We start from the raw sequence: 71,697 nt of genomic DNA on the forward strand, positions 1-71,697 counted from the left end.
TTATTTTAATAAGTAATATTAGGAAAATAACATTTTAGTAGTATATTATGTATCATCTCTTTATCATTATTTTATTTTAATAATCCAACATTGATGGACCTATTTTTTTTGGCTTAACTCGAAGTTGCAATAGATCGTGAAGTGATATGAATACATGGGAGGTGTTATGGTTGAAAATGTTTTTGCCACGTGTAAGGCTAGGATCCGATCATATCATTAGTTCTTTCTGGACAAGAGGCGTGTCACCAAGTAAATTTGTACTTGGACGAGTACAAGATGATAAAAAAGAATAAAAAAGTAAAATAAAAATAAAAGGGATCAGACGATTGTTAGCTAAGGAATCAACTCAGCTATAGTTCTTTTCTTTGTCTGGGCATTCTAAGACTTTCAGTGTTCGGATCTGATTGTCATTGTATTTGCAAATTTAAAAGGTATAATCGTAGGGCTAAGAGTGAGAGGGCTTAAATAAAAATAGTAAATCTTAGTAAAGAAAGTAAATTTGATCACATCCAAGCTTGGCTGATAAACAACAGTAGTTCTTACTACAAATCGGGTCATAAATATAAATGAGAGATCATAATGAGTTGATGATTAAATAAAAAGATAAAAAGACAAAATAAATGTTAATAAATACTAGAAAGTAACCAGATTTAGGATTAATTGCACTCAGAAACAAAGGTCATTAATATTTCTTAAACTTAAAAGAAATACAATCATAAAATAAATACTGAAATTAATGAAGGCCAAATGTCCCAAAGAGACAAACAGTACGTGCAAGTAAAATTACAGCATAGCAGCTATGAGAAGAATTTGCGTTGTTGCAGGTTTTTTGGATGTGTGTCTGTCGAGATCCTGAATTCTTCTTTAATTTAGAAAGGTATTTATAGCAGGGAATGGCTCAAAATCTTGGTCCCTCTTTTTTGGATGGCTGGCATATAATGGTCTCACTCTTTTTGCCTTGCAGATTTTCTCGGCAAGGTCTTGCCAAGAACTTTTGTTCACTTGCCAGGCTTAAGTAGGCTTTCCATTAAATGGGCTAGGACCTGGCCATCAGAGTGAATTTAACAACTAGGCCTTTATGCTTTTCTGTTGGGCTCAATATCAATATATGCCAGGTGGCATATTAAAAAATATGGTACAAATAGGAGGCTAGGGAGTAGGGACCTAACAAAGGAAGATACAGCTTTACAATTTGCAATCAACCAATTAAAGATGAACTCAATGATCGAGCCTCTGTCGATCGTAAAGGGTTTGCTCTTTGTGAACTTCTTTCTTTCATTAATTAATTTGTTGAACTTGTGTTTGCTGTCCTTTTCTTCAATCTCTTACTTTATTTTTTTATTTTTTTATTTATTTTTGTAAATATCACCTCATAAAAAGCATATGTGAAACTGTTTGTAGCCCTTAAAGAAAATTCAAGCGTGCAAAAAAAGTCATAATGTCGGTTTAACAGGATTAAAAGATTTCCCACGTTGTCTGTTGGATGGATTAGAGTTCTTTTTTTATTTTACCTCTATACTACTTTTTGGCCAAAAAAAACCTCTATACTACTTGGTTTTTTTTATTTTTCAGTTAATTAGAAGTAAGTTCAATTTTAGAGGGTTATTCAGACTAAAACCATTAGAAATTGAGATTTGTACTTAAATCCAATTTATTAGGCTAAGGTCCAAGAAATGGACATGTTAAAAATTTTGAATCATATTATTTCTTAAAATTAAAATAATTAATATGAATTAATTTTAAAAATTATGAAAGATAATATTCGTTAGGACATTTTAAATTTTTACATTTTTTAATTACAACATTCATATCTATTTTTTATGTTTTATAATTTAAAATAATAAAAGATAATATTCGTTTAAATTAAACAAATATAAAAAAAATGCATTAACCCACAAAAGCGAAAATAATCAAACAAGTAAAAAAAAAAAATATAGGTACATTTCAATTGTACCAATACCTAGGTTAATTTATATATATATATATATATACACATATTCAATTAGGTGCGCACTTGATCCGAACACTCGGTTTCAGCTGCCAATCGCTTGGTCATGCTGCTTCCTTCCCGGAGTTTTAAGAGTAAATCCTCATCTTTTCACCTCATCCCCTCCTAGGATATAAAATGAGTTTGGTGGAGGCGTTATGTTATGGTTTAGCTCTGAAATTTTGGGCTCATAAATGCCGACAAACCATCGATCAATTGGTACAATTGAAATGTAACCATAAAGAATTTTTTTCCTTATTTGATTATTTTTTAGTTTTTAGGCTAATGCATTTTTATTAGATTAATATAATTTAAATCCGACAATTAATTTAGGATAATATGATAATATGCTAATATGCTAATATTATAATATTAAGATAATATAAAACTAGGATAATATTATGATAATAGTAGAATAATATTAAGATTTAAATATTATTAATTTTAGGATAATATTAGATATTTTTTAAATTAAAAAATACTTAACAATGTTTTTGGATTTGAGTCAAAAATTAAAAAATATTAAGATATTAGTTTAAAAGAGAAAGAAAAATTAGACCGGCCTGTAAATGACTCTTCTTTTTTTGTACAATGGCGGGTCAAAGGCCCATAAAAAGAGAAGAAAACTACATGATAAGATTTCTGATCCTAGCAAGACCTATACGATCACCATCTAAGATAGAAAGAATAGAAGAGGTGAGAGGAGAACATATGCAGACCCAAATCAAGCCCAATATAGATACAGTGCAGTCACTTAATGCCATTCAGTGCAGCCCAATATAGATACAGTGCAGTCACCTAATGTCATGCAGACAAATTCAATGATAAAAAGTCTATATGCTAATGATCAAAAGTGTGATTACATGATCTGAAGTACCTCTACATATAGAATTTTCCAATATCTAATCATCATTATGGCATGTTAAATCATAAATGAAGTTCCAATATCTCAGACAGCATATACGTACATATCAACTTATCAAGGCTTACTTTATTCTGATCACATGCATGCATATATAACCTTGCAAACTGAATTCTCAGTGAAAAGTTCTTTTTTGTGCGTTAATTATAATTTGTATGATCCTTCAAACATAAAGCAAAAAGCCCATCCGTAGTGCTTTGATTATGATGATTATTGGACCCACCAAAAATTGGCATTTTGTAGCTACAACCTTATAAATACATACCCCCATGCAACTTCCAAGAAATGCACCTAAGTAATTAGCTAGCGAGATCGACTAGTAGCATTTTGGTTAGTATCATTGAAATATAAATCAACCATGGATGTCAGCCAGTTCGAAAGTTTTAACTAGAACAGATGTGGAGAGGAGATTTGACGTTCCAATTCAATGGGTGAATGAAATACTGCCTCCATTTGCAGAGAACAGCCATGAGCTCCAGTTTGAGGTAATAGATGGGAAGGGGTTTCATTGGGAGTTCTGCTGCTCAACTCGGAAGACAGGTGAGGACCGGAAGACAGTCCTTCAAGCTGAGAACTGGCTCAAATTCGTCAAATACCACAAGCTCAAAGTTGGTGACAAGATCATTCTTGAGAAAGAGGTAAACCAATTCCGAGGAACTCAACTTAAAATGAGAGCACAAAAGCTAAACAGCGAGGACCAGTGGGTCGATGTTTAGCTAGCGTGGGATACTTACTACCACTGTAAGAGAAATATTTTTATGAAACCGTCCTATATATTTATGTGTATATTTTCGCTCATTACATCACTTGTCATTGTAATCAGAGTGATAGACACATAAACATATATGACCATTCTATAAAGTATTTCTCATCACTGTGAGCATATATCATGTCTTTCTTGGAGGAGTGAAAAAAATAAGCGTAAGTATGGTGTACGTGGGTTTGAGTATGTGTAGTTTTAATTAGTTAATAATGTATGTTGATCTGGTGCAACCGTGCAAGCAACACTACAATTACTTCTACGAGATCTCACAACTAGGGTTCAGTAGTACTGGTACCAGCAGATCATGAACTCACAACTCAGTATTGTTGCAAAGCTTAATATTGGAGTTTTATACTTTATTATTAATTAGTAATTTCTTTCTGTATGTTTTGGATTAATCCAAGTTATAAGTCATTGGGTGCTGATTTCTGTTGTATCAGTTTAAGGTAAGAGGAACAATGTAATATTTTACAGGAAATGAGAATATATAATTCTACTTCTTCAATATATTATATATAATTCTGTTCTTCTCCAATGATATATTATTACGTCTTCGCATGTATGCAATTAATTAATTAATATTGGAATGGGTGCGAAAGCAGATGATTGCATATCTTCTTAAATTCTTCATGGTTCTGGCATCCATTTAACTAATTACCACTGCTCTTGAGCAGATAAAAATAAGCATATGTGCCCTAAGATTTTGGACTAAAAAGTTAAAAACAGGAACACAATTCGTTTAAGAAAAAAAGTAATCCAACTTTGATTTGAAGGTCATGGACTTGGAGAAATAATCACTCTCTTTGGAATTGGTTGACCTGTAGGATTAAGAACAAAGGGTTTAAAATTCAAAAAAAAAAAAAAAAAAAGGAAATGAGAACCTTCTAAGCTTATAGTGTAGTACTGCCATGCCTGAAAACATAAGCTATATATATATACGTACAGGCACAGCAATCTCAGTCTTAATTACAAAATGCATTTGGACTCAATTAAAAGTACTCATTTTGACAGGAGATTACTGTTGAGTACGTCAGGCCCGGCTTCAACTTTTACGGAAATTTTCACACTAGAGAAGTTATTTGCTAACAACACATTAACCTTTTAAACTATTTTTTTTTTTTCAAGCTTTAAACTCATTGACCTTTTAATTACTAGGTTAGGCTCATATTCAAAAATTCCAGCCACCAAGGATTAAATACACCTAAAAGTAACACCTTATGATTACAAAGTATACCATCATCTTTATTAAGAGGTACGTAAAATGAATTTAGTTCCTAAATGTTAGGGATTATTTTGACTCCTATGATATATGGAAGGCAATAAATCTAATCATAATTAATTCAATAGTGAGACAAATTTCATCTCAATTAATTTCAAATTGTCAAAATAGTGCACTTGAAAATGAATATAATGATGAACACAAGAAACAAAAAATATTCATAAGAAAATAAATACATGCAATAGAAAATCACCATAGATAACACTAAAAAAAAAATCACATATACATAAAGGGAAAACAAATTTAGGGATTGGGAATTTAGGCATTGGTCTTCCCAGTTTCTGGTCATGTCATTGGCATCTCCTTCCAACCCCAACCAGCCTTGGACCCAAAACGTCTTAGAGACCATCGATTGTGGAAGAAAGAACCAGAAAGCTAGGTGACCCTTAGTCGGTTTCTGCCGAAAATGGAGTTTAGTGAACAAGTCGGCCCCAAAGCCAACCATAATATTGCATGGCTTTGCTGGTCGTGATTTCTTAGTGAAAACGCTAAATTATTTGTATTAAACATTGAATATCCTTATTTAATATTATATGAAAAAATTAATGGAAGTTCTACAGTGGAAAAAAAATATTATATGAAAAATAATTTACGATATTTTTTGTGTGAAAATGTTGAGAAAAATTATTTTATATTTTATGAAAAAGTGATTTATAGATCTTAGAAAACTTGAACACCAAAAATAAAATAAAATGTAAAATTATCTAAATAAATAATTACAAGATTTGACTAAGATCCCAAACAAATTTTTCTTCGGGTGTTAGGAACACAAATTAACCGATAAAACAAACAGGTAGGATAAAATAGAGATTGAATAAAGAACAAAAACAAGAACAAACAATCACACAAGACATAATCTTTAACATAGTTCAACTTAATTGGCTACGTCCACGTACGGGGTTGAGGGGGTTTCACTGAAGTAGAAAGGTATACGATTTACAAGAGTTCACTCACTCTCAATCTCAAGCCCTAGCTTTCTCTTACACCAAAAAAAAAAAAAAAAAGAGCTCTCACTTTTCTCTTTGTTTTTCTCTACTGACCCTCTGTACTCTCTCACTCTATCATTCTATTCTAGGATAAAAGAAACATAAGACAGCAAGCTTGTAGAAGAAGCCACAGCTAATTAACTAGCTTCTAATGGAAGCTTCTTCAACTAAATCATGAAGTGGCACAATGAATAACAGTATCACATAAATCCATGAAAAAAAACATTAATTAGAAGTAGATCCAATTTTGGAGGGTCATCCATATTAAAACTATATATAAATTTAGATTTGTACTTAAATCCAATTTTTTAGGCTAAGGTCCAAAAAAAAATTGACTTTTAAAATTTTTTTGACTCATATTATTTCTTAAAATTAAGCTAATTAATATGAATTAATTTTAAAAATTATTAAAGATAATATCCGTTAGGACATTTTTAATTTTTACATTTTTTAATTATAAAATTCAAGATTATCTAGTTTTATGTTTTATAATTTAAAATAATAAAACATAATATCTGTTTAAATTATACGAATATCAAAAAAATGCATTAACCCACAAAATGGAAAATAATCAAACAAGTAAGAAAAAAAGTATATTTAGGTAGTAGGTACATTTCAATTGTACCAATACCTATGTTAATTTATATATATAGGCCAATACATTTCAATTGTACGAATACCTAGGTTGAACAGGTGCGCACCAACGAACATGCGCACTTGATTCAAATGCTTGGTTCCCACCACCAATTGCACGGCCATGTTGCTTCCTTTTCTGAGTTTTGAGGATAAATCCTTATCTTTTCACATCATTCCCTTCTAGGAAATAGAAAGGGCTTGGTGTCTAAAATTTCGGAGCTAAACCATAACATAAACGCTGACAAACCATCGATCGATTAGTACAATTGAAATGTACCCATAAAATTTTTTTTTCCTTATTTGATTATTTTCTATTTTGTGGGCTGATGTATTTTTATTAGATTTATATAATTTAAATCCCACAATTAATTTTAGAATTATATATGTAATATGATAATATTATATATATTAAGATAATATAAAACTAAGATAATATTAAGATTTACATATCATTAATTTTAGGATAATATTAGACATTTTTAAATTAAAAATATCTTGACAATATTTTTGGACTTAGCAAAAAATCAAAAAGCATTAAGGTATTAGTCTGAAGAGAGGTGAGAAAATTGAACCCGCCTGAGAAGCACCCTTAAAAAAAAACTGCCTCCACATTATGTGTAGACCCAACATCAGGTTCACCAAACTATTCCAAAAGTTCTAATAAAATTTAGAGTCATTTACACGCCGGTCTAATTTTTCCTCCTTTTTTAGACTAATATCTTAATGCTTTTTAATTTCTGAGTGAGGTCCAAAAATATTGTCAAGATGTTTTTAATTTAAAAAATGTATAATATTATCTTAAAATTAATAATATTTAAATCTTAATATTATCCTAGTTTTATCTTATTTTAATATTATAATATTAGCATATTATCATATTATAATATTCTAATATTATCTTATTATCCTAAAATTAATTGTGGGATTTAAATTATATTAATCTAATAAAAATGCACCGGCCTAAAAAATAGAAAATAATCAAATAAGGAAAAAATTTCTTTATGAGTACATTTCAATTGTACCAATCGATCGATGGTTTGTCGGCGTTTATGTTATGGTTTAACTCCGGAATTTTGAACTCCGCCCAAAATCCTAGAACTAAACTCTAACATAATGCCTCCATCAAGCTCATTTTATATCCTAGGAAGGGATGAAGTGAAAAAAATGAGGATTTACCCTTAAAACTCGGGGAAGGAAGCAGCATGGCTGAGTAATCAGTGGCTGAAATTGAGCGTTCAAATTGGGTGCGCACCTAATCGAATATATATATATATAACTAACCCAGGTATTGGTACAATTGAAATGTACCTATATATATATATAAATCTAGGTATTGATACAATTGAAATTTACCTATATATAGGGTTATATATATATTTGAGAAATGTGCACATTTACCACTCAGACTATAAGGGGTGTGTGCATTTACCACCAAAACAAAAACATTTTACTAATTGTCGTACAGACTTTGTTCCGTGTAGCAATGTACTACCTACTGTTAATTCCATATATTTTTTCTGTTAAAAACTGATGTGGCGTGCTGGATGTGCGCCACGTGTCACCTCTTTTATTTTATTTTCGGATTTTTTATATTTTTTATATTTTTACAAACTTTGAAAATTAATAAAAAATAGCTCCGGACTCAGAAAAATATATGAAAAATTTCTATGGACTCGTCTTGACTAGTACTAATTTACTATGGGGAAAAATTACCAATTTGCCATTTGAGTGTTCCAGAAAATTTGGGAAGTACAAATTTATTTCTAGAAAATTAAAATACTCTATAATTTTTTTAAATTCATAGGATAATCTTTCGAACTCGTATGGCAAGTGTGCACGAGAAAGGTAATGTTAGCTTTTAGAAGACCAATGTTGCAGACGTTGTATTTTTTGGAGTTCAGGAGATTATCCTATGAATTTTTGAAAAGTCTAGAGTATTTTAATTTTCTGAAAATAAATTTGTACTTCTCAAATTTCTTGGAAACACTCAGATGGAAAATTAGTAATTTTACCCCATAGTAAATTAGTACTAGTCAAGACGAGTCCGTAGGAATTTTTCGTGTATTTTTTTGAGTCCGGAGCTATTTTTAATTGATTTTCAAAGTTTGCAAATATAGAAAAATATAAAAAATTTGAAAATAAAAGAAAAGATGTGACACGTGGCACACGCCACGTCAGCGTTTAACAGAAAAATAGATGGAATATAAAGGTAGGTGGAACATTGCAACACGGAACAAAGTTTGTATGACATGCAATTAGTAAAAAAAATTTTGTTTGGGTGGTAAATGTGCAAATTACTCTATATTTTTTTACTTGTTTGATTATTTTCGATTTTGTGGGTTAATGCATTTTTTGTATATTTGTAAAATTTAAACGAATATTATCTTTTATTATTTTAAATTATAAAACATAAAAATTAGATAATTTTGAATGTTTTAATTAAAAAATGTAAAAATTAAAAATGTCCTAACGGATATTATCTTTCATAATTTTTAAAATTAATTCATATTAATTATCTTAATTTTAAGAGGTAATATGAGTCAAAATTTTTAACAAGTCCATTTTTTAGACCTTAGCCTAAAAAATTGGATTTAAGTACAAATCTAAATTCCTATATAGTTTTAGTTCAAATAACCTTCTAAAATTGGATATACTCTAATAAACAGTAAAATTTAATTATAAATTAAAGCAAGTGTCCAAAATTAAAGTAGGATAATATTAAGATTTAAATATCATTAATTTTAGAATAATATTAGACATTTTTTAAATTAAAAATATCTGGACAATATTTTTAGACTTTGTAAAAAATAAAAAAATATTAAGGTATTAGTCTAAAGGGAGGTGGAAATTGAACCCGCCTGTGAAGCACTCTTAAAAAAAAACAGCCTCCACATTACGTGTTGGCCCAACATCAGGTTCACCGAACTATTCCAAAAGTCCTAATAAAATTTATTTATAAATTAAAGCAAGTGTCCAAAATTAAAGTGACTAAGTGAGATTTGGTGAAAAAAAGAAGAAGTGAAGACAATAAGAAAAGAGCAACAAAGTTATGTACAAAGTGAAATAACGAGATCAACTTTTTGTTTTTGTTTTGATTTTGAAGTAAACGACAAGAGAGCAACTTAATGATATAGTAGAATGAGTCGGAGGGGATGAGACCAGAGATTCACTCATCCATCTTTCTTTTTTGACCGGTTTATAGGCATTGGTGCATTGGTCAAGATTTTGTACGTATTCTGTAGGTCCCCTGACAACTAGACTGATCACAGTGCATATTAATTAGGTCAAACTACACTTTTAGTCTATACTTTCACTAAATTTTTACTTTAATTAGTCTTCGTTCTTTCAATTTTAATAATTTTAGTTTTAAACTTTCATTATGTTTGTAATTAGGTTTAAATTGTTAATTCTGTTTATTTTTTATACAAAAATATGACGTGACAGCGCATATGAATAAAATATTTTAGATATTGCATAATTAATATGATCTAAAAAAATAATTTAAAAAGTTAAATAAAATATAATTAAGAAATAAAGAATAGACAAAAACTTAAATAATTAAGAAAATACAAAAAAGAAAAAAAGAAAAAACAATGTGTCCAATATGATTGGGCAAAATCACTCGGTTAAATGAGTTCTACTCATATGTTATTTAAAATGTCTAAAATATCTCTACTACGTTATATTTCTGCCAACAATTTAAACTTAATTAATAATTTAGACTCAATTGCAAACGTAATAAAAGTATGAGATTGAAATTCCAAAAATTGAAATAATGGGACCAAAGTGGAATTTTTGTTAAAGTACCAGGATCAAAAATGCACTTTGGCCTATTAATTAATTAGATGTTGTTGCACTTAATTTCGTCAAATTAACCCTATTGAACTTTAAGTGGTTAATTTGAAAAAAGGTATGGATATATTCTAATTTAGAGTTAGTAGTGAGCCCTTCTAGACGTACGCTCAATTCAGTGTTGCTTGTTGTGTCACACATGCATTTTGGTCGATCTCTTAGTACTGGTGCTACCGATTGTATCAAGTACGGGTGCTTAATTTCAACAAGAATTTAACTAATTAAGTACCTATATATATATATGTACCTAGGCCTGTGCGTGCTTATATGTATCAAGGCTAGCACATGACTGAATTGGACTATCATTCAAACATAAAAGCAATTAAAAAGCCCATTTGTACTAGTTTGATTATGATATGATATGATGATGATTTATGGACCCCCCAAGAATTGGCATTTTCCCCTATAAATATACCCATATATGCAGGTTCCTAAACTCTAGCTATAGTGCTAGTCCTTGGTTGATTGATGTGCTTCTCTAATCATATATATATATAACTATCAATCAACCATATATATATGGCAGCCACTCCGAAATACTTGACCAAAACAGATGTAGAGATGAGATTGGACGTTCCAGTTGAATGGATCGACCATATACTGCCTCTATTTGCAAAAGGCAGCCATAAGCTCCCGTTTGCAGTTACAGATGGGGTTGGCTTATATTGGGAGTTCTGCTGCTCCATTCGGAAGACTAGTCAGTATCGTAAGCCAGTCCTTCAAGCTGAGAACTGGTTGAAATTTGTCAACAGTAAAAACCTCCAAGTTGGTGACAGGATCATTCTTGAGAAACAGGTAAATCACTTCAGAGGAACCCAATTTAAAATGAGTGCACAAAAATATGACAATGAGGGCCAGTACTGGTTTGATGTTTAATTAGCGCATACTATATAGTTAATATATTTGTTGTTTGTAGGAGTGAAAAATATATTTGGTGCAATGGTGCAGGTGTTTGAGTGTTATTTAAATTAATCAGTACGTATGTAATATGTGTTGGGGCAGTACGTATGTAATAAATGTTGATGTGACTGTTCGATCAGTTAATTTAGTGCTAGCAACTCGATCTGTATTGTTGCTAAGCTTATTGGAGTTAAGTTTGGATTAATGCATGTTATATATAAATTGGCTCTTGATTTCTGTTGTATCAGTTTAATGTAAGAGAAACAATTAATGTAATATTTTAGAAATGAGAATTTATATATTTCTGTTCTTCTTCAATATATAATATGGGGAGTGCTAGAGGGCCTCAAAAATTTGTGCCTCAATAACATGTAATATCTATGTCAATTAAATTATTTAATTTTGATGCCACATAAGCCTATAAAAAGACGTACCTATTTAACCTTCCTAAAAATCTTATAAAAAAGATTTTATTCCTAAACTAAAATAGCATGTTCGATTAAAAAAAATTAAAAAATTAATAGAACCCTAAATTAGTCCACCATCTCTTCATCATAGAAACTGAAAAATTGTAAAAAATTTTGAGGACACATATAAAAGAAGGGAAAATCTCATCATCATCATCTTCAAGTTCAGCGATTAATTTTTATTTTTATATTTTGGTAAATCCATTTGGTTCCAGTACGTAGTTGGTTCTTTAGGATGAATATAAGTTTATGAGAGAGAGAGAGAGAGAGAGATCTAGAACTTGTCCATCGATCATCAGAAGGCTAACACCTTCAAATTATTCAAATCAATTAATGTATTTGTTGTGTGTGAAAGTCTGAAAGAGCTAATCGGTGTTGTTGCAATCTTTGAAAACCTGCATCATATATGATGCTAATTTCTAAAAAACTAATTTATCTATTAAGTCACTATTGATCGTGTCCAATAAAGAGGTAAATGGGTAAATATGAATTAGGGTTATTCAATTTTAGAGGATGAGATAGTCTTTTAATAAAATTAAGGCATAAATTCAATTTAGATACATAACTATATATGCTATTTCAACGGAGTCCACAAACTTTCAAATATTTCAAATATATACCTGATTTATTATGTAAATTGAAAAATGAAATTCCGTCCATCAATTTATTGAGAGATCAGTTAAATATCAGCTTGGCTTTTGCTAACGAGGATTAATTGGCGACGTGACACCAACTCAGCATACATTTCCCGCCAAATGAGCAACACATGTCCACTTGACACGAGCTAGCTGCAACATTCATCACCTCTTTCTCGCTCGTTGAATGCTCTGCTAACCATTTAGTCTCCCAAAAACATTACGTTTTCCTCCAAATTCGAATATAAATCCCTCATTTGTGTTCAACGAGCGAGAAATAGATGATGAGTTTATGGACCCGTGTCAGGGGTTAGGTGGACCCGTGTCGCTCATTTGGCGAGAAATGAGTGACACGGGTCCACCTAACCCTTGATACGGGCCCACAAACTCTTTCTTTCTCTCTCTCTCTCTCTATTATTATTATTAAATTGTGGGTCTGTGTCGCTCATTTGGCGGGAAATATTTGCTGAGATAGCGCCACATCTCCAAGTAATCCCAGTCAGCAAAAGCCAAGCTGTCATTTAACTAATCTCTCAACGAATCAATGGACAGAAATACATTTTTCAATTTAGATAATAGATTGGGTGTATATTTGAAATATTTTAAAGTTCATGGACCCCGTTGAAATAGCTTATATAGTTATGTGTCTAAATTGAATTTATACCTAAAATTAATATAGTGTTATGTTCCAAATAAATAATGATATGGATATTTATTTTAATGATGTGTATTATTTAAATTTGTCACGTGAGATTAAGGCACACAAAATTTGAGGCCCCAAATCTTTTCTTATATAATATATATATATGTAGTGACTGAGGAGTGCTCTAAAGCTAACCAGTTAGTAAGTTAATACAAAGCTAACCATACTTTTGGACCCATCACATAACTATTTTCATAATCCGAACCATCAATTATTTAGGTCATACTTCAAAGATCATCATTATAAAAAATCAACTAAATCGGAAATCATTTAGTCATCTAATTAAGATCAAACAAATAGACGATCAGTATTTTCGATAAAAGCATATAAATAGTTGTTGTTATAATCAAATGGCTAAATGGCTTCCGATTTTAGAGATTTTTTATAGGGATAATCTTTGAAGTAGTGCCTAAAAAATAGACGGTTTAGATTTTAAGTTTACATTATACAGTAGGCCTAATAGGGTGGTTAGTTTTGTATTAACTTACTAACCAGTTAGTTTTAGAGCATTCTTATACAGTGGCTATATAAGATTTTAAGTTTCAAAGCTTAATTTGTATTGGAAAGTGACGTTATTTCAATAGTACTTTTCTTCAATTTTCATGCATATATTCTTCAACAGAATATGATTGCATATCTTCTAAAATTCTTCATGATTCTGACATATATATTTATTTAATAACATATGTTCACTAGCTAGTAACTACTTACCATCTGTCCGCTCACATTTTTGGCCAACAAGTAACAAGAAAAGAAGTCGTTAAGTCAGATCGGTTTCTACTTGTGTAGGCATTCTTGAGACTTATTACTTATGCTCCATGCCAGAAAAGTTATTTTTTTGTAAGAACGCGTTTTGATCATAACCCTTTAATATAAGGAAAATAATTTTGATATACAGAAATATGATACTATATTATGTATATTGATGGGACCTGGTATCAAGAATGGAAAGAGGGAAATGCAAGGAAAACTAAGAAAAAAAATACTTCTTTTAATTTATTGATGGCTAAGGTTTTACAATGCCACAATATTTAAAGAGGATCCAAACATGAAAAATTGATCAAGAGCATACATGTGTCAGGTTGTGTTGTGGTAACATCCTGACTTTAGGGAAGACATGAAATTAAAGAAAAAGGCCAAGCTAGCTAACGGCAACATTTCCAGGTGTGCAAACCAAGGGATTCTACTGCGAATAGGAAAGCAACAGCACATATGGTCCCAACATATGTTTTCTCTAATAAAAATAGAACTCGCCGATATAAGTAGATCTGATCTTTATAAATGGGTGATACTGAAATATAGTCTTTTAAAAATTATTGATTCACTAACTACAAACCAACAAGACAATAAGTCATGAATACAATCCGGATCTATCTCTTTTGGTCTTCCTTAAAGGCTCTTTGATAATATATATAATTTGTACATGAGAGTTATAGGGGCCCTAGTTTAATTTTTGCACAAGGCACCCAAATTCTTTGGGACGGCCCTGGTTTGGCGGTGGCGGCATGTTGAGGTTCTTGTGTCTAGAATGATTTGGTCACCAGCTTCATATATGACTACCCTCTTCAAATGCAGGCAGTTTGCTGAGCCTGTTTTTGCTCTATTTTAATATTTTTCTTGGACAAACACTCAATGGATGACTGTTTGTGGGACAAAGATTCTAATGTGGGACAGTGTACGTGTAGGCCAATAATATGACGCACATGTTTTATGTCCGTACAATTATAGTAATAATAAGCGCATTATTTATTCTCTCTCACTCTTCGATTCATGTCAAAATAATAGAGAAGAATATAGATCAGATCCAAGTAGATAAGTAGACACAGGCCGGCAAGCGTCAACATATATAAGACTAGTTTATCTATTTATTAATTAATAAAACAAAACAACAACGTACGCTTACATTAATTTGCTGATTTGCACAACATGCTCATGTTCAAATGAACAACTGATTAGTGAATAACCATATATCCTGAAGACAACCAATTAATTAATAATTGAAACAACACACAAAATAGTTTTATTTCAGACCAAAAAGAAAAAACAACACACAAGTAGACAACACAGGCACTGCATTCTGTCTGCTGATACTCATATACCACAATTATTTCAGGAAAAATTTGAAAAATTAACCTAAATTGAAGTCAAATAAAGATTTTTAATTTTTTTTTAATTTTTAAAAATTTGACCCTCGAATAGTGTTCGAACACTTCTCGAATATTACTTGATAGGGTTCGAGTACTACTCAAATGGAGTTCGAACACTCCTCGATGGAAGCTCGAACACTATTCAATGGTCAAATTTCTAAAAATTAATAAAAAAAGTTAAAATTCTTTAATGACAATCAAAATGGGTTAATTTTCCTTCTCTTATTTCAACTACGTATCGTTGGATCGCTTTATAGCTTAGCTAATATAAGCATCAATCCAGTGGCCTTGGACAAACTTTTGTGGCCTGATTCTCAAGCCAATTTCTCTGAAGGCGTCTCCCTCATCATCAAGAATGATCTTGTCACCAACTTGGAGTTGGTGGTAGCGGACATATTTGAGCCAACCCTCTCCTTGAAGAACTGGCTTTGGGTAACCTTCACTTCGAGTGGCGAGGCAAAAACACCAAGACATCCCCTTCCCATCCACAACCAGAAATTGAACCTCATGACTGCCAGCTTTAATCTGAGGCAGTTTGCTAAGCCATTTCATCGGAATCGACAGTTTTTGCTCTACATCATTTGTACGTAGGATTTTTTCATAGTCTGCCATTGCTTGCTTCTTAATGGCAGCTTATCAGCACACAGATTGATGTGCCCAGCTACCAGTCTACTAAGGGGTATTTATAGTGCATGTAATCCTTCTAAACTTGCTCACTAACTATAAAATATTAATTTCTTTACACTTTCAAATCGTGAATGTGAATGTGAATGCGATCTAAATCGTGCCCTGAAGTCAAGAATGAGCAATTGTCGTCACTTTGAAATTTTTGCATGTGATCTACAATCTGAGCCAACCCTCTGCTTGAAGAACACGCTTTGGGTAGAGGGCCCTATCCTCCTAATATTTTTGTACCCTCTGCTTGAAGTGGTACAAAACATTCCGTCCTATCACCACCACTCTTTCAACTTTCAACTTGGTTTTTTTGTCTCACTCTTTGAGCACATCACTTGTATTTCTTGTAGCTAGTTTAAGAGGCAAAAATCCAGAAACCTTTTTTTAACCGAAATAAGAACAATAGCCAAATGTACGTGGGTCCTCAGGTTTCAAAAGTATGGTTCCTAATCCCAAAAGGTTTTTTCTTTGTGGCACTTATTCCAAAGGGTTTTAATGTTACCTTTTAAGAAATAATGTCATTTTGGTCCACAGATTATTACAAATTATCTAAATTATCTTTTTTAATTTTACCAATTAAGGACATTTTGTTAATTTACAAATTTTTCATCTAAATTTCTATTGTATAGTATCTGAAATAAATCAGAGAATCAATCACACTAGTGGAGTCCATTGTATTCCAATATATAGAGCATAGATACAAGACTCCTAAAAGGTAGGACTAATCTTACATCATTATCGTAAAGACAACAGAGATAAATACAAAAGAGACAACCTTAGTGTCACGGGCCGACTTTTCAAAAGCAACCCCTAACACTTAGGACGTTGACATCACATGACATGATCGACTGCGCAATCACATCTCACAACAGTCGTTTGCTACTTTCTTTTTTGGGTTTAAAGTGTACCGACAGCACTATTTTCGGCTAATAAACCCGCACGGCCGCACCACATGATTTTATTTAATATGTTATTTCTACCATTTAAATAGTTTTTAATTTTATATAGGCATTTGAATAGTTGATTATACTAAGATAATAAGACGCCTTTTTAGGCCCTGTCTCAAATCAGGAGTGAGACAGACACCCAGTCTAAGCATTTCTGAAATATAATATTGATTCAATGCCAGTGACAACGGACGTTGACATCACATGACATGATCGACTGCTACTTTCTTTTTTGGGTTTAAAGTGTTCCACGACAGCACACTTTTCGGCTAATAAACCCGCACCACATGATTTTATTTAAAATGTTATGTCTACCATTTAAATAGTTTTTAATTTTATATAGGCATTTGAATAGTTGATGATACTAAGATAATAAGACGCCTTTTTAGGCCCTACATGTCTCGTCTCAAATCAGGAGTGAGACAGACACCCAGTCTAAGCATTTCTGAAATATAATATTGATTCAATGCCAGTGATGAATTCTGTCCCAAGGTCTGGTTCAGAAGCATTTCTGAAATATAATATTGATTCAATGCCAGTGATGATTCTGTCCCAAGGTCTGGTTCAGAAGCATTTCTGAAATATGAGGACTTACCTGCAACGGGGGGGGTGCGCCAGCTGTTATCCCTCCCCCCTTTTCTCTCTATCTCTCTCCTTCTCTTTCTCTCACTTCTTTTTCTCTCTCACTTTCTCTCTTCCTCTCTCTCTCTCTAACAGGGATAACACCTGTCCCTATTATAGGGACAGGTAAGTTATTTTCCTGAAATATAATATTGATTCAATGCCAGTGATGAATTCTGTCCCAAGGTCTGGTTCAGATTGGGTTGGATTGAGGGTCAATTACTCGACTGGGGCTCGACTATTGTTGATTGTTCATTCGCTGGCTTGACCAAGTTAACCATGATGGTTGTCTCACCGAACCAAGTCAAGCCGTTGAAAAGTCAAAGTGCCACTTAGAATGTTTAGTCAAGCCATATGTCAATTTGCAATTGGTTGATTTGTCTCAGTGGATTTATCAACAAACACCAACAATACTTTTTTATTCTATTTGGGAAGAGGGTTACGAGTATGGCTGGGTCGGAAGGACCGAGAAACTACAATCGCAAAAAGCCATCAGAAGATTGTCCGAAGATCGGTAGCAGTCCAGATATGCAAACATAGAATAGAAAAAAGCTCACCTATATGCAAACATTCTGATAAACCTTTTCCAGAAAAGAGTCCCACAATTAGTCCAAGTTTTGCAGAACTTCAGATAATATCATACGATACACACACAAAAAAAGATAAGCAGCCATTTGTGCAGATAAAACTCTACAAAGCCAAAACTGCATTGAGGACTTGGTGATCAGTTTGCATATTGGTTGGTCATTTTTTCCTGGAAGGTTATTGATAATTTCATTGAAGCATGCCAATTTCACTGGATCCAAACACATGGGTATAATAAGCTTCACTCCTACTCTTAAAAGAGTATGCAGACCTTCATATTCTCCACTAATTTTTTTCCTTTTTCATAAAAAAAAATACAAATTCTTAAAATATACTACAGGGCCTCCAACAATGTCAGTAGAATGTAATCCAATTTCAGAATAAATCCTAAGCTAACTTAGTAGCCCACAAATATGAGAACATTCTAATCTTATTTTCTATCATCTCTTCCACTAGAGAATCTAAATTTTTCTATCCTGAAGATGTAAGGGGAGTAATTTCAAGATTTTTAATTCTGGTTCACATCCACACATCAGTTCCTTACAAAAACTACAAAGAAAGTTTTCAGAGCGGCTGATAATAAGGGATACTACTGTCACATCTCAAACTCCAGTATCATCATATGATTCCTAAGATTTTACATATTGGCACTCCAATCAATATCTAAAGATTTAAAGAATGATTATTAAATATTTAGAGCACTTCAAAGTACTAATAATTTGAAAATCAACAAACGCCTTATTGTAACATTGTTGTTGCTTACTTCCTATTCTTTCAATATCATGTTATTACTGTTTTGTGAAATGTCAAATTTCTGTAACACCACCTGGTCATGCTATGTGATCTCGTTAAGTATTTCCCTTTTGCAATGATCCTAACTATGTGCCTAAGAACTCATCAATAAAGTAAGCTATATCTTCCAACCTGATTGCTACCTTTACTGGGAGATAAATGCTAAATTGGGTTCTTATGAAACCGTCCATATATCCCAAACATGGTAGTTAAACACAAAATTAGCATTTAGGATGACAAAGACATCCCATTTTATTTTCTGGGGATAGGAAACAACCTGTAATTACAAGAAATTATACACAACTTGAAATTATCAACGCAAAATATTTTGGAAAATGTTTGAAGCAAATAGGCACCTATACATACATCTTTTGCAGAGAGAATTGCTTTCAATTTGGGAGAGGACACAGCCACCAGGCATGCTACTAGTTTCAAAGCAGCAACTGATGGCATCTTTGGCTTGGTATGTCCCCCAAGTTTTTGCCGACAACCAACAGCACCACAATGGCAATCTTGATCTGCAGCACATTGGACTAACCTGCTAAATTTATTAGATTAGACTATAGAAACACATTTCACATCCAGTAATGATAGTGTATAGTGCACACAAAGTCCATCAAAATGATGATTCGATAAAAATATACTAGGTTAAGCAAAGATGTATTAGTTAATAAAAGTATCAAATTAAAGCGTTATGCAGGTGTTCATACTGATAATCATAGGTCAGGTGCTCGCCCCTTTTTATGTCGCGAGTTGCATATATGCCAATTCTTGTTTCAAAATTAATTATCCTTCAAAGTAAAAAAAGAACAAGGAACACATGTAAGATATATTATTAACTTTTAATCTTTAAATCAGTATTGAAATCCATATTAAGATCCAGTAGAGAAAAGATCATAAACCAACCCAACCAACTTACAATTGGCACATCCGTTTCTATGTACACTCTACACTTTTTCTTACCTATGATATATAATTTGATACAGAAGTGAAGGTTTCCTTGGAAGCAAGCTGAGACTCTAAAAGTAGATCACACGAGGTATTCCAAAGTTCCTCTGCAAGTTTAGAGTCGTAGGAAAGCACAGAAGACTTGATAGTCCTACCCTTTCCACCAAAATAGTATACTCCAGATGATTCCTGAAGTTAACAGAATTGCTCAGATGAGAAATCTTCTGATGTTTTGAATTGTAAGATCTCACTGAATTCCTCCATTTCAAGAGTGAGCAAATAAGTATTAGCATTTAATTCAAGACAAATTGAAACATTATGCTCCTATCACACGCAAGAAGAATTATTACCAATAGAGTAGTCAACCTCAAATCAAGGACATCACCACTCAAACCAACAGCTCTCAAGTTATATGCATTGAGCGTTGACTAAACCAATTTAAGAAAATATAAAATCTTTTGCACTTATCAATATATAAGAAACACAAAAAGAATAGACTGAGATGGTTCGCATCGACAAAAAAAAAAAAAAAAAAGAAGGGTCACACACTCATTTTACCATTGTAAGATTATTTGGATATGAAACATTAGAAATAACACTAAAAATTTGACAATATTCCGATAATTTGAGCCAAATTGTCCCATCAACAACATCCATTAGAACATGTCTCATCCCAGCTTTATGACAGCTCAATTGCTTTGTATAACTAAAGGAGACACAATACCTGAGAACTTTGCAGAAAATATTAATGTACATAATAACCATACATGCCTAAAATGCTCTTGGAGCTGAACTTCTCAACATAATATGCCACACATTTTAATATTCATTGCACAAGACATAACAACTGGCATCACTGTTAGAACACTAGTGTTGACATGTGCCAATGTATTGGGCTAGCTCATGAGATGGTTTGAAACAAAAGCTCTGATTGAGTTTGCGACACACGCAGGGCAAACAATCAACGACATTTACATGAGCAAGCTGCAGATAGTTAGAAGGGAAACTTACTGCCGGGGCGAGTGCTGCATCAAGAATGGAGTTAACTCCAATTTCAGGTGACTGCAAAAGTCCCAGAAGTTTCAAAACTATGATTGCCAAACTGGATAGGCATGAAGGAACTTCTCGCATGATGTTGGTTTCCACAGCTCCAGGATCCACAGCACTTCAAAATTAAACAAAACCATCATTAAAATGAAGCTTTAAAACCTAGTATCTAATGCATGAAGCTCATAATAGGTCAGATACAATGTAAATCTACTAAATCATAATCAGAGGTAGTAATGCATTAGAAAGGAAACTGGAATGAAAGCTTGTGAACACGTACATGACAGAGACCTGACGAGGTATATCCATCAAGCCAAGTTTACGGTGAAGTTCATAGGTGAAAAGCAGTAGAAATACTATCAACAAAAGGAGCATGTTCAAATTAGAATAGAAATTGGAGATTGTTTATGATATCCTATATGACAAGAGATTACATTTGGAATACTCATAGACATGAGCATATGGGTATCGTTTTGATCTGCCAAAGCACTTCCCAGCTACAGTGTCCTTGTCAACCTGTACATTGAATACTGAAGAGGGGGAAGAGGAGAAAGAACCAGTAATGCAAGTAGAAGATTAAGCATCCTAAATAGTTAAAGCAATTCAACAAAAGTAGGAAAAGTCATATTTCATCCAAAGTCTAGTCAAATTGAGCCAAATCCAGAAATTATAGGACTCATTAAAGCATCATATCCTGACTTGTTGTTGGATGTATTGAGGCACAAACTACTGTCTTGCATGCAATTGACACTTTTCCTTGCATTTTCTTTTATAAAGTTAATCAAAATTGGGAAAATTGCTTGTACCAGACATGGTCAGTAATTTTAGTGTCCTTGACATGTATTGTGATGACATGAAATAAGTTATGCACAAAGGCATGCTGACACGTGCTATTGCTATGATGAAGGTTTTGTGGATGTATAGACAAATAAAATAAAAACGAATGAAAATGATCTAAGTACACATATTAGAAATATTCTTACCACTTTGATGTGTGAAGGATGTGACATTCACTACGCGGGAAGGAACTGGGCTGTTTCTGAGAAGTGGTAATAATAGTTTGGTCAGAGAGAATGCACTTAAGTAATTTGTAGCCATCATCCTGGACAAGAAAAAGAAAGCAAGAAAAAAGGTGAGCTTCTCAGAAAGAAATACACGGTTAAAGTAAGGGAATTTGGTGCCAGCTGCCAAGCAGCATAATGAAATTACATATACAAATTCTCTACATAAGCTAGATTCCTTAAAGCAGAACATAGATAAAAGATAATGAAGTTATTACTGATCGTAGCCTTGAGAAGTGAGTCTAGATGATGTTGCGAGTATCCCAGCATTGTTTATTAGGAGTTGGATGGAAGAGTGCATCTGTGAGTTGGAAAGCCACTGCTGTAGGGAGGCTTTAAAATGGAGAATTGAGTGGAAGGATGAGAGATCAACCTGAAAAGCTTTGAGATGAGCATTCTTATTCTGAGCTTTAATGTCCCTCATTGTCTGTGACGCAAATAATTAACATCAGTAAATGGCTTTAAGCAAGTTTTACCTAGCCAAAAAAGGAAAATTATATAAAGTGGAGGAGTTATACCTACCTTTGCTAACAAGTGGGATGAGCGTCCAACTGCAGACAGGATTGGATTATGAGGTGTATGCATCTTATAAGGTAAGAAACAAGTTCTTAATTTGCACATACTATTATAATCATTATATTGGTGTACACAAAAGTAACAACCACAAATTAAGAAATGATAAATTTATATGATCATGATTCAATTCATAATGTACATAGCATAAATATGATTACCAAGAACCACAAAGAAACCATGGGTGGAGAGAGCATGGGCTGCAGCCGCACCCAATCCAGACGTAGCCTGCATTTATTATTATTTTTTTTTATTATATATAAAACTATGAAATTGAGCAGCAACAACAACAACAAGAAAATGAAGAACAGACAGGTTAACTTACACCAGTGATAATGCAGAGGGGCCTAGATCCAAATGATGCAGCAGCAGGTGATGATGATTTGGAAAGACAATAATTGGAAGCAAAGAGCTGCTTCCAGTAGGAGATGAGGAGACAGAATGTCCAGAGAATAGCCATTCTCCAGAATTCCACGGACATTACAAATTCTAATGCCTCCTTCATCTTCTTCTTCTTCTTCTTCTTCTAAGGCCTTGTTTTGGTATCCTATTCAAAAACTATTTTAAAAATTAGGATTCTTTTTTAGAATTTGAATTTTAAGTTTAAAAGTTGAAAAATATTTTAAAATTTTAAAAATTTTGAAAATTTGTTTGGTTGATATTCTTGAAAACTTTTTTTTTTATTCAATTACTTGTTTATACCAAGATCTAGACTTACACGTGGGACCGCAGTCTTGGCTTTTGATACTCGATACCTGAGACCCGAAACCCTATACCCTATATTCGACAACCTGGAAGTATACATAAGTCATTAATACAAAATACTAGACTTGTAGTGCACATAGAACCAATACAAACACAGTGATTCGTATGCTTATCAGTATCACATAATACAAATACATGCACTTAATGCCAGTGACAATGAAGAGCTTTCGGGGCATATTTTTCTTCACTTCAATCCAGCTTTTTGTGTGAAAGATGGGTTCAGGGAGTTGAGCTCTAAAAAGAAACAGTAGAAAAAGTTGCTAAGGTCCTGATGATCAGATGCCATTTAGTTCTAGTATTCCCTAAATCAAAAGAATTTCTACTTTTACACTAAAGAAACTCCACCGGCTGATTCATTGACGAATATTAAAAGAAAACCCAGGAACTATAATTAATTATGAAAATCTAAAAAATCATTCATCAAGTCTCCATATGACACATGTTCTATCTAGAATGTGAGGTAAAGAGCATTCGTACGGAACAGTGTGCTTCACATCTAGTGCAACACATCCTACTAACCTTTCATTGACTATGAAATTGAACATCGAAGTAAAAAACACAAAAAACAAAAAACAAAAAACTTGCTTATAGTACAAATTTAGCACAATTTTCTCCACTAATAAACCTCTGACTTCCAAAGAAGCAAAGTTACAAACAACAATAATAAAACACATTCCTCACTAAAATCATGGTGAAAACCCCTAAAACATCCATCACAGAGAAAACGATTAACAAATGCGAGAGAATTGAATATGGACCAGAAATAAGACATAATTGATAATTCTTCAAAAAAAAAAAAAATTATGCAGAGGAAACTGAAATTAGGGCTACGGTATGAACCTGTGCTTGGGATTTTCCCGGAAAATCGAAGGGAAAATAAAATTAAAATTGGTGCGAAAAGGAAACGTCTCTGCTCTTGCTTCGGCGGTTGGTGAAAACTTTGGCTTTGAGTTGAAAAGCTATAATAACTTAAACCCAGAAGAAGTCAGTAAAAATCAAGGCCTTTGCGGACTTTGAAATCCACAACTACGATGGATTTCTTCTTCGAAATGTAAGTCCAAACAGAGGAGTATATATTATCAAAGCTTCCAGGCTCGGATTATAAGTGAAGAATGCATATTTGGGTTTTTAGAGATTGAAGATTTCTTTTGAGAAAATGGCTGCCAACGAGTAAGAATTAGGGGGAAGATGATGAGTTTTGTTTTCTCTGTCTGATGGATATAGGAAACAAATTGAATAGTAGCCAAACGGTTGTTAACTTAACAGTTAACACTAATGAAAATTCCTTTGCATTTTCCGGATAAAGGGAATGTGAAATTTCTTTTCGTTGGATAATTATGGGAGAGTAAATTAGAAATTACCATTTTATTTGAGTGCTGTTATTTGTATACTCTATCTATTTATTATTATTTTTTTTTTGGGTATATTCTCACCAACTTATTTTGTGAAATTACTTAATTGACATAAAAAAAAAAAATTACCTTAAAAGACAAACACATTATTTGGAAAAAAAAAAAAAAAAAAAACTCTCATTACATATCTCAAACTCAACACTCCTAAACCACAACTACACACCCGACCCTCAACCTCACCTCCAACCACAACCAAAACACACCTCACCAGTGACCCCACCTTCATCCCAAAACTGCCGACACCCATCTCCTGCCTTCATCCCTGCCATGCATCCTCTCTCCACTATAGCCATTGAAAGTTGGAGGTATGTCTTAACCTAAATTTTTTTTATTTAAATGTAAATCTAATGGTTTCTTATCTAATTTCAATTGGTTGGCAACAATGGTGTTGCAGTAAGGTGGTGAGACCACCAATGGCGGATTGACGACAACTTTGACAGCAGAGTTAACAGAGGTGGTGACGGCTTCGATGATGATGTTGGTATACAGAGGTGTGTTCTTAACTAGGATCGGGTAGGCATGAGGTTGGGGGTGGGGGTGTGTATTATCTGAAAGTGTTGAATGTGTGTGTATTGTTTGAATGGATTGGGTGGGGTGGGGTGGGGTGTATAAGAGAAATTTGGTAAGATTAATGTATTAGTATATTTAGGGAATTGGGAGGGGTGTGTATATGAGAAATTTCAATAGTGGGAGGAGTGTGAAGGTGTGAAGTGAGAAAAAAAAAATGAGAAAATGGTGTGCAAAAAGAAAAAAAAAAAAAAAGGTGTGCAAATAGCAACACTCTTTCATTTTTATTTTCATGTTTGGGTTGTGCAAGAATTGGAAATGATAAGTGTCAGTTTTTCAATTATACCATAATTTATTATTTATTTAAGAAATAACAATAGAGATGACATTTTAAAATAATAGTAAGGCTAGTGTTGTTCAAAAAAAAGTAATAAATATTTTCTCAAGAGGGGGAAAAACAATACCCAAGCTAGAGCAAATGTTTCATTTTCCCCCCAATAAAGACATCACATTCCCTTGAGCCAGGAATTGACTGCCCTTTCCTGTATTTACTAAACATGAAAATATAATTAATTTCTTATTCACATGTCTTCAAAACATGAACCAAACGGGCCCTAAGAACAATTTTAATTGCTTTTGTTTGATAATGTTGTAAAAGTAAACTCACTTTAGTTAATGCACTAATACCACCCAGACTATAAAGGGTATACACTAATACCATCCAAACACTATTTTGCACTAATATCACCTAGACTCTAAAGGGGTGTGCACTAATACTACCCAAACTATAAGGGATATACCTCATAACCTATGACCATAATCCAAACATTAGATAAAAAGACAGTAGACCACATTCAGTGAACCGCAAAGAAATGTTTGTTCAAGGACCAATAGTAGAATTTTTTTTTTTTTTGAGAAATTTGTTGTCAAAAAATTTCAAAACGATTCAATGTCTTTTACAGTTCAAAGTCAAGATATTAGGAAACTTGATCCAGGAAAATGTACACAAAGCAGTATATCTAATCCTCCCTACATGTACCAAACCTTCGAACAAGAACTAGTAGAGTCTAGTAGCAATAAAAAAAAAGGAAAATTTCATTAAATAACCTATTTTAATACCACTTTAACTTTTTTAATCCTTCCCTCTCAACTTTATTATTATTATTTTTTTACTCTTTGACCTCTTTTCAGACAAAAATATATTTTTAGTAGCCACATGGTCGACATGTCGACAAAAAAATTAATTTTAACAAAAATACAAAAAAATTGTAAAAAATGATGAATTGGCTACAACACCATCTAAAGTGGTTGTAGCACAATTTGTCAACCATGTGTCAACGACGATTTGTCGAATATTTGTTGACCATGTGTTGACGACCAAGATAAATTGTCGTCGACGATCAAATTTCAGATCTGAAACAACAAATCCAGGTCAAAATTTTAGATCTGAAACATCATACCCAAATTAAAATTTTATATCTGGAACAACAAACTTATGTTAGAATTTTATGGAACCAACATATCTAGATCGGAGTTTGTTAAATTCATATCTAAAAATGAAAAAATTTACAAAAAATCTGAATTTATTAAAGTTCTCAAGTCTCGATCCAAGTTTTTTTCTTTTTGTTGCTCAATAATGAATACAATATTCTTGATAATATTTTTTCATAATTACATCCAAAACCCACCAAATTTGAAGAAAAAAAAAAAAAAAAAAAAGAGAAGAAAGTAAACAAAAGAAACCCAATTGAAATGAAATGTAATAAAGGATCAGACGGAAGCTTGGTGAGGTCGACGACGGTCTGAGGGGAGGAGGATGAGGTGGAGGCGAAGGAAGGGACACGATGGTCGATGAGGTTGACGGAGCGAGAGAAGAGCATGAGAGGGCTGTCGTGGGCTTTATCCGACGACAGGTTCAAGTGGTCGTCGTGGGTCGAGATGTTGATGCACGAGCACCACTCCAGCGACTTTTGCAAGACTTGGTCTTTTGCTGGTTTTGTTGTGTTCTACATGGATTTTAGTGTTCCTTCTCTATGTGGAGGATTGCAGAGAAATGGGAGGAGGGAGGGAGGTGGTGTTCCTTCTCTTGATAATCTTATCTCACCAGTGATGGCTCAAATCTGGTGGGGGGAAGGAGGTAGGTTGGTTTAGATATGTGGGTGAGTGAGTTTAGATCTGTGATCTGTGGAGAAGAAGAGGATGTCAATGTGAATGGGAGAGAGAAGAGCATTTTTGTTCGAAAATAGGGTAAAGAGTCAAAAAAGATAAAGTTGGAAGGAAATGGTTAAAAAAGTTAAGAGGTATTAAAAAGGTTATTGAATGAAATTTCCCAAATATATATAATCTACTATCTATCAGTTTGGTAAACAAATTATGGTTGGATTTTCAAAATTTGCAAAGAGGGAGTAGTGGGGGGATACGCAGCCTCTCCATTTGAGTAGGTTGAACTTACAGCCACATATGACACTATCACATCTATAGGGAGAGTGGTAGACACAGCAGCAATTCCAAAGCAATGGAAGGTGGGTTTGTTTAGAAAATCACAAACACGCACCATAAAAAACAATAAAAATAACAGCAATAAACTAAGATCCTATGTTAAAGTCTTAAAGAAGAAGACCTACGATTACATTCAATTATTTAACATTAATATATTACATAACAACGTGTCCACCTTGTTCTACTATTTCCCACTTCCCCAGTTCCTGGATCTTTCCCATTTCCATTTTCTCGAGAAAGTTCCCAGGTTTTCCCAGGAAAGTAAAAAAAGTTGACAGTGTGTGAGAGTTGGTTGATTTTGATAGGAACAATGGAGGATGTGATACAGCAACAAAGGTCATTGGCCGAGACACCAACCTATTCAGTTGCTTCGGTTGTTACAGTTATGGTCTTTGTGTGCTTTCTGGTAGAAAGGTCAATCTACAGATTTGGAAAGGTAAGGAGGTTGAGTTATTTTGTAGTGTCCTGTTTGGTTCCTGAGAAAACGTGGGGTATAAGGCAAATAAGGTGCTTTTGCAGCTTAGGCTGCTGAACCCAAACAAAATGTCTGGCTTGTTCAGCTAAGTTAGGAAAAGTGTTTGGTTACTGAGAAAATGTGAGAACTGAATAAATTATGTTTTCAAGCCAAAAGATTCAAAGAAAAGAAAGATGTGTTTCTGAACTGTAATCTTTATTTATTGAGGGCCCACGTAGCCATCTGGGATGGCTTAATTTAGTTTGAAGAGGATATGAAAGCAGTTATGTAATAATGTTCTGTTCGATTACAGAAAGTGTGAGAAATTTTAAAAATAAAAATAAAAATGAGAACTTTCTATTTTTTATTTTTATTTTTATTTTTATTTTTATGCTTTGTAATTTTTTCAATTTTGGGGACCCAGCAAGCTACTAGGAATACGTCAATTTGTTAATAAGCTCTGTTTGGTCATAGAGAACGTGTCCGAAAATGAAATGAATATTTGTTTGGATATTAGGTTTGTAATTAATAGTTCAGTTCACAACTTTCCTCTGGTTAGTTGCCGAGAAAATGTTGGAAAAGGAAAGAAATCAATTTAAATATTATTGTTCTGTTGGGTAACTTGGCTTTTTTTTTTTAGTGGGCTTATCAACTTCTGGAAGGCATTTATAAATTTAAGATTTTCAATTTTCATATATTTATTCTGTTTTCTATTGTGTACAGTGGTTAAAGAAGACTAGGAGGAAAGCTCTGTTTGCTTCTTTGGAGAAGATTAAAGAAGGTGAGTTGAGCGTGGGGTTCTTTAACAATAGTAGTTCTTATGAATGTTGAGAAATGCTGACTGCTGATAGTGATAGACTACTATCTATCTCTCTCTCTCTCTCCCACTCTCTCTATTGTGTATTATGGAGTGAGAGACTACTAAGAGAGCTATTGATGTGAGAATGTGGGGTGTTTTTTTTCTTTCTTCTTAAGTGAAATTTGGTATTCTTGTCAGAGCTGATGCTGCTTGGCCTAATATCTTTGTTGTTGGCACAATCGGCAAGGTGGATCTCTGAGATTTGTGTTGACTCTTCTCTTTTCACCAGTAAATTTTATATCTGTTCTGAGAAAGATTACAGCACCAACGAGAATGTCATGCTTGAAAGCTCTTTTCCTTCTCATAATGATACTGATATTCCAAGAGGATTAAATACCCTTTCTCTTCATCAATGTGGTGAGGTAAACTGCTTTCCAAACTTGAATATTGATAGGATTTGTGGATTCATTGTCTTATTAATTCTCTATGGTTAAATGCAGGGCCGTGAACCATTCGTTTCATATGAGGGACTGGAGCAGCTGCACCGGTTCTTGTTTGTTCTTGGGATCACCCATGTGTTGTATAGTTGTTTGGCAGTTGGTTTGGCTATGAGCAAGGTGCAATCTTCATATCCCTGATTCTGATTTGAAGGTTTACATATAGAGCTTCTGAATATAAGCACATTTTTGAGATTGCTTCTTTCGGGGAGGTTTCAGACACTGCATGAAAGCAATTCCTTTTGTGCAGTTTCAGACACTGCATGAAGCAATTCTTTTTGTGCAATTTCAGACACTGCATGAAAGGAGTTTATAACTTCAAATGAATTCATCCTTTGGATGGGTTATTCAGTTATCAAAGAGGAGCTCACAATACTAAAAGCAAATGATTCAGTTATTGCCAAAGTGATTTTAAAAATTTGGATTCAATTGGTTCCTATATTTTAAGTATGGTCTGATGTGATATGAAATATTTTCATTTGAAAATGATAACTAGGCTCACTCTAGGGAGCTTGATAACAACCTCTTTAGGGTTGGCTAGACATACACTTTAGAAAGTGTATGTATCTCAAACTAGTTCACATACCTTGTAGAGTACAGTTGTAATTTCATTTGCTTGCGATGTCCACTGCCTCCTGATTTAGTGCAGATGTTTACAGATTTATAGTTGGAGGAAATGGGAAAATCAAGCTGGCTTGGTGACTGATGGGAATTTGCAAGGTACACAATGAAAACGAAGAATAAATTGTTAAGTTGCCTCCAGGCTTTGTTCTGCACTGATTTAATGACTTCCAAAATTGGTACTATAATTTATATTGATTTGATTGGTTACAAAATAAAAAGCCTTGTTATGTTGATAAAAATTTATTGTTGGTGATGATATAATGCAATAGCCTAATTGATGTCAATTTTGAGGCCATATGAACACCTTATTGAGTTATTTCATCCATTTCTGTTCCATGTACTGCATGTTGTTTTTCTTATTGGAGATATTGGTCAATATATCAGAAAGCTAGATAAACTGATGCTTGTGAACCTGTAGCCTTTTCAGATTAAGCAATTCAATATTGTGCATGTCTCATAGTTGCTAAAATTTAAAATTACATCTACCAATTAAACAAAAAAAAAACTTTGTGTTCAGTAACGAGCCTCCTGCACGAGGCACTTAACTTCTTGCTGTAGAGGGTTAAGCACAACAGGCCTGGATTTCTTTTTCTCAAGTCTATTGATTGGACCAAGATAAGTTTCTTAAACAGAAGAAGTTAAGTTCTTTGGTAGGATGAAGTTTTAGGTTGGAAACCAGATATTCATTAGTGCCCTTGAAACAAACCCCCTACTTGAGACTATTTCTAGGGAGTTTTATATCGGAAAGGATATTAGTTCATATTCAAGGGGGTTGAACAACCAAATCACACAAACTGTTGTGGAAGAAGATGCACACGTGGGCTGGCGCACTCTCAAACATACACTATAGCATCTGCTTCTGTATTTGAGTGCCAAAAATAGAAGATGACCAATCTTCACTGGCTTTATTATATGTACTTTTTTCTTCTCGTGAACTTATAACAACTCCTAGTGCAGTTTGTCACTTTAAAATATCCTGTTTTTACATGCCTTTGGAATACATTGATTATCTTGGCTATATTAGTGTTCTAATCTTGGTTTTGTTCTATAGCAAAGAAAAACAAGGTGATGAGGCGACAAACTACCTTTGTTTTCCATCACACATCTCATCCATGGAGCAGGAACCGGTTTCTCCTTTGGATGGTAACTTTTGACCCCCTCCCTTTTTATCAGGGTACTTCTGTCTTGATGGAGGTGTTCAATATATAATGCAATAAATAACCTAGATTTTCACCTTTTTTCAATATATATGTATTTCCTTTTCTTTTCCTACTAAAACAAAATATAAAATAAATAAAATAGTTCAATTATTACTTGTGCGCCTATTCCTTGGGTAGGTACTCTACAATTCCCATAAAGTTTACTTGATGCAATGCATTCCAATAAGCATCATAGGTATCTATATATGATGATCAGCGTCAATACTGTTTACAAATCCTCAATATTTTAATAACATAGTGAAGTTGATGCAACTCGCTTCATGTCATCATCTGCAAGTTAATGATCTTGCATAATTTGTGCTCTTATGGCAGTACAGTGTCACAAACACTAGTGATGATAAATTTTAGATCATTTGATAAGAATAACATATTTGGCTTTATTTGGAACAAGACAACTGTTAAACACATGTGCAGTCAAATCTTTCTTTACTGTAAAGGCCAGATGAATCAGATATTCACCTGTTTTTGTTCTCAGTGTTCCCCTACTTATTTTTGCTAATCTTTGATTTGTTCAGTTTTCAAATGTTTGTAAGGTAAAGTTGATTTGTGTCCTAATCCTGCAGCTCTGCTTTCTACGACAATTTAAGAGTTCCGTACAGAGATCTGATTACTTGGCTCTGCGTTTGGGCTTCATCACTGTGGGTATTTAATTATTGATGCCCTTAGTTATATATGTTGCTTTGCTTTTGCATTAAATTCTGTTTAGTCTCTTGTTCATTGAAATATCATTGTTTTATTGTATGCTATTATTGTACTGAATTGTGTTGCATTTTACTTGTGTGTTAATACTATGCAGAAGCACAAACTTCCACTTTCTTATAATTTTCATAAATATATGGTCCGGAGTATGGAAGATGAACTTCACGGCATTCTTGGTATTAGGTATGCACATTTCTGAATTACATAATTTTCTTCTGTGTGATTTTGATATAGTTCTATCTTAGTTTGATTTCTTGAGTGAACTTAAATTTAAAGTTAATTTTGTTCTTTCGATGTACTTCAGTTGTCATGCAATGCAGTTCTATGAATTTCTTACCTGTCAAGAAAATAAAAGAAAAGAATATGACCTCAGCTCTGGATGGCATCACTTTAGAGTATATTTACGTCTGCTGTTAATGTAAGGTTGTATAGGACAGACATGCTTATAGAAGTGTGTAATATCCATATCGGATATGCATCACCTTTTCCGATGCCCCTAAAAATTATCTGGTAATGCTTTAACCCTTTGGTTGAATAATTAGGCTTTCTTTTTGTCCTTGAACCTCAATCATAAAAGTGGTATCTAGATCTTTAGTAACTTTAAGATTGGTATTGAACCAATGGAAACTTTAGTTATATATCTAAGATGTAAGGTGAGGAATGTAAAATGTATGTTAGTCATTCTATGACCATGAGACCAAACTTTAAATGAGTGGTCTTTTCACTACATCAGAAAATGTAATACTTGACTTGCAGAGGGCTTTTCCCTATTTTTATGTGTCCATGCAGGAAATATGTCCAAAATCTGCATTGAAATTTGACAAGCAGCTGCATTCTTTGCATATAAATGATTTTGTGAAAAGAAAAATAGTTAAAACAGTTTACAATAATCTATATTGAACGGATGACCCACTTTCTCTTATCCTATAACTACCATCTAAAACATATTTCTTTCCTTGAACACTTCTTAATCATCTTAAGGGGGAGGAAGGAAGATTGTATCTGAATTACTTAGCTTTGATTTTGCAGCTGGCCGCTTTGGGGCTATGCCATAGTGTGCATTTTTGTAAACATTCATGGTAACTTCTTGTATGTTCAGAATTGAAATAAATAGAATTTTGTATATTTCGAGCTTTTTTTTTTTTTTTTTTCCTAAAGTGTTTCCAATTGCTACAGGTCTGAATATTTACTTTTGGCTTTCTTTCATCCCTGTCATTGTAAGTATACATACCTTATAACAATTTTCCTTCTCATTTTTCTTTTTACTGATCCTTTTCAATTGTTGTGCACACCAAAGCTTGTCATGCTGGTTGGAACAAAGCTCCAGCATGTTGTCTCCTCCTTGGCACTTGGAATTGTGGAACAAACAGGGCCAACTGTTGGGAATCAAGTGAAGCCACGTGACGATTTGTTTTGGTTTGGAAAACCAATGATACTACTGCGCTTGATTCAATTCATCATATTTCAGGTTAAGCATATTTGCAGTTGATATCTTATGTCTTATTTATCATTTATGATCTAGAGCACTCTCTCCATGATATCAATCATCAGTACTCACTGTATTTTCTTGTGCATGCTTGCAGAATGCCTTTGAGATGGCAACATTTCTCTGGTCCTTGGTAAGATTCATGAAACAAAATACAAATTGTTTGGATACAATGTCAGAGATTTTCTCTTATTTGTAAGTTTGTAATGGGAAGTACTTTATTGTTTAAGTAAAATGGTCGTGAAAGCATGGAGAACTTCTCAAGAAGTCAAGATGAGTTTACAGAAATACCAACTTAAAAGTTGGATAATATTGTTTAAGACATGAAGGCTTTTTCTTCACCAAAACATAAAACATAGCAGCTTTTACATTTGATGCCTTCACCATTGTAGTACGGCAACTTTTACATGCATCAATTCACTGTCACTTTAAGATTATTAATTCCTCTTATAAAGATTAGGTAATAGCTTTCTGTTTAATGATTTTTGTTTTCATCATGAAAGGGAAGCTGGTAGGCGAGGGGTATAAAAGAAATTGTTACATGATGCCTCTCTAGTATTGGTATTTAAACTGTTAAAAGATTGTACTCATCTTAATGTTGTCAAGGTTCCTTATGTAGTGAGCTTTGAAAGTTAAATCGACTGATCTGTTTTCTGTGTTCATGAATTATGAATCCTCAGTTAATGCTTCAGCTGTGTGCTCCGTTTGCAATCATAGAAATTACATCGAGTGTTTCTCTTTGAATGTGCAGTGGGGACTTAAGCAGAGATCATGCTTCATGAAAAACCACATAATGATAGTTATTCGCTTGGCTTCTGGGTATGTTGCTTTTCTTTATTATCTACTTTTACACAACAATTTCCAATTATGCCACCTCTCTTGCTGATACATATGAACAAGATCTTAGTTCCATGGCTTTGGTACTATCTTGTCAATCAGTCCTGTGAATTTGTTGGACCAGTTATGTGCACCTCACAATGTTTTTCTTCTTTGGTAATTGCAGGGTTCTTGTTCAGTTCTGGTGCAGCTATAGCACAGTGCCTCTGAACGTGATTGTTACACAGGTTTGCTTAAATTCTGCAATGATTAAAATATAATACATTGCCATCATTCAATATTTTCAAAAAGAAAAGAAAAATTACATTTAGCATTTTGTGGAATGACTGAATAGTATGTGCACAATGCACAATGCACATGGGAAAAAAACTTCCTTATAACTGTGTATTCAACCCCGAGAGGAACTTACCTATCCCTTGTTTTATACAACATGTGAGGCACAAACATGCTATCACATGACCATGTTTGTTGTATACAACAAGGGATATGTAAGTTTTATTCATACAACCCCTCTCACATTCAACCTTTCACATGTCAGTCATGTGATCACAAAGAGAGGAAAAGTTGCATACAACGGTTGTATGCAATAATTTATAGTGCACATGACTGCGCAAATTTCAAAATGGCTGATGTAGGGGTGGAAAAATTATAGGGTATAACCGATATACCGCTACGTGATATAACCAATCCAACGTGTAAGGGTATTATTGGACGATGTGTTTATATTAGTAGAGTATAATATTAATAACATATTAACATCTACTCATATTATAACACATAGACTGGTTATACTACGTGTCAATATATCGGTTATACTGAATAATTTTTCGTAGGGGTGGTAATGGTTCCCCTTAGCCAACAGAACTAGGGATTTCCTAGTTATGGGAACATAGGGATGTCATAGAAGATTAGAAATCGTTCAATTTGTGCGAATTAAGTGGTTTGATAATTCATTTCTGGCATTTTTGGCATTCCATGACTTCAGATGGGATCCCGGTTTCAGAAAGCTCTGGTTGCTGAGAGTGTGAGAGATTCACTCCATAGTTGGTGCAAGAGAGTAAAGGAGAGGTCTAAACGTGATTCTGTGCACTCACATGCTACAAGGTCAGTTTGTTCACTTGATTATACGATTGATGAGAGGGATGAGATAACAGTTGCATCTGGTACTTTGTCTCGGAGCTCTTCCTTGGACTCCCTACATCAAGAAACTGTAGCATCAATGGAACAGCCTGCAGAGGCTGTTCTTGAGATTTTTGAGCCACCTCAACATGAATACTCATTCCGGGTGGCTGAGTATTTAGCTGAATCGGCAAGAATCAGTGCATCACAACCTCCGACCAACTGTGAAGAAGACCATGGTGAAGGCAATGGAGTGGAAGAAAACGTGGATACACTATTAGAGTTGTTTCAGAAAACATAAGAACTTCTCCACTTCTCTCTCAAGAGTTCAAAGTGTTCATAACTCAGCCAGTTGAGGCTTAATTTATGTTTTTGGCATGGTGAAATAAAAGTAATCTTAGATAAATCAGCTAGATTTTTTTTTTTTTTTTTTCGTTTAGATGATCAGCTAGATTATAATGCTGCTGAGTAATGGATATTGTACCAGTTGGGTGTTTAGAATAATGACTGAACACTTAAATGGATATTCTATTATGTAATGGTCTAGTGTAATTCATTCATTCCCACAGTCAGTTAAGTATGGCTTGTAAGACTTACACTGAGGGCAGCTTCTGGCCTTATTCTCATCACCATGTGTGCATGAGAGAAAGAGAGGGACAGAGAGAGATTTAAGAGCAAATTCTTCATATAACGGTTTACAATTAGCTACAATGATTTCATACTACAAATGAGAGTACAAAAACATGAAGCATCTCATTTAGAAACAAGACAACCTTATCCTGAAACAAACTAATTAAGCCAAGCAGCAGCCATCAAAACATGATAATAGATAAAAAAAAAAAAAAAAGAAATTAAAAGGAGATGAGAGCATGCAACCACAGTGAATTACAGAGATCACACTTAACCAGTGAGCTCCTCTTCCTTGTGGGTCTCAAGTACAATATCAGATGAGGGATAAGCCACACAAGTGAGGACAAACCCACCATCCATCTGCTCATCATCAAGAAAGCTCTGATCTGACTGGTCCACACTCCCTTCCACAACTTTGCCAGCACATGAAGAGCAAGAACCTGCCCTGCAAGAGTAGGGCAGGTCAAGACCAGCCTCCTCAGCAGCGTCAAGAATGTAAACATCATCAGGGCACTCAAACTCTGTTGGTCCTTCAGGTGTCAGCAGCTTCACCTTGTATGCAGCCATGGCTACACGCCCTCCACGGCTGGCCTTCAACCCAAACAGAGCCTGACCCATGTTGGGGGCTAACCTTAGGCTGCTCATCGGCTGTCCTCGGATGAAGGAGGTGCTCACCATGGTGCCAGACAGAGCGGCTGTGGTTGCCATCTTGGTAAATTGGGAATGCAAGCACTGCTGCTACTAGTGGTGGGTGGGTTTGTGTGTTGTTTCAAAGAGCTAAAGAGAGTGGGAGAGGCTTAGTAGTGTTGATAATGGGATGGCTTGTGGAAATAGTGTGGCTAGAAATGAGAGGAAATATGAAGTGGCATCAACCCTATCTGCCACGTGGCAACATGTTGTGGCCAGCTCTATCTTTTTATTATCACCACAGGACCATATGAAGCTTCATCAGTTCACTGGTGAATGACTGAGCGTGGTGGACACAATCCTCTAACAGGCTTTTGGTCTTATTCAGACTAATAGGCCGAAGTAGCGCACACAAGGAAAAAAAGAAAAAAAGAAGGAAGAAATAATGAACAAAATAGAAGAATTAAAATAAAGAGGTGGAGATTCTCAAGAATTATAACACCACGTAGCGGTGTGATTAATTTACTCAAATTATAATATTTATATAATTATTAATATTTAAAATCTTGAATTGTAAAAAATACAGTTCAAATTGTATGCATTACACACAAAATTTTTCTTAGGAAAGAATTGTGGTTATTTACTACTTATTATGTCATTGGTCCAAAGTTTACTAGTTTAATACAGAGCTTTACAATTTCTTTTGGTTTATGGAGGTGGGATCATGGCCACATAAATTGACTAGAAATCACAAGATGTGACGTGTATGAGGTTTACCACGCAAAACTACAGACTGGATTCGCTCCTCCTACTCCTAGCCGTCTATGTATCAGAAAAAGAGGATCCATAAATTAGAGGACTTGTTGTCATAATCTGCACCGCTGGTTAAACTCTCAAAGATTAGCTTATAAATATAGTTTTAATTGTAAAATAAGAGTTTAAAACAGAACCAGAGATTCAACCCAATAAAAAAAGAAGAGGATCCAAATCCAACTTATCGCAAATTGCATATTTTCTTCCATGAAAATTTGGTAGTTAAGGCCCTGAGGTCCAAGGCAAGTGTAACATGCAAGTTTTAGAGCTCACCGTAGCCTGTTAAGGACCAACCGCTATCAACACTTGATTATCAACATATACAACATGCATATTACAGATTAATCTCAATTGTCACTGACATCCAGAAAAAAAGAAAGAAAAAATTAACATGCACGGGAAATGAAAATTAAAACAGAAAAATTATTACTCAGGACGTGAGGCATTATCAGACAATGATAATTATATATGCAGGGTATAAGATAGAATCAAAATTCACAAGTCGTTACATAACTCAGAAGCACAAAGTTCATTTCATTTCAGAAAGTTGTTTCCCCCCCTCTTTTCATCCATCCCAAAAGACGTGCAGAGCAAGAGTAATGGGGCACCTATTTGTAAAAGGGTCGAAAAATAAAATATTTAAAATAACAGTAGTCTGACATCTACTAACTTCTTAGATTATAAAACAATCACTGCAATCTAAAATTAAGGCTTTCACTTACAGCCGGGGAAAACAAAAATAAATCTCAGGGCTTTCCCAAGTCCAGAGAAAGAATACATCCCCATCCTCAAACCCTGTGATTTCAATCTTCTGTAGACATTGCTGGATCCCCACCCGTGACCACATATAGCTTCCTATCATAATCTTTCGCCTCAATGTCGACCAATGTACCACCCAGGGAAGCTCCACCAGGTCCCTTTCCTCTCGGAGAAATTCTAGTCGCACTTGATGTTTCTGTAGATCCTCCTCACAAACAAATTAGAACCCAGATATCCAACAGCTCCTGCACATTCAAAAGGAAAAGAAAATGAAACACAAGTGAACATGGCACTCGAGTTTCTTCTCAGTAACCTAACAGCAAATGCTAGCACATAGTAGCCGCAGGTGCTTGTGGCAAATTGGGTCAAGCATATAGGTCAATCAAGACATAGCAACAAGACGCATACCACCCAAGGTCAGTGGATAACCACAGTTTCAAATTTTTAAGAGTTCCATATTCTAAATTTTAACCAATAACCAGGTTAAGTTCCAGTAAAACATACAAATTATATTTACACTAAAAAAAAAATCCAAACAAAAGGAACAAAAAAACCATGTCGAGCACAACATTAACAGATGCAATATAAGAAATTGCACCCTCAAGATAATTACATCAGTAAACAAAATGAGCAGGTTCAACATTCCAGCTGCCGGACTGGTTGGGGTTGGGGGGAAGAGTCGAGCAAAAAACTTCCTTGACATCTCAAAATCATTGAAGGATAGGGGAAAAACATTGACAAGAGACGTTGCAGTATACCAAATGTTAATGCAAACGAGAAAACTCACCGCAGAGGATTCCTAAGCCGAGGCAAAACATCAAAGTGTATCCAAAATAGAAGCTGGTCTGGAAAAAGCCTGACATCTTAGTCTTCGCATAGTAATAATATATTGAATACAAGTACACGTAGACAGCTGTGGATGCAGCAGAAAAGAAAGAAGTCCATTGCCAGTGGTAGTTCTCAGCATTAAGCAAGAAGTACGTCCCCACAATTGTCACACATACAGTAACAATGATGAGAATCAGAAAAACAAGCAGCATAAAACCATAGACATAGTACACCTGTTGAGCCACAAAGAGCAAGAAAAACATTATTATTCATGTTCAGCATTATGACAAGTATCAGGTGCTTTTTCCACAATAAATCAAAAGCTTTCTAAACAATATAAAGAAAAATAAAAAAAAACCCTCTCAAATAAAATACAACTTACTGATCATACTAAATCCTGCAAAATTTAGTGTTCTATCCCATCTTCCAGATCTCAGTTTTTAACATGTAACAAAGTCTTAAGTGTTCTATTCCATGTCTCAGTTTTGTATTTTTTTTTTACAAAAAATAAAACATGTAACAAAGGTTATGCCACTATGGAACTTAATCCAGTGCTGAAAAAAATGATTCCCGAGAAAGATCAGGAATCACTGCTTTCAAGATGTAAAATTCAGCTAGTGAAACCCATGTCCACATCCTTACATAAATTTTTATAATCGTCATGAATAAATCTCTGCAATTTTAACAAGCTAAGTGTCATAATGACTCCTCCAACTTTTGTAACTTTATTCTACAGATTGGCATGCACTGTCCTATATTTTTATGGAAAATGCTTGGGTACTCAGAAATGAGTACCAAGCTTGTCCTTACAACCAATCACATGAGCCCATAATGGGGCCTACCACCTTCTCTCTCATGGTGGACCCCATTATGGACTCATGTGATTGGTTGTGAGGACAAGCTTGTACTCATTTCTGAGTACCCAAGCACTGCCCTATTTTTATTGTAATCACTATATCAACATGACAGTACAGAGTTTTTGAAATTTCACCTTGTAATTCCAGAAGGATGTGAAGACAAAATACATTTCGATAAATATGCTTCCAAAGGGTAGAAGCCCCCCCATCATTGAGACTACAGATGGGGTCAAATACCATTTCTTCTCAGGAATAGGACGGGGAATGGTTTTCACACGACAAGGATTATTAGGAGCACCACTCCAGTTTCTTCCAACAACTGTACCGAGAAGTGCAAGAGGAAAAGAGATGAAAGCCCAAATGACAAAGACAACCACCATTGTGCCAAACGGAATAGCTGCTAGAGATCCATAGAATATAGCAATTGTGTTCAAGATGAACCCAATTCCAAAGCACATAAATGGAAATAGAGATGCTGTGAGAATCATTGACTTTATCCAGTGTTTACCTGACGAAACAACAATAGTACTTCAGAAATGTGCCCATACACAAGCTGAAAAATATTCAAATCAAGGTTGTAGCAATTTTTTACAAAGCTTAAACAGAATCACTAACATATCTATCATATTGATTAAAGAAATACGTACCCCCATTCCGTGAATACATCCCACCACTTACATAACCAGAAATGAAAGATGTAAGGGCGTAACACACAATGAAAGTTGTAACAATTGCACCTCTCCTGAACCACCAGAAACAAATGATGTAAGACATAACATACTTTGAAAGTTCTATCTTACTCCCATCCTTAACAATAAATAGTAATGAACAAAATTAATTTGGCAAAAATGAAACGACAGGAGAAAACATGAAACTATAAAAATGTGATGATGCTTCACTGAGCATCCATTAATCACAAAAAATATAAACATGCACATCTTGAATGTTCATAATTCAAACAGAAAAATGCAACCAATGTAGAAAATTATAACAAAAAAGTACTAAGACAGAAAACAATAACCCAAAATACCATCCCAAGTATTATTGAGCAAGCTGTCAACATACCCAACATACAACATTCCAACAATTGCCAGTAAGATGACAAGGAGAACAAGCAATGCTAATTGAGCGCCCGTGCCAACAACAGCTGAAAGAATAACCAAACTCCGAGGAGGCCGAAAAACATCTCCATGCACAAGTTTCCAGCCAGACTCTTCACTAACATCCCTTTCCTACAAAAGACATTGTCAAAGGATTCACCACATGTGGATAGTAAGAAAAAGTGACATCATCTAAAAGAGAGATATCTACAAACAAAAGTCCAAAGATCATCACCAGAGTCTCCAAATCGTCGTCTTCCCGAGCGTATTTTGCATAGTCATTCCTAAGAGTCCGCATCAATATCATTGACACCAATCCAGTAAGGAATATAACCATCATGAACGAATTGAAAATCGAGAACCAATGTATCTGCATATTGCAAGATGCACATACAACTCAGTAAAGAACAAAAAAAAAAAAAGGAACTACTTGCATTATTCAACAGTCGATGATAAGATACCTCACAGACATAATTCTAAGGAAATTAGGATAAGTGGATTTTGGCATTACAAAGAAAGATATGTACATAAATACATAATCAATTCTTACTTGATGCTCAAAAAAAGGGTAGTCCAAATAAACATCAAAGCGACGCGCAAAGGTGACTGTGGTTGGAATCCATTTGACAGAGTATGTCAGGTCCAATTTTTTTCCTGCTTCCAGCGGCTTTGGACCATCTTGAGTGAGATTGACATGAATTATCTACAAAGATGTAAACATAACAGCAATTAAAATGACAGACTCCAAACCCCATTATAGATGCCACATCGGAAATGGAGAACTGCAAACCTGATCTTTATTGTATTTAACAATAATATTTTTATGCGTGTAAAGGACATGTTTGCCATTTTCACCGTTCTTATCCTGGTGCAAATCACCAACAAAACCTAAAACATCATGAGAAGATAACATTAATCACAGGATAACTTAAGCATGAACTCAAATTTCGAAAGAATGAGTTTAATGCATACCCCATAAAGGCAGATCATCTGAACTTGCATCCAGCACAGTTAAGTCCAAGGAAGATAGCATGTTAAAGATAAAAAAGACAAGATCAGTGGAGACCCTCAAATTGAGACAAAATGACCACAAAACATAAACCAAATAGACCTTATGGACAGATTCACCCATAGATCCAGATTCATGCACAATATAAGCCTTGTGTCATTAAATCACCATATATGCACCCATCAAGCAAAATGCAATGCTTAATATGCATAACCACATGTACGAAGACACCACAATTAAGATTTGCAATCATGAAATTTTTCTGTAAGAATTCACATTAAGCCAATTTACCTCATGATCCTAAGCGCACTTATTTGTCAAATTAAAAGTCTGGGGGAAAGAGAAGAAAAAGGAGCCTCAAGCCTGAGAAACTGGTGATTTTTGATATTTGTTTTAAAATGCTTGTTTTATTTTATTTTCAGATATGTTTTAAGCATTTCCTAAGTCTATTCTAAAATTATACCAATCATGAAATTTAATGAACAATACAAATTAATTGTAATTGGCTTTAAGCATCCAGTTTCATCAAGTTTCCAGTGTTCATAAAGGTATGATCAATCTTGACAAAAATAAGATAATGGAAATGAAAATGCTCATGGCATTACATCGTGAGGCAAAGACCACATGCCAGTCACATATTCAAGATGCTTAATTATCTTCTATGACTACAGAGAAATCTAATTAAATATTATTATTGCATGAGTTATATTGGAAACAAAACACGAGTAGGGGAAATGTTCATAATGTTAATTTAAGGATCTACTTTTCCTCTGGATTAATTCATCCCTATTTGCCGTATCCTGCCTCCCTCTCCCCCCCATGCACTAGATCACTGTTTCATATTTCCACCCTTTCCATAGCATTGTATATCAAATAATACAACGAAGTCACATCAATGGGGAAATCAAGCCATAACATATTTAGTAACTTTGTATATGTCTGATATCAAAGAATATTGTGCAGAACATACCCATGAAAAATTCAAACCAGTAACTACTCTCAATTGCATCCTTGAACTGTTTAACCTTCTGATCATCAAGTTCAAGTTGACAAATGACACCCTTATCCACATTTTCTGCACATAGAAAAATGAAATAATCCAGTTGTAATTAATTACCTACAACCCAACAATATAAATCAAGAGAAAAGCATAACAAGGAAGTCCACGTACTTTGGAACTTTATGTTAATCTGGCTATCGATAAGTTCATTTCCACCCAAGACTTCACCAAGACCACCCCATTTGTGAGCAGCATTTTCAGCTGAATGACAGAAAGGGAGACTGTAGTAATTGTACGTTTCTTGTGGATTATTGTAGGGCCCAACTTTATTTACCCAAAGCGTAACTGGTTCGTCTATTTGATACTGAAGAAGAAACCAAGGAAGTATTTGAGCATTTAAAATTGTAAGTTAGACACAGCATTAAATTATTTGGGCAAAGAAAAATGAACAAATATAAGCATGGGTCATTCCAGTGTCAGCCCATACATAGCTTAGAAACTCCAGTACAGTGATCAATATCTCACACATACTTTAATACATAATAAAAAATGGGGCAATCTGAAAATCAAAGCAGTGCAGGAAACAGTTTGAACTTTAGATCTAGTCAACAAAAGGGTGTCCAGTTAGATTAAAAATATACATGACAGTTGGAAGTGAATGTGAAATTTGAATTAACAAGTGAAAATTGTAACAAAAGGTTTCAGCCTAGTGTCTTTTCCATCTATAATACAAGGCAACCAGCCATTCATCTTAGCTAATCAGTTTGTTCCACATCTAATCTAAGCTAATATTGAATACGCACTGTCAACATCTACTTAGTCTTTATTGAAAGATCAAAATTTGTATCATTCAACATCAAAGGAAGGTGTTGTCGACACTCAAGAATGAATTGGACTTAAAAGTGCAAACGGCTTTCAGAATATCTATCACTTTTAAGGTGGCTGAATCTCTTTTGTCGAGCAAAAGACACAAGCTTCTCGAAGGTGCAGATCTCGGAACTTCAAGAGTACTTTACATAGGTTGCTAATCTCATTACATATAGTCAGATCCAGCTCCATTAAAAACAGGTTGCAAGTCCATGAGTGCTAATGTACGTCTATACATAAATCTACTCAAATGCACGCATAAAACCGAGCATACACGAAGGCAATCATCACCGCCCTTGAAGCTGCGGCAGCCATTGTTATATTACCACATCCCCATAGTCAAATCACCAATGCAAAGTCCCAATTCACCACTATAAGCATTCTCGTTCGCACCCATGAGACAGAAACAGCAATACGACTAATACACAAAACCCAGTTAAGATCTAACCCTAACAAAACCATCCCAACAGTTCATAACACATACCATGCAAACCCACATACATACACACACACACACACACACAAAAAGCAAAATGTTAAAGAACCCAAAAAGGAAGGACAAAAACCCAGATGAAAACAAGCCGTACGACTCACAGATCTGAATCGGAATTCGAGATCCGCGACGAGACAGAGAGAGAGTGAATGTTAGGGTTTTGAGGACGAGAGAGAAAATGTTTGGGTTTACCTTGTGCTCTGACTCGGAGGCGAAGGCGGTGGAGGAGAGAAGGAAAGCGAACAGGAAGAACGGAGAGAAGGATCGGACGGTGGAGAACATGGCGATCGCCGGCGAGGGGTGGGATCTGGACGGTGAGTAAAAGAAGTAGAAGGTGTGTTTCCTGATCTCTCTCTGAGGCAGAGGCTGAGATTGATCTCTTTCAAAGTCGTCTTCACAAAGAGGAGAGAGTCGCGACTTCCGAACGCGTCTGCATTTTTTTTTTATTTTTCTCTTTCTCTTTTCTCTCACCACCAAATAGGCAAATGCCACATTCATTACTTTTCTTTCAATTATTTTATTCACTTTAGCGTTTTGATTACTGGGCTTGTGTTATTGGGCTCAAAAGTTATTGGGGGCTTCTATTCCTCGAACAAGTTGGGCCGCCATTTTCAAGTAATCAATCAATTTGCCACTTAGTGGTCTCCTAATTTTCTACAACTTGTGGATCACTACTAGGCCCATTGTGCATTCTACAACTCCTTGTGGGCCTTTTTTAACATCTATTGGATATGTCCAAAGAGTAAAATTTCGGTTTCGAAAAAATTTTCGATGAAAATTTCGACGGAAATTTTTGCGAAAATTTCGATTAAAATTTCGATTTCGATAAAATTAAACAAAAACGACGAAAATTGCTATCAAAATATGAAAATTTTGAATGAAACTTGACCATATGTTTATTTAACATATTATCTACTACATTGTTAAAAGACATTGAAAAAATCAAATAATATAGTAGATTTCATGTAATATGTAATGAATATAATGTGCGCCGGAGACAATACTGTTAAAAAAATATTTCACTAATTAATAATTACATAATAAAATTATACGAATAAATCACCAATGTGACAACGGAAAATAGCAAGTTTACTCAAAGGGACTTGGAAATAGTCTTTAATAGTTAAATTAAGCCGAATTTGATTAAAATAGAATCAATCCGATGGTAGCAGCAGCTACAACTGTTTACCTAAAATTTCAATTTTACAAATTATCAAAATTGGAAAACCAAAACATTAAGGAAATGAAACTTCATGATAAGAGGATAAATTTCTTTTTCATAATTTATGTTTACAAGTTACAACTAAACGAAACACCAAAATGACCAGATCAAACCCCAAATAAAATGTCAAACCATTTTTTTTCTTTCCAATTGCCTAAAGACTCCAAATCTCAATCTACCTTAAAAAAAAAAAAAAAAAAACATTCTTTCCTTTTTTCTCTTTTTTTTTTTTTTCCTTTTCCTCTTCTTTCCCCGTGACCTTCCTCTTTTTTTCTTTCCTTTTCCTCTTCTTCCCCCAGTGGTCTTCCACTTTTCCCTTCCTTCTCCCTCCTTCCCCAGCCACTAGATCTGCGCCCACCTCCTGCAACCAAAACCCACTGCTTGCGCCGCCCGCGCCTGCGGCTTGCCTCCTCCCTCCTTCCCTAGCCAGCCTAGCACTGCTTGCCTCATCCCTCCTTTCTCAGCCAGCCTTGCACCGTCGCTCGCCTCCTCCCCCATCTCGCACAGAACCACCGTCCGCGCCCATCGCTCGCCTCCTCCCTCCTTCCCCAGCCAGCCTCGCACCTCTCACCTCTTCACTCGCCCAGAACCCGCGACTCGAAAATTTCGCCGAAATTTCGAGGATTTCGGAAAATTTCAGCGAAATGTTTCGAAATTAATTTGGTATGGTGTTAAAATTTTCATACCCCTAAAAAACGAAATTTTACTCCTTGTATATATATACCAAATTGTAAGTGTGAGAAAGAGTTACGCGTGTGTACTAGGCTAGTCACGGGTGTGTCATGTGTGCGCGAAGACAAAAAAAAAAACAAGTGAGAGAGAGAGTTACAGGCTAGTCATGAGAGTGCCAGGGCAGTCACGATAGTGTCAGAGGCTGAAGACACGTCACTTTCCCACTGTTCTCCTTTTCCTTTGGCCTTTCTGCTTTCTTATTACTTTTCTCTCGTGAGAATCTGATTCTACCAGTTTCTCCTTGGTTCAACGCCTTGGCTGTCATCTTCGATCTTCGGGGTAGTGTGTTTCTTTTGTAAGTAAAAAATAAAAAGGTTCGCCATTGTGGATGAAATATTGAGCAATATTGTACCATAGTGTAAAAAAAAAAAAGCTAAAACTAAAAATTATTTAATAAACACAGGATTAATTAGCATAAATTAAAAAAAAAAAAAAAAACCAAACAGTTATTGTCATTATTATGGAGGGGTATGGGTTGTCATTTCTTATATTGGTTAAGGTTTGTCAAAGAAGTAGAAGAAAAAAGCATAAGAAAAAAGCATGAAGAAAGAAAGAAGAAAAAGAATGAAGCAGAAAGAAAACAATGGGTTGGGAAAATATGAACTGAGGAAGAAGATGACCTAGGTCGTGGGTGCTGCTAGAAGGACAAAAGGGTGTCAATATATAAATTGTTTAAGGGCATTCTTGGTATTTAGAAAGTTTTATTAAAGCCTCCGCATGCTTTCTTTGACAGCGACTTTGAGAAACAACCCCTTACCTGCTTCTCAAATATGCGGGTGGGAGACAGCTAAGGAGTAAAATTTCGGTTTCGAGGAAATTTTTGCTAAAATTTGGATTAAAATTTCGATTTCTATAAAATTAGACAAAAACGACGAAAATTGTTATCAAAATATGAAAATTATGAATGAAACTTGACCATATGTTTATTTAACATATTATCTACTACATTGTTAAAAAAGATTGAAGAAATCAAATAATATAGTAGATTTCATGTGATATGTTATGAATATAATGTGCGCCGGAGACAATACTGTTAAAAAATACTTCACTAATTAATAATTACATAATAAAATTACACGAATAAATCACCAATGTGGCAACGAAAAGTAGCAAGTTTACTCAAAGGGACTTGGAAATGGTCTTCAATAGTTAAATTAAGCCGAATTGGGTTAAAATAGAATTAATCCGATGGTAGCAGCGGCGACAACTGTTTACCTAAAATTTCAATTTTACAAATTATTAAAATTGAAAAACCAAAACATTAAGGAAATGAAACTTCATGATAAGGGGATAAATTTCTTTTTCATAATTTATGTTTACAAGTTACAACTAAACGAAACACCAAAATGACCATATCAAACCCCAAATAAAATCTCAAACCTTTTTTTTTCTTTTCAATTGCCTAAAGACTCCAAATCTCAATCTACCTTAAAAAAAAAAAAAAAAAAATTCTTTCCTTTTTTCTCTTCTTTTTTTTTTCTTTCCTTTTTTCCTTTTTTTTTTTTTTCTTTTCTCTTCTTTTTTTTCCTTTTCCTTTCTTTTCTCTTTTTTTTTTCTTTCATTTTCCTTTTCTTCCCCCAGTGGTCTTCTACTCTTCCTTTTCTTCCCCCAGTGGTCTTCTACTCTTCCTTTCCTTCTCCCTCCTTCCCTAGCCACTAGATCTGCGCCCACTTCTCGCGACCAAAACCCACTGCTTGCGCCGCCCGCGCCTGCGGCTTGCCTCCTCTCTCCTTCCCCAGCCAGCCTAGCGCTGCTCGCCTCATCCTTCCTTCCTCAGACAGCCTCGCGTCGTCGCTCGCCTCCTCCCCCACCTCGCACAGAACCACCGTCCGCGCCCATCGCTCGCCTCCTCCCCCCTTCCCCAGCCAGTCTCGCACCTCTCACCTCCTCACTCGCCCAGAACCCACGCCTCCCACCCCGCGACTCAAAAATTTCGCCGAAATTTCGAGGATTTCGAAAAATCGAAATTTTTCGAAATTAATTGGTATGGTGTTAAAATTTTCATACCCCTAAAAAACGAAATTTTACTCCTTGGATATGCCTAAAGAATTTCCAATTCCAAATTTGCAAGCTTGCATCACACTGATTCAAATGTGTAATTACACTCTCACTTCTTTCTTCTACACACTCCCAAGAACGCCAAATAATTTTCTCACATTCCACCTCCCCCACCCACATCTACTCAAATTGAAATCTCTTCAAAAATTTTCACGAAAATCAGTTTATGATCTGAAATTGAGATTGTCAAGTGATTGTGACAATGGAGGGAATTGGAAATGCATAGCATTCTTGATTAGGCAACTGTCCAACCTTGCTTCCACAAAACGATCACCCCACCCCCTTTCGATTCTCCCAGCTGTATGGGTACCCTTAATTGTCGGTTATGACATTCACCATATAGCTATTACTTTCATAAAACTCATTTTGAAACTTGTAAAAGTACCTCTTGGTATACACATCAAACATTCTCCATTGACATTCCTAATTTCATATTAGGTTTCTCCTTCTTTTTTTTTTTTTTTTGTGATATAGGTTTCTCATTCATATCTTCGTCGTTTGCAATTCATTGCTTATGTCTCAAATGAGTAAATGCTCTATTGATCAAAGAAGGTATAAAATTCATCAAATAGTTATTTTTTGAACAATAGTGCTTGAAAGATGCATTGACTGCTAGACATCTCTGTTGTAAATTATTGAATAACATATTCTAGAACCCACTTGCCATGCAATCCATACATTGTTTGGAACCATTCATTACTTCTTTGATGACTTATCTTCAAAGCTCTAAACTAACTTCTCAAATTCTTTTCAAGTCTCGAAATTTCATATGCTTTTCTTAAAAAGATGATAGCGATCTCGATAAGCAATAGAATCCATCTTCTTTGGAAACTTCTTAAAAATATGTTATACACAATATATATGAAATGTGCTTGGAAAATCTTGATCAAGTTATTGCCTTTCATTGTGTTAGTCATTGTTGAATCTTGATAAATTATTATAACAATTGGGGATTTCTCCAAGCCATGCTTCTAGTAGTAAGACGAAGGATTCAGATGTATCATAACTCAAAAATATATGGTGATTTGCCCATGATGATTAAACACCTACAAATGAGGCAAATATCATCACATAACGATTGTCGTATGTTGTAGTAGTACAACCACATCACCAAAATATATGTATGTTTTCCGCCAAATCGAGTAAACCAAAACATTTCGAGTCAACTTGTTATTATCATACGTTTGAAACTCACAAAAGAAATATGAATCTTTATCTTGCTTCGATTTAAAGTATTCATATAACATTTTGGCACCTTAACCCTTGAGTTTTTCCCTCCCATCTCGCTCAAAGTTTCTTAATTCTCTTTCAGTGCACCAAACAATTTCATGCCCACTAGCTTGTGTTTGTAAGATTTCAAATTATTCATATGTTGGCATGTTCACACTCGCCAATTGTTTTACCAACTCCTTTTTTTTTTTTTTTTTTGCATTGGATACACCACGATGAGATCTTAAAAAGTGTATTGTTCTTGGAGTAGAAAAAAATTAGTGTGTTGCTCAATGAAAGTCTTAACCACAAAATTTGACTCATTATAAACTACCGTTAATTTTGCTTTTTATCCTTCACAAACATTCTCGCGTTGTTATTCTCTTTGTGTAGACTCACCAACTTTTTTGTTTTCCACCTCTAGTACGTTTATCAATTCCCCCTTCCTTATAACAAACATATTGTTTCGAAACAATCACATAAGTTTCCTTCTTCTTCTCATTCTTACATATCCTGACACTAAACATAACATTCTTTGCATAATCACTATATTTCAAATTTGGAAGAAACTTCTCTCTCTTTTTCTAACTTTTTCTCTCTGTCTAAACTCAGAATTTTCGTGGAGAGGGTTGGTCTGAATAGGAGTTAGTTTTATAAAAGGGTTCTTGTGTCTGTTGGAAGGAAAATTGAAGAGACACTTCCTTTCTTACGTGGGAAAGGTTTCTGATGAGGTTTTGGGCTGTTTGTCAAGGCTTTTTCCCAAGAGGCTTCTAATACGCTTAGGGTCTTTTTAATTAAGTGTTTAGTCTAAAACTCCAGGCTAAACAGCCCAATAACCAATTAAAGGCTTTTATTTAACCTAAGTGGATTAATTAAAAATCATCATGACCTTTTATTTGGTTTTTCTTTCCTCTTCGCTGAAAACACACTCTAAGTTCAGGTCTAGTCATGACCTCCATGTCATGCAATAGCCATCATTTTTTTTTTATCCAAGTAATCTAAGTTTCTAATCCTAGTGGTCTAGTTTGGTCAAAGAAAATAGGGTTTCAAGAGTAACTTTGCAACCCTTGGTATTCCTAGTTGTCAAATTCTAATTCTAAACAAATATAATTCAGAAACACATGTTTACACAAGCAACAACATGTGTGTGATCCTAAAGGATCAGTTGAGTGTTTAAACAATCAATAAAAATATGTTATTTAAAAGAGGAAATTACAGATTTGGTCCACTTATTTTATACCTAGTTCAATTTTGGTCCACGATCTTTTTTAAGTTCTGTTTTGGTCCACTAATTGTTTCATTTGTTCAATAAAGGTCCAGATTTGTGACTTTAAATCTTTTGGGTTGTATTTTCTTCAATTATAATTGAAGTATAAGTTATATTTCATCATTTCTTAGTCATAAAAACAAATTTGGAGTATTATAATCTAAGAGAATTGAGATTTGGTGAAATTTGAAAAATTGGCAGTTTTGGGTACCCTACTTTAGGGTCAATTATCTTGAGTTTTAGAACTCCAATTTGAATGATCTTTATATGGTTGTAAAGAAGAAATGCATAGCTTTAAAACAAGTATATATTTGCTGAATTTGGGTGAGATTTGATAGGGTAAAAAGCAGGCCAAATTTGAGAAAACAAATCTGGACCTTTATTGAACAAGTCAAACAATTAGTGGACCAAAACAGAACTTAAAAAAGATTGTGGACCAAAATTGAACTAGGTATAAAATAACTGGACTAAATCTGTAATTTTCTCTTATTTAAAATAAGTGCATTAAAACAATTTTTGGATGAAGTATAAACATGCAACCTCTTGGCATTCTTTTGAAATTCAAAATTATCAAATTAGTGAATAAAGTCATGTTTATAATCCAATCATCCAAACATAAGCAATTAGGTCTAAGCATTGTGCACAAGTGGTTGTTTAGTCAATTTAGGCAAGTATAAGTGTACATGTGCCTCAAATCCGAAATCACCATAAATACGTGAAAATAAATATGGTTCAAGCAAGTGACATAATTTTAAATAAAGTACTTAGATAAATGTAAATCCATAAACTTGTTTATGTGGAATAAATCCACATAAAAGAAATAACAAGTAGTTCTAATTAATTTCAATTAGTCTAGTAACACCCTTAACCTAAAATCAATAAATTTGGAGTGTTACATCTTCTCCCCTTGTCCCCAAAACTCAATTCTAAACCTTTACAAAATAAGGGATCCTTGAGCAAAAAAATTGGCAATGTTTAAACCAATCCAAATATAAATTTAAATCAAAACTACTAGAATTGAAAAGCAATTGTTTTTGAACTAGATAAAGTAATGTGATCAAAGGCTCGGTGTAATGTCCCAAAAAAAAAAAAGATAAATAAACTTATTTTTATTTTGGCTTTAAAATTGGGCTACATCTCTAAGTTTGGGCTTTAGCCTAATTGTCTACAAAATACAAAGCCCAACTTGAAAGAAAAAAAAAATAGAAGAAAAGATAACACCAACGTCCATCAGTCCTCTCAATTTGAAACACTTAAGCTTAAGATCAATGGTGATGATCCCTTTTGAGGGATGAGTCCTTATCTAAATAATGATTAGATTCATTTCTTCTTAACTGAATAAGCCAATTAGATGTTACTCTAACCAGGACATTGGCTATAAATAAACTGTGTAAGTGTGCTTAAGCTACCCTTGAGTAGCAAGACTGAACAAAGAAAGAGAGAGTGTGTGTGTGTGTGTGTGAGAGAGAGAGAGAGAACTAGAAAGGGGAGGGAAGAAACTTGAGAAGGTTAGAATTCAAAGTTAAACTTTATCCTTCTTAGTTATTTAGACTTTGCTTAAACAGTTGAACTAACATCTTTTAGTCTCTGTGGTTTTTTTTTTTTTTTTTTTTTACTGTAGGAATAACAAGTTTTAGCCTCTTTTTAACTCCAAAGGGGAGGAATGAATGTGAGCTCAAGGAACATGGGTGTTCTTAGCAATTTTCTTTTGAAACTTTTATTTTTAAATTTTGTTTATATCTCTTTGTTTAATATTGTTAAAGTAAAAATAGGTCATTTATAACCTTATTATAGTCATACGAATAGGTTTTGAGGGTTAAAAACGAAAGAAAATGAAAAACCAAGAAAAATGAAAAATTTGTAAATTTTTCCAGAAAATTCGCATGTTCATATAGCATTCTTTTGGGCTTTATAACTTGAGTTTTAACCGTTCGTTTTTCATGTTCTTTATATGGTTGTAAAGAAGTGATGCAGAGCTTTAAAACAAGTATAAGTTTGTTCAATTTGGTGAAAATTTGATAAATCAAAAGTCGAGTAAAAAATGAGAAAAAAACTAAAAAATTTGGAAAACATGGACTATTTTAAAGAGACAATGAACAGTGACTGGCCAACCACCCCCACTCGCACCGCCGGTGCATGGTGGCGCGTGTGACTGTTTTCGGCGACCGTTTTCACCCAATTTTCACCCTCTTAACTCTATTTTTCGATACGAGTCCATTGGTGTAAGTTTCGCGTCAATCCGACATCTCTAAGTTAGAGTGTGAGTTACACTATCCTTAAAAAGAGAGTGAAATAAATTTAAATTTAATTAAGTTATATCTAAACAATACTTTTTAAATTTTTTAGACTCGAACACATAGGAACGAACCAAGAAGGAACCCGTGCTCAAGAAATTAAGGTAGGGTCTCTATTTCCCCAATGATTGGACTATATTACAATTAATCCTTTTGTTATGTTGTGTGATTTTTTTGTGATAATTTATCTTTATTACTTGTGATAGTATTTCTTTATTAAATGTATCAAGTTCATTATATTTGAGAGGAAGCTTTTACTATTAATCTTGTGTGTGCACTGTGAAATTTCCTCAATTTGTGATACACTCAAATTGCATAAGGTTGAATTATTATTAATGTATGATTTAATTCCTCTACACATACATTAATGTTTATCTTTACATGCATAATCATAAGTGCATAAGGAAACTGTGATTGTGAACAATGTTAAGAAAATGATTAATTGAGACACCAAGAAGAGAGGGAGATGAACTTGGTGGTCTCGTGATTTATTAGAGATATCATAGAGCAAGGGAGATGTACCTAGTGGGCTTATGATTTGTAGAACAATTATTGAATGAAAAGTGAAATTAATAATATTCAAAATATTTAGGCTTAAGGGACGGACGGGTGTTGGCTCATACTTGGGACATTCGGGGCCAGAGTGGAAGGATGCATGGTATGGGACGTGTAGGCCTGTTTGTCTTGAGTATGTGTCAACGGGAATGGTTAAGGAGTGAGTACACACATTCTCATTGCATATAATTGAAATCATTATCTGTATTTTTTTCCTTTTACTGAAATATTGATTAAATGTGATAACTGGGCATGAGGGATCACTATACCCTACTGAGCCTTAAAAGCTCACATCCTAATAGATCGTGCAGGTGACGCAAATATGACTGATGATGTGGAATACCTAAGGGAAATTTAGAGAATTTGCTGGAGTACTATATTTAGTTTGTTTATCAATAAATTGTAATATATAAGAAGATAAACATCTAGTATGATACTCTTGGAACAGTAATTTGCTAAATAAAATCTATTTTTCATTTTCACTTTACTTAGTTTCTCCAATTATTTTATATTCTTTTCTTTTATTTTCTTTTCACGTCTTAATTGTAGAAATAATTTTATTAATCTACGATTAGGACGTAAGTCACGCTTCACTCCGAGATATTAGATTTTATTTAAGATTGGGGCGTGACACTCGGCTTCTTGGATCCGCAACCACTATTGGTAGAGGCGACACCTATGTTCATCCTAGAAGTGGCTCCACTTCTTCTTCTCGAAGCTAAGACTATTTCCCTCATCTCTAGGTATGATGGTGGTGAAAAACTATCTCTAAATGCACTCCAATATGGTTCACTTAGCCCTGAAATTAGGTAGTAGCTCTTTGCTTCTTCAGACATCATCTCGGTTGGCACTTGTACCTGCAAGAAATCAAAACTATCCAAATATTGTTGGAGAGTTTGGTTACCTTGCCTATAGTTCCTCATGATCCTCATTAGAGCTGCATAGGTGGGGAGGTCGGTTTGCCATTAAGTGATGAGACTCCTTGATAAGATTGTGAGGTGGGCTCTTGGGATTCACTAGTGGACTAGGAATGAGTGTGGGTATTATTGCGGCATGACCGTTACCTTCCCAGCCAGTTGCACCACTTGATCCACCCTTCTCTTTTCCATTCATTTGGTACATCCTAGCCTTCTTCACCTCAAAGGACAAGCTTTGTGCAAAATTCAATTTTATTTTCTTCAAAGGAATGACTTCCTTGGAATACACTTCTTCTTCTTCCTCTTCAGATGAGTGTTCTATCTCACTCTCTTCCTCCTCTTCATCCGAGTCTCTGTCATTGTCCCCATCATCATAATCATCAGAATCTGTCTTATTTTCTCTCACAAGGCAGCAGTAGCCATCCATAACCATATCCTCAGGGTTAGGCTTCCTTCTCAATTGTCTTCTCTTCCTAGATAGGCTGTTGCTAAGGGTTTCTCTCTCGGTTCCCTCATAACTTGGTTCAGATTCAAACTTGTCATATCAAATTCCTAAGGCTCATTACTTTATTTCAATATCAAAATAAATTTTTTACTCAACAACTCACACTTTGTTCTTATTTTGGGTGATTAGGGGGTTTAAAATTACAGACTAAATTATATATACACATATTTATGTTTTTTCACAAATTACGTATGTGAGAAAGATGAAAGTGTGGATATCGGGTTTCACGTAAATGATATAAATTTGGAGTACCATAATTAAACAAATTGAGAAACTTATTTCTTAACCACAAGATAAAAATAGATGATTAGTATGAAAGGTTAGGAAAATGATTAGCATAGAGTCTTAAGAGACAAGCGGCAACAGACACATATGTTTTCATGAGAACAAAACCTTACATAAAGACTTATCAATGGCCTCTGTCCAAAGAGTAAAAAGAAAAAGAAAGAAGACTTATCTATGTGGCAACTTATATATGGAAAGATTATTATGCATAATCATAACACGATCACATGGTATAATCAATTTACATGTTATAATACGGAAGAAAGATTTATTTATTCTTGTATGGTGTAATATTAATAAGAGAGACTTAGAGTCCAATTCATTTTATGAGTCTTTCTAAAACTAAAACTGGTAGTGATTTAGAGTTTTTAATTAAGTCATTTTATTTATTCCGCCCAAAATTTTGGAGTTAAAATCTAATATGCAGCTTGTACAAAGTCCACTCTACTTTTTAGGAGGGAAAATATCCTTCAAATAGAGGAAAATACCCTTCAAATCAGGGAATGACTTTATTATGAATTAAAATAATTTTTTTTATAAATTTTAAAACATCATGAGTCTTTATTTAAAAATTATTTTTTTAAAAAGTTTTAAGTCTAATTATCCCTAATAATAATATCAACTCATATTATAAAATAAATACTATAAAATATAAGTTTAACAAAGTACATTTAGCTGGTGATGACGTGACTAGTCTTTACCGAATTTCTCTAAAATAAAAATCTGTATCCAAATTATGTGGAAAGTGAAGTGACAAGTTGACAACATGAATTTAAATTACTGATGATTTGCCACCTCTTGTCCAATATGGTAAAATACCGAATAAAGGAAAACGTATTCTATGTCGGCGACTCTAAATATGGGACAAAGGACGATGGGAGAGGGACGCTATTTGCATGTCTGATGTGTCCCAATAATTGGGGTGCTCTTAACCCCAACTTGCATTTGTCATGCATGTTAATGACTCACAGCTACCTACACTTTTGTGGCTGTTTGTGAGTGTGACATCATCACATTTGGGGCTCATATCCAACGTTCATTGCATTTAGGGAAACCGAAAATATCAACATATATCCTCTATATATATATATATGTAAGAAAAAGGAAGTCAGATTTATATGTGAGTTCTCAAACAAAAATTTGAAAAATTTTATGAGAATACCCATTTTAATATGTTGTAAATTTTAAACTTTTTAGAAAATTTATGGTTTTGACTTTTTTTAGACATTGTTAGACTAAATTATCTCATACTTTAAAGGTGATTGAGATGATAAACGACTATAATGGTGGTCAATATGCTCTTGATCATTTCTTGACCGTCAACAAACAACCATCTTGAATCTCAACCACCAATTCTACCACCATAAGAAATTGTAAATCTACGTAACATCATCATATATAAGGGCTCATTTGATGAAAATTTCATAAAAACTTAATATGCATAAATACACGTCACAACTCAGAATTCTAACCCTTATCTCACTCACTCTCACCACTTGTGCTCTCTTCAAAAGCTTTTAAGATGTGACAGTTGTTTCAATTATTTTTACAATAAATAATATTTTCGTTTACTAATAACAAAAATACTGACATTCAAAATTTGAAATAAGGCATCAATGGATATCCTTATTATTTCAATTTTTTTGGTAATTTCATAATTCATACAAAACCACTGGACCGTATTGATCTTCCAATCTTCCATCCTATCCCTATCAAAGAAAAGGAGGTGCTTATATTTTAAAGGCTAAAAAAGTAAAATGAAACAAAATGAACTTTCCATTTTCTTGGAAGCTATCTATTGAGTTTTAAATTTATCTTATCTTTTGCTTTTCTGAGTGTTATCAGTTAATTTGCATTTTAAATTGTAAATTAGTTTTTATAGTAAAAACTCAAAATAGATTGGCTAGTAGCCTAGTACTATAATAAGAAAAAAAATGACAGGAGTTTGAGTTTCTCAAAGGGTTGAAAAGATGAGAAAGGTCCATCTCATTTATATTCCGTTTATTCTAAATCTCAAAGATGGAGTGAGATATTATATTCCCCCACAAAATTCATAACTTCATTTTCATGGACACATAAATGCATACACATACACTTTCTTCTCTCTTTCTGAATAAAAAATAACTTATTGTAGGAAAAAAAAAAAAAATAGTACAGTTGAGAAGATTGATTCTCAGACCCAAAAAAAAAAGAGGATTTATTCTCTCTTCTCTTATAATAATAATAATATAAAATAAGAAAGGGCCAGTATTTTGATTTGTTTTGTTTTTAAATAATTTGTGATTCTTTGCTTTACCTTCAAACTCTCCTCTCCATCTTGGATCTCTCACTTGTTAAGCTCTCTCTCATCAGCTCAACCCTCAACCCTCAAATCAAATCTGTCTCTACAAATAGAATATCTTTCTTTCAATCTTCACCACGTGCAACCCAACTCCTAATTAATCTTCATAACCCAGCAAAGGATCCCATAATCCCATCTTCTCTCTCTCTCTCTCTCTCTCTCTCTCTCTCTCTCACCATAGAACTCTGATCTTGATTCTAAGATTTGGGTTTTCTTCAATTCAATTTAATTGCTCTGTTTGTGTGTTCTCTGAGCTTGGAGATCCATGAATTGAAAGCTCAATCCTTTCAAGCTTTCGAGGTGTATAGCTCGTTTGGAGTTTCTATACAGGCCCTCAAGAAAAAAAAAAAATTTAGAAAAATAAAAGAATAAAAGATGGAAAAATACGATCTTGTGAAAGATATAGGATCTGGGAATTTTGGGGTGGCGAGGCTTATGAGGAACAAAGTGACCAAAGAGCTCGTTGCCATGAAATACATCGACCGCGGCCACAAGGTCCCTACATTTCCTCCCTTTTTGATTTCATTCCAATTTCCGTCTACATATTAATTTCCTTTGTGTGTTTTTTTGTTTTGTTTTTTTACATTCATACATTCATTTTGCATGGGTGGTGAATTTACTGATTTCTTTTTTAAGTTGGAAATCCAAAAAACTGGTAATACCCCACTTGGATTCCTCATGCATGCAATTGATATTTTTTTACTTATGAGAGAAAATGAAAGTATTGGGAACACCAACCAAAGGAAATGAAAGTTTGGTCCTTGAACAAGCCAGGAAAATTGACTCACTGTTAATTATGTGTGTGTGTATATATATATCCTGAATTAATTGAATTTTTAGAATTATAAACTTCATATGTGAAAACCCACCAATTTAATTCTTGAGTTGGAAGTCAGGAAAGCTAGAATCTTTCCTTTTCATTCTATTAAATCCATAAGAACACATATTTTATCATTTCGACAAGATTATTTATCATGTTTGTGTATTTTGATTAAATATATTATTTTTTATTATTGCAGATTGATGAGAATGTGGCCAGAGAAATAATAAACCACAGATCGCTCCGCCATCCAAACATAATTCGGTTTAAGGAGGTGTGCATTTGTCAATATGGGTCTGCTTCATTGTAAAGGATGATCACAGCAAATTTGATCAGTTTCAGTCATCTGATGTGATGTTTTGGAATCTCAGGTGGTTTTGACTCCTACACATCTTGGTATTGTGATGGAGTATGCAGCAGGTGGAGAACTCTTTGAGCGAATTTGCAATGCAGGAAGGTTCAGCGAAGATGAGGTTTGATTACCATTCTTTACTAACGCTCAAATTTTTACCCTAATGTTTGTTTCCTGACAAAATGTTGGAAATGACGAAGAAAATAATAGCTTACACTTACAGTATGACAATATTATAATTTTGTAACCCTCCAATTTGTGGAGTTCAATATGGCTAATTGGCTTGAATTTGTTGAGTTTCAAGGTAACAAAGTCGGCTTATGTTTTGTTGGTTTTGCAGGCTAGATATTTTTTCCAGCAGCTTATCTCAGGAGTTAGCTACTGTCATTCTCTGGTAAGGAAAATATGAGACGTGAATGTTCATTATTTATCCAGTAGATTGTTCATTTCCTTTTACCTGTGATTCTCATTTGTTCTGTCTCTTGTTCTGCAGCAAATATGCCACCGAGATTTGAAGCTGGAGAATACCTTGCTGGATGGGAGCCCGGCTCCACGCCTGAAAATTTGTGATTTTGGTTATTCTAAGGTTCAATTCTATATTAAACATAGTGTCAGAAGCTTTGATGTTTAAAGGTAAATGTAAAGTTTTTATACTCTGATGAGCTTTATTTTTGTAGTCATCCTTGCTGCATTCAATACCTAAATCAACTGTGGGAACTCCAGCATATATTGCACCTGAGGTTCTTTCTCGAAGAGAGTATGACGGCAAGGTAGCTTAATTTATTTCATGCATTGTTTCATTGTGATCAAATCCTTCATTTCTGCATCTTACAAGTCAGACATCATTTTCACTTCTTCTCTGACTGTGGATGCACTACAGTGGTTAAACATAATTGTCTATTGTTCGGTCAGTTGGTAACAATTCATTATGATCAGTGGAAATTTTCAGTTTGCATCTTCATTTGTTTTTAAAGTTATTTCTTTGTGTGCCAAGGAGGTGTTTTGAGGTGCAAGTAGAGCGTTTTTTGATGTTCAGTTGAGTTGGAACTTGAAATAGTAAATTCGAGGTCGTGATATATTTGTGTTTAACTTTATAGTGCACAGAGAGGCCAAACATGTTACCTGGTTTTACTGGAACACCAAGTAAAAGCATGAAAGATAACTTACTAATTCTAGCTTTATATTTATAAATACCTGTGACCATAAAGGAAAGCAACACTCTGGAAAGTTTAATTTCTCAAGCCAGTGTTCAGTTTGAGAGATGTTCAATTTACCACTTTCAACTTTAGTTAACAACTGAGAGATTAGTGTGATGAATCAAACATGAAGTTCAAGGATTTATATAAGCAAAGTAGTTAATTTGGTTGGTGTCTGTACCATAGTAATCCTCCAATTCTAAGTCTCTTGATGTCTCAAAGGAAAATCTCCCCAGAGACTCTGCATAACACCTATTCTATTATGCAACCATTGTTGCACCATCATTTTCTGAGTTTGAACCATTCCTCTTCAAGATTTGATCTATTCCAATTTCTGATGACCTATGCTCCACTCTTAATACTTTGGATGAGCCTTTGTGCTTATTCATCTTCCCTTTTGCTCTTTTGAGAGCTGTATTTCTGTTTCATTTTATTGGAGATGGCCTAATTGCATCCATTACTGTAGTTCGACATAAATTACTAGTTCTGTAGATGTATGATGTGCAATATGGATGCTTCCACTAGAAATTTTAATAACAATCATGCATGTAACATTGTAACCTACCAGCAAAAAGTCATTCTTGTTTTAAATGTGTGAGTTCTGTAGTGTGAACTTTTTCTTTTCTTTTCAAGAATGTATTGGTTTCACAATCAACTTCTATGTGATGTACCATATGCTAGATATGTTTCTATCCAGAGAATGGAAAATGCTATGTGATCATTCCATATATTGTACCATCCTTTTTGGTGCGCAATTATTTCTTCCATGATAGCAATGTTCATTTACATGACATGTAGGAAATCAAGCAATTAGACCCTTCTCCAGCCTGAGAAAAGAAGGAAGTGAAATGATGTTTTTTGTGCATAGAATTTACATAGGATTTACTTCTCATTGTCTGATTTTGGTTTCTGTTTATTCAGTTGGCAGATGTATGGTCATGTGGAGTGACTCTATATGTTATGCTGGTTGGAGCATATCCATTTGAAGACCAAGAAGACCCAAAGAATTTCAGAAAAACCATTAATGTAAGTTTACCCTTCATTCAGCCTCTCTCAAAGTTAATCATTCACCTTTTTTGTTCTTCTTTTTAACTGTATGGTTTCCTGTGTTCTTATGATGCAGCGAATAATGGCTGTCCAGTACAGGATCCCAGACTATGTTCACATATCTCAAGATTGTAGGCATCTCCTCTCTCGCATCTTTGTTGCAAATCCGTCAAGGGTATGTATAATACTATGGTGCTTCCTAGGTTTTCTTAATTGATTTATTACTTAAAATTACACTAAGCTGCTGGACTTGGTGAATGGCAATTGGCTTATATCTTGTGAAGACTGGATAACTTCAAGTTAGTGTGCATATATCTTGGCTTAGTTCTAACACAGATTAGTTACTGGACTAGGTTTTTGGTGGAAACTTTGAGGCTTCTGGTTGATTTTTTGGCAAAGAAAAAGTTTTAATTTTCTTGGTTCCTAGATTGTTTTAACGTAATTGAAGTGTATATTCCTTGCAATCTTTGCCATGTGAGGCTCTATTCAATAGATTGCTTTGGAGTAATTACTTGCCCATCTAACTGTACCTCGAATGTGATTGGTGCATCTCTTATCACTTATCAGTTATCACTAGCTGTTTGAGCATTCTGATATTCTGGCATCTTCTATAACTAGAAAAATATTTTTTTAGATTTTCGTGTTAACAATTAATATTTAAACCTTGAAGGAAGAGGATTGCTGCATGACTTCAAGCCGTAATATATTTTTCTGTACAATCAATCTCATTCTAATGTGGCCAAGAAAAGCTCATCCTGTATTTGCCCCTTCTGTCTAGGTTTGCTTGTGTCATCCTGAACTGCCCCCTAAAAAAAAGAATTTTATAAAATTATTGAGATACCAATCCTGTGTAAGAAAAAAGTCCATGGGGGAATGGGAGAGACCTAACAAAGCCATGATTTTATTGTGCATTTGTGCTAGTTTTATTTGATGCTTGATTCTTATCAGTTATCTTCTGTTTAATTTCATGCTTTTTCCTGTTATCCTCAACTGCTTCAATTCTTGTTTCAGAGGATCACCATTAAAGAAATCAAGAACCACCCATGGTTTTTGAAGAACTTGCCGAGAGAGCTTACAGAAGCAGCTCAAATCATTTACTACAGAAAAGAAAACCCAACCTTTTCCCTCCAATGTATTGAAGACATCATGAAGATAGTGGAAGAAGCCAAAAATCCTCCCCCAGTTTCCCGATCCATTGGAGGCTTTGGCTGGGGAGAAGAAGATGGTGATACAAAGGAAGATGCAGAAGGCGATGAGGAAGAAGACGAGTATGAAAAGAGAGTCAAAGAAGCACATGCAAGTGGAGAAGTACGTGTCAGCTGAGGACCAATTTCTTCCTCAATATCGGAGAAGCCAAGAAGTTTGGTTTTTCTGTGTCTGCCTAGTTGAGAATGTTGTCATGCTTGTATAAACTGTCAGTTTTCTGCTTAGGGGATGGTGTTTCAATAAACAAACTTTTGTAAATTATAGTGTGGTGCCAAGGAACACTAGTTTGTGCTGTGACTGTGACCTTGGATGTATTACTATTAGAATTTGTAGTTTAAGGTTGTGAGTTTTAGTTGCTTGTCTTTATTTTCCTAATTTGGGGGAAAAGGTGTAAAAGGGTTGTTTTGTATGGTTTCCTCAGAGAACATGAGATTGTGGTAAAGGAGACTTCACCCCCCTAAATCCCTAATAATGTGGTATGTAAGGAGGTTTGTTCGGTAAGAAGTGACAAAGTAATGTCATATTTTATTATATATTATGGTACTGGCACACCTTATATAATAGTTTACTTTGTTTATTCTGATTTCTTCTCTTTCTTTTTGTTAAGGTGGAGGTTCTGGATTATACTCTTATTAAGGGACCAAGTAATTGCAACTGAATTTAAATTTGCAGATGCAGTGTATTGTCTTGTTATCATCATGCAGTCAGTGGAACCTACTATACTGCTATATTCACTAAATATATTTACCTAAATTTGCTCATCAAATAGTGTAATTTCATTTATTCAAATATAAATTCATTTTGAACTTTATTTATTCTTAACAAATAAGTTAATGTCATGTGTATTGAACAAATTTGGTAAACCTAACATTATTGAATATGAATTAGGGTTTTTAATTTTTTTTATAAGTCCAAAATAAAAATAGCATGATAGGCCAACCACTTGCAAAAACATGGTAATAAGTCGGTCCACTTCAATACATCAAGGGTGCAGTGTCCATTTCGAGCGCTTGGCATTTTTTTTTTCCATGTTTTAAAATATATTTATTGTAGATAGTAACAATCATTGCCATTATGCAACCGTAACTATACGAATCACATAAACATGATATTAATAGACATTTTGTTTTTTTTCTTACAACAATAACAATGGTGTTTTGTTACCGTCTAACAGTAACAACAGTTGTTAGTTTGTTATTGTCAATTAGTGACTATTTGCAAAATATGAAAATAAATAATAATAATAATAATAATAATAATAATAATAATAATAATAAAGGACATGGTGTGCGCTTGTTGGGGGTGTCGAGCGCTTGACATTGTAGATTTGCGCCTCCTATTTAGAATATTCGTTCTCGTGTTTTCTTTTTTAACATTAAAGAGTGAAAAAGAAATTTACTAATCATTTACTTATTAACCCTTAACTAAGAATCATTTTTCCTTTCTTTCCGGTGTGTTCAAAAATCAAAGAGAGATATACAACGATTGGTTCTTTTGTTCTTGTTGTCATAACTTTGGATGGTCCTCTCAACATCAACATGAATCAATTCTAAGGATATTCTATAGCACATATTCTCTCAACATACTTGCATAATAACAGAATCAACAAAAGATGGAAGGATAATTATCCTCTTGGCATGCTAGCTCTCCCTTAATTATAAATTTTAGAGAAATGCTAGCTACATTTCCCTTTCTACCTTCCCCTTCTATCTTCTATCTTCTCTCTTATATTCTCATTCTACGTTATAGTCTTATGATCAGAACCATTCATTTTTTAGTTTACTCTTAAATCAAAAATCGTTTAGTTATGTAACTGTTATTAATTAAATAGATAGTGAATCTAATTGTTACTAAAATCATATATTTATATGATAACAGTTACATAACTAAATGATTTTTTATTACAAGATACTGACGAAGAAAAAAGTTAATCAAAATAACCAAAACAACCCAAACTCATATTGTTCACTTGCGGACACCTTCCAGTAGACCCAAGATTTAGGCATCAACAAAAGGACAAAAAATGACATGAAAGAAGAAAAATCCCGACTATTCTACATAAAAAACAAACAAAAACATGACCCAAAAAAAAAAAAAATCGTAGAACAAAAACGCCTAAATCGTTGAAAAAACGTTTTTGTTTGTTTGTTTGGTCTACAATTCTATTGTTCACTTTCTTCAGTTGTGACCCGAAAGACAAATAAAAACGCGGCCCACATAAAAAACTGTAACTGATAATAAAACCCAGCCCAAAATAGTTTCAAAAATTGCCAACAAGCCTGAAAAATAAGCATATTTCAATAAAAAAAACATAAAAAAAAAACTATTCATATTACACTTTACCAAAATCACATCAACAAACTCTAAAACTACAACACTGAAAAAAGTAAAAACGAAAAATCTCAAAGAATGAAGATCTAAGAACTTGCAACATTAGCTCAAGGTAAACCTAAAACTAAGATCGTCTACTTGCTGATACAGTTTCAGAAAAAACCTAAGATCGTTCTTTCATAATTCAAACTAGGAAGAACTTCATACTAAAGTTAAAATCCTAAAAACTGATACACTGTTTCAAAATCGAAGAAAACCATCTACTATTGCAAAAAAAAAAAAAAGAGTTCAAAAAGCAAGCATGTTATGTAGATTCAAAAAAGGGGAAAAATATTCTTTTTCTTAAATTTTTTTAGTCTCTTTAAGATATGATCAATGATTTAGTTAAAAAACCAAGAAAGATCAATGTAGAACAATATTTTGAATATAAAAAGAAAAATAACATTTTAAAAAAAAATAAAAATTTCTTTTCATACCCAAAGCCAACTTGGGGCACAAGTTAAAAATCTAATGTAAAACTTAAACATATGCTATACTAAGAAAAATGAGTACCAAATGACATGAATGATATGCAGTTTTAATAAAAAAGAAAAATTCTTTTTTTTTTCTTACAGTTTTTCTTTTTTCTAAAAAGCCTTTTTTTTAGTATATTTCTTTGAAAAAACAAGAAAGTGTGTCTTGCTTTTATACCAAATGGATTACACCAAAAAGGACAAAACCCTAAAGTTTATTTGACGTAGTATAATTTTCCAATTTACATCATTTTCTTTCAAATCCAATGTCGAGACAATTATTCTCGATCCCCAAGTTCTTGAAAAACTTGAAAGAGTTTGAATTTAACAATTATCCACATAGGTTCTCTAGAAATAACCAAAGATTTAAGCATAAATACAGGAAATTTCATAAAATGAAACTGAAATGCATTTGAGTTTGCGTCAAATATAACAGAAACTGCATCAGAAAATTTCAACTGTGCACTAATTTTCCTTACGCTTAGATATATGTTTATATACCATAATTTCTCAACTAAATGACAATAATTCCTCAACAAATTCACTTTAACAACTATATGAAAACCATTTTTTCTTAACATCTCTAACAACAAAGCAACCTAGAAAATATCTTAGAATTTAAAACAGTACCAAATCTCAGTTTCAAAATACTGAACTAAATCAAATATGTACTACCAATGCAAATCTAAAACCAAAAGTTATAACCAATGAAATAAGGTTTGTAGCTTCAACTTCGTTCCAAAGAACCATCAATAGATAACAGTAGAACATGTCTTCTGATTATGTCGTCCTGTAGCACCGCAATTCTTACACTTCATTGCTCACCTTGGAATTTCACCTTTGGAATTCATCCTATTGGTCTTTGGTTTTCTAGGTTACTTCTTAATACGAGGAGGTAGAATAAGCTGTTATGGAAATCTATCAGACTTCTCAACAATAGATACTAGACAGATAAAACCCTGATAAGCAACTCAATAATAGCTAACCTTTCAAAAGTCCTCAACAAATTCATAAATTGAACCACCAAAGCTCTGAATTTCCCTCATGGCATGAATACATGTCTTTCAATTGCCACTGCCAACAAAAACAAAATTGGTTTGTAACATCTACAACAAATGCATAATTAATACTAACTTAAAAAATAGAAGGATTAGAACAATAAACCTTCCAATGCCTTCCTTTTTTCAGTTCCAAATTCATAGCATCCTCAATTTTAGGGAACAAAACAGTATGCCACCTAAATGAAATTAACATCCCTTATCAGACATCATCTCCATAATTTTGTGTCTCATTTCGTCAACCAAATCACAAATAGGCAGCAACTTAATGTTCTTAATCATATTGTTCAAAGATTCATAAAGAGAATTACTAAATTCACCATATCTTTTCCTTGGAAAAAAAGGGATTAGCAAAATGCTCTTTGGGAAGTTGTTGCAAAAAATCATTAACCTCTCATCAGGATCCTCAGTTAATAACTCTACAAGCTTCACCTCATACACAGCAGCAATAGTTGCATATGCAAGCTCTGTAAACAAATGAACAACTTTATCCTTAAAGAGTTTACCATACGTTCTGGGATACCTTCCAAGAAGATTGTTTTTTAAGTGATACAAACAATAGCCATAAGGAGAATCAAGAAAAACTTTATGCACATCTTCAAGAACTCCTTTGTGACGATTCGAGATGAATGTCACTATTCTATCTTGTCCATTTAGAATATCAAGGATCATCTGTAAAAACCAAGTCCAGTTGGCCTCATTTTCAGAATCAACAATAGCAAATGCAAATATGAAAAATCTTTGCAAATTAAAACACAAAAAAAAATTCAAAAGCTCCAAATAGTCGTCGGAGCATGAATCAAAACCATTAGCTTGCATATATATATATATATATATATATATAGGCCCATTTAGGATGTCCTTACTTTAAGAAAAGTAAGAATATCGTCTCTGTGTAAAACCTGACAATGCAGTTCGATGATCGAAACCGTTCATTTTTTAAGTTCATTTTAAAGAGTCATCCCTATAAAAAATCAACCAAATTGGTGATTGTTTGGTCATCTAAACTGTGCAGACAAATACAGTTCATCAGATAAAATTGAAATGATGTTTAATATTATAAACTGGCTAAACAGTTTTCGATTTGACTGATTTTTTGCAAAAATGATATTTGAATGATATTCTAAAATATAGACGGTTCTGATTATTTAATTGTGGGTCCAAAGAGAATGTTCTTACTTTTCTTAAAGTAAGGACTTTCTTACTTGAAAATTTTCATATATATATATATATATATGCACATCATGAGATTAAATTGACTAATTATTGTTATTTCTCTTTGGAATTAGGTGCATTACTTTGTAATTAGCACTACTTTCTTTATACTCATTTAAGTTCTCCAGGACTAGTGCTACGGAGTATGCATTTAGGCGATTTGGGCTTTAGTGCAATTGGTAAGAGATAGAGTGGGTGAAAGAGTAGATGTAATTAGCTCTAATCTTTAGACACACACACACACATATATATACTACTAAACGTAATGACAATAGTGCATATTACTCGATGCTGATCTTGAACTGGGCATGTCATCATAATGTTTTAAAAGGTTATTGTATTAAATAAAATTAGAGTGCTGCTATTTGCACACCCCTAATTTTCTCTTTGCACACACTTTTCTCCTACACACCCCTTATTAATTTGTCAAACATAAAATTTCTTTTTGACACACCCCTATTATGACCAAAATACCCCAATCTCACTAATATGTATAAATTTCTCTTTACACACCCTCTCAACCCAAACATTACACACCCCCACAAACACACACTCCCACAAACACACCCCCACAAACACATCTACACAACACACCCCCTACCTCACCCCAAACCAGCATCCACCATTGCCGATACCCACTATTGCCGACACCCACCATTGCCGACATCCACCGCTGGCTTCATCACCGCCGTCAGCACCGCCGTGAACTCCATCAGTGGCCTCATCAAATTTCTGCCACTCCTATCCTCACCACAGCCACTAGAAGTGAGTTTCTCGAATAAATTAGTTGTAAATGTAAATGTTGTTTATTTAAATGTAAATCTAATACTTTTTTATCTAATTTGAATTAGTTAATCCATCCCAAATACCGTTTTCGTCTGTTTGAGATGATTTGTAGGGAGGATTTCGGGTTATGGAGTGAGCATTTTCGGGGTTTTTAGTTTTCTGATTTCGCAGCTCGTTCGGCACTGGTCTGCCGAATGAATTCATTTCATTCGGCAGTCAGCTACCGAACTAAATGAATTGGTTCGGCAGTACCCTACCGAACGAATGCAAAATATCGGATTTCCATATTTTGGTTCGACAGTGAATATTAGTTCGGTGGTTACCTGCCGAACGAAATGAATTGGTTCGGCATCACGCTACCGAACGAATGCAAAATTTTGAATTTCCCTATTTTGGTTCGACAGCCATCTGCCGAATGGTGGCAACTGTGTTCGACAGTCAACTGCCGAACAGTTGCCACTTTGCTCGGCAGTTGACTGCCGAACCACCTGTGTTGATTTTTTTTTTTAAGCTTTTAAAAAATCATAAATTTGCTAAAACAATTTTCAATTTCTTGTTTCAAAATATAGGATGGATAGAAGAAGAATCAGACGTGGTGCATCTTCATCCAGAGGGGAAGTCCCCGATGTTGCCGATGATATGCAAAGAACACGACCCACAGCTTCTGGGCGACGAAGGCTAGTACAAGCACGAGCTAGTCGTGAGGCAGTTCATGAACAAGCTGAGGTTCCGGTTGAGGATTACAATAAGGATAATCCTAACGAGCTTGCTGAGCCTTTCCCGGGAGGTCCTATTGACACGTCCCTGTTGAGGAGTTATGGAACTGACGTAGCTGCTGACATTTGGAACAACGAGGTATGATCTTTAACAGTTGGTATTATATGCTTGTGTAACTTGCAGTAATAATGAGTGAATTTGTTTGGTTATGTTTGAATTAGGAACGAGAGCCTTTGAGGTGCATGTCCAAAACCACCAAGCTTCGTGAGTGGAAGTTGTGGGCCAGAACATATAATGACCGGTTGAAGGGATATGTCATTAATTCTGGGTTGACATCACTGGTGCAGTGTTCTTACCGTACGGTTGACAAAATGTTGGTGTCCGCTTTTGTTGAGAGGTGGCATCCGGAGACCAATACATTCCACCTGCCTTTTGGTGAGATGACCATCACACTAGATGATGTAGCCAACATTTTAGGCATTCCGGTTGGTGGTGCACCAGTGGCTACACTTGTCGAGGATAACATTACTTCTGAATATCTACTAACTGCATATTTAGAAGTTAGTGGGGATCAGGCATCAGAGCAGTTGATGGACTTTGGTGGTGAGTACATACGATTAGAGTGGTTACGTACGTGCTTTAGTGATGTCACTGATGCCGACTCTGAGCATGAAATCCAATGTGCAGCCCGGGCGTATCTGTTGTATTTATTGGGTTGTACCATGTTTGTAGATAAGACTGGCACAAGGGTACAAGTCCAATATCTGAGACTGCTCACTGATCTAGACACCGTTAGCCATTATGCATGGGGCGCTGGATGCCTAGCATGGTTGTTTAGGCAGCTTGGATTTGCCTCTCGAGCTGGTGTCAAGCAAATCGGCGGATATATGACACTGATAGAGGCTTGGGTGTACAAGCACATGCACACCATTTTCAGTCCATCGTACGATATGAATTATTCCGAGAATTCACCTCGTGCGCTCCGCTGGACTTCAAGGCGGGATGGTGGCAGTGATCTTGAAGCAGTGCAAAGAATACGGCAACGACTTGATGTTTTGTCGGCTGACGAGGTATATTCTTTTTATAAATTTAGGATTATATTATTACGTTAATGTTTTCAACTATATAATGTTATTGTTTTTTTTCAGGTTATTTGGGAACCATACAAATCTCAAAGACAAGCACACCCATTGCCAGCTATAGCATTCTTCACAGGGATGATAAGGTGTTTTGATGTTGTTGAGCCTTATTGTCCCGAGAGAGTACTTAGGCAGTTTGGGAGGGTACAGACGATCCCCCCTGCACCACGTGCGGTTTTTCAGGGGGTTAGAGGTTCGAATGCGCACTCATACATACCCATGTACAATTATTTAGCTGGTATGTAGGAGGCATGGGGGAATCACGTGTTGTCTGAGGAGGCGCGCAGTATACCGGTGAGGCGGCCATCGGATACTGTGAGAGGGTACCTCGATTGGTTCACCTCTATATCACATCCAATCGTCCACAACCCTACTCGCAGAGGTGCATTTGACCCACACGCCACATCGGATATTGCATACTATCGGGTACGTAAATTTACACAATAAATTTTCTCATTTTTCGATTGTATCTGTTAATGTTCGCATATTTTGGCTTTTAGAAGCGCGAGGCTCGGATGTTACGGATTACCCAACCGATTATTGACATGGGCGAAGAAGTTGCTATCACACGTCCTACTTACCTCTATCAGTCAGTTCAGAGTTTGCAACATAGGGGACGCACTTGCAGGACACTATGACATACCAACGCGGTTCGAGACGACGTCCCCGCCAATGATTATAACTTGATATTTTTGTAATTTCTGTAACTAGATAAGGTTTTATTTATGTCAAATACTATGGTTAATTTATATAATTGAATCCACCTCATTATTTATGTGAAATACTTAGGTTCATGCAAAACAAATATCTACATGCTTATATATATTTACCTTCGCACGCGGTTCTTTTAGCACCGTTATCTCTGGATTCATAAGCTCTTCTATTTTCAAACTTATCATCCTCTGAGTGTCCTCATTCTGTCCTTCCATCCATATTGCTAGTCTATCAAGTGTTGACTGAACCGGTGGATTTGACACTATCACTTGTGGTTCGTGAAGCATATCCAACTTTCTCCAACGGGGATGCACTGAATCAAGTGGAATACGCATCTTACGTCGCCTATACGACAAAATCTCATGTGCACATGGCAAACAGTGTGTATGGCGAATAGTGCAATCACACGGTAATGTTCCAGTCGGATTTGAATCGGCCCTACAAAAAGAAAAGAATTATATTAGTCAGTAAGCATCACATTAATGAAGTGTTCATGGTAGTAATTATAGTTGAGTTAGTATCCAAATTACCGGCCAATCTCACAAGCAATTATAGTCAATGCCGCCATAGATACATAACCAATCAAATCTTTCAATTCCGGCTGTCTCATTTTGACTTGGACAAACGTTCGACTCTTCTCAAATGATGCCTTGATGTGTGTATGCTGCAATACTAACAATGAGTGTATATGTGCCCAAGAGGTATCAAAGGGAAGCTGGCTAGAGCCAAGTTCCCTTTTTAGCTTCGCGTGTGCACTTTCCGCCCTATTAATAGAGTCAAGTTAGTTTATAT

At 34.4% G+C, this 71,697-nt stretch overlaps 6 protein-coding genes across 17 annotated transcripts in view; 2 read left to right on the forward strand and 4 right to left on the reverse strand.

Annotated features, from left to right (window-relative positions):
* Positions 1 to 19,032: 19,032 nt before the first annotated feature.
* On the reverse strand, positions 19,033 to 24,513 carry LOC147279878 (uncharacterized). 12 transcript variants are annotated; one of them, XR_015123226.1, is made up of 13 exons: positions 24,132 to 24,511; positions 23,245 to 23,317; positions 22,852 to 23,084; positions 22,688 to 22,754; positions 22,476 to 22,504; positions 22,172 to 22,380; positions 21,876 to 21,994; positions 21,327 to 21,422; positions 21,173 to 21,248; positions 20,857 to 21,010; positions 19,861 to 20,034; positions 19,608 to 19,688; positions 19,035 to 19,438 (listed from the first exon to the last, which is right to left on the reverse strand). XR_015123226.1 is itself a non-coding variant. In XM_086249645.1 (12 exons), exons 3-11 carry the CDS (start codon positions 23,029 to 23,031, stop codon positions 19,861 to 19,863), a joined length of 1,104 nt encoding a protein of 367 aa, XP_086105771.1. In that variant the 5' UTR covers positions 23,032 to 23,084; positions 23,245 to 23,317; positions 24,132 to 24,512; the 3' UTR covers positions 19,037 to 19,435. The 12 variants fall into 12 exon arrangements, 1 of the variants encoding a protein (XP_086105771.1); XR_015123227.1 differs by having other exon boundaries at positions 19,036 to 19,435; positions 22,852 to 23,073; positions 24,132 to 24,512; XR_015123225.1 differs by having other exon boundaries at positions 19,036 to 19,435; positions 19,633 to 19,688.
* Positions 24,514 to 28,016: 3,503 nt separating this feature from the next.
* On the forward strand, positions 28,017 to 35,958 carry MLO4 (Seven transmembrane MLO family protein). The gene is made up of 15 exons (XM_086249911.1): positions 28,017 to 28,145; positions 28,887 to 28,944; positions 29,161 to 29,384; positions 29,463 to 29,579; positions 30,119 to 30,179; positions 31,135 to 31,226; positions 31,867 to 31,941; positions 32,100 to 32,185; positions 33,032 to 33,081; positions 33,179 to 33,219; positions 33,300 to 33,470; positions 33,586 to 33,621; positions 34,240 to 34,307; positions 34,492 to 34,552; positions 35,311 to 35,958. Exons 1-15 carry the CDS (start codon positions 28,020 to 28,022, stop codon positions 35,743 to 35,745), a joined length of 1,701 nt encoding a protein of 566 aa, XP_086106037.1. The 5' UTR covers positions 28,017 to 28,019; the 3' UTR covers positions 35,746 to 35,958.
* A 151-nt stretch (positions 35,959 to 36,109) lies between these two features.
* Positions 36,110 to 36,897, reverse strand: LOC147279880 (ferredoxin-like). The gene has a single exon (XM_086249912.1). It carries the CDS (start codon positions 36,780 to 36,782, stop codon positions 36,345 to 36,347), a length of 438 nt encoding a protein of 145 aa, XP_086106038.1. The 5' UTR covers positions 36,783 to 36,897; the 3' UTR covers positions 36,110 to 36,344.
* A 1,062-nt stretch (positions 36,898 to 37,959) lies between these two features.
* TMN1 (transmembrane nine 1) lies at positions 37,960 to 44,911 on the reverse strand. The gene is made up of 12 exons (XM_086251291.1): positions 44,620 to 44,911; positions 43,239 to 43,431; positions 43,038 to 43,142; positions 42,031 to 42,048; positions 41,849 to 41,946; positions 41,609 to 41,761; positions 41,294 to 41,428; positions 41,024 to 41,190; positions 40,606 to 40,700; positions 40,093 to 40,466; positions 39,061 to 39,334; positions 37,960 to 38,518 (listed from the first exon to the last, which is right to left on the reverse strand). The coding sequence occupies exons 1-12, from the start codon at positions 44,707 to 44,709 to the stop codon at positions 38,451 to 38,453; spliced, it is 1,770 nt and encodes a 589-aa protein (XP_086107417.1). The 5' UTR covers positions 44,710 to 44,911; the 3' UTR covers positions 37,960 to 38,450.
* A 12,714-nt stretch (positions 44,912 to 57,625) lies between these two features.
* On the forward strand, positions 57,626 to 63,010 carry SNRK2.4 (Protein kinase superfamily protein). Its single transcript, XM_086250373.1, has 9 exons — positions 57,626 to 58,307; positions 58,832 to 58,906; positions 59,004 to 59,105; positions 59,325 to 59,378; positions 59,478 to 59,570; positions 59,662 to 59,754; positions 61,102 to 61,206; positions 61,304 to 61,402; positions 62,239 to 63,010. The coding sequence occupies exons 1-9, from the start codon at positions 58,188 to 58,190 to the stop codon at positions 62,548 to 62,550; spliced, it is 1,053 nt and encodes a 350-aa protein (XP_086106499.1). The 5' UTR covers positions 57,626 to 58,187; the 3' UTR covers positions 62,551 to 63,010.
* A 7,972-nt stretch (positions 63,011 to 70,982) lies between these two features.
* Positions 70,983 to 71,697, reverse strand: part of LOC147279883 (protein FAR1-RELATED SEQUENCE 5-like) — a 2,684-nt gene continuing 1,969 nt past the window's right edge. The window contains exons 5-6 of the mRNA XM_086252086.1: positions 71,436 to 71,669; positions 70,983 to 71,343 (exon numbers count right to left, since the gene is read on the reverse strand). Of these exons, the coding sequence (XP_086108212.1) occupies positions 70,983 to 71,343; positions 71,436 to 71,669 (595 nt within the window). The remainder of the gene's footprint in view (positions 71,344 to 71,435; positions 71,670 to 71,697) is intronic.

Source organism: Dryas octopetala, chromosome 7 (assembly GCF_963921425.1).
Source record: "Dryas octopetala chromosome 7, drDryOcto1.1, whole genome shotgun sequence".
Lineage (NCBI taxonomy): Eukaryota > Viridiplantae > Streptophyta > Magnoliopsida > Rosales > Rosaceae > Dryas > Dryas octopetala.

What these genes read in the sequence shown, in the direction of transcription:
- MLO4 (XM_086249911.1), top strand. Translation starts at nt 28,020, where the DNA reads ATGGAGGATGTGATACAGCAACAAAGGTCATTGGCCGAGACACCAACC. An exon ending in TTGGTTTGGCTATGAGCAAG is followed by an intron (nt 29,580 to 30,118) that starts GTGCAATCTTCA and finishes AGATGTTTACAG; the next exon opens with ATTTATAGTTGGAGGAAATG. An exon ending in TGAACGTGATTGTTACACAG is followed by an intron (nt 34,553 to 35,310) that starts GTTTGCTTAAAT and finishes CCATGACTTCAG; the next exon opens with ATGGGATCCCGGTTTCAGAA.
- TMN1 (XM_086251291.1), bottom strand. Translation starts at nt 44,709, where the DNA reads ATGTTCTCCACCGTCCGATCCTTCTCTCCGTTCTTCCTGTTCGCTTTC. An exon ending in ACGACGATTTGGAGACTCTG is followed by an intron (nt 41,191 to 41,293) that starts GTGATGATCTTT and finishes TGTCTTTTGTAG; the next exon opens with GAAAGGGATGTTAGTGAAGA. An exon ending in GTTGGAATGTTGTATGTTGG is followed by an intron (nt 40,701 to 41,023) that starts GTATGTTGACAG and finishes CTGGTGGTTCAG; the next exon opens with GAGAGGTGCAATTGTTACAA.
- SNRK2.4 (XM_086250373.1), top strand. Translation starts at nt 58,188, where the DNA reads ATGGAAAAATACGATCTTGTGAAAGATATAGGATCTGGGAATTTTGGG. An exon ending in GAAGGTTCAGCGAAGATGAG is followed by an intron (nt 59,106 to 59,324) that starts GTTTGATTACCA and finishes TTGGTTTTGCAG; the next exon opens with GCTAGATATTTTTTCCAGCA. An exon ending in TTGTTGCAAATCCGTCAAGG is followed by an intron (nt 61,403 to 62,238) that starts GTATGTATAATA and finishes TTCTTGTTTCAG; the next exon opens with AGGATCACCATTAAAGAAAT.
- LOC147279880 (XM_086249912.1), bottom strand. Translation starts at nt 36,782, where the DNA reads ATGGCAACCACAGCCGCTCTGTCTGGCACCATGGTGAGCACCTCCTTC.
- LOC147279878 (XM_086249645.1), bottom strand. Translation starts at nt 23,031, where the DNA reads ATGAAGGAGGCATTAGAATTTGTAATGTCCGTGGAATTCTGGAGAATG. An exon ending in ATCCTTCACACATCAAAGTG is followed by an intron (nt 21,423 to 21,875) that starts GTAAGAATATTT and finishes CCCCCTCTTCAG; the next exon opens with TATTCAATGTACAGGTTGAC. An exon ending in CCTCGTCAGGTCTCTGTCAT is followed by an intron (nt 21,011 to 21,172) that starts GTACGTGTTCAC and finishes TTAATTTTGAAG; the next exon opens with TGCTGTGGATCCTGGAGCTG.